This window comes from Mus musculus, chromosome 16, assembly GCF_000001635.26.
Source record: "Mus musculus strain C57BL/6J chromosome 16, GRCm38.p6 C57BL/6J".
NCBI classification, from domain to species: Eukaryota; Metazoa; Chordata; class Mammalia; order Rodentia; family Muridae; genus Mus; species Mus musculus.
The window spans coordinates 3693791-3764560 of NC_000082.6; the positions used below are offsets into that span (position 1 = coordinate 3693791).

The 70770-nt window shown below is 44.4% G+C and overlaps 2 protein-coding genes, 1 long non-coding RNA gene, 1 other non-coding gene and 1 pseudogene across 10 annotated transcripts; 3 read left to right on the plus strand and 2 right to left on the minus strand.

Moving 5' to 3' along the window:
- Positions 1–13183: 13183 nt before the first annotated feature.
- Mefv (Mediterranean fever) lies at positions 13184–24421 on the minus strand. 6 transcript variants are annotated; one of them, NM_019453.2, is made up of 10 exons: positions 23996–24334; positions 21493–22338; positions 19696–20039; positions 19174–19269; positions 17004–17222; positions 16574–16596; positions 15223–15338; positions 14755–15047; positions 14406–14437; positions 13425–14242 (listed from the first exon to the last, which is right to left on the minus strand). In NM_019453.2, exons 1-10 carry the CDS (start codon positions 24270–24272, stop codon positions 14185–14187), a joined length of 2304 nt encoding a protein of 767 aa, NP_062326.2. In that variant the 5' UTR covers positions 24273–24334; the 3' UTR covers positions 13425–14184. The 6 variants fall into 6 exon arrangements, with proteins under 6 accessions (XP_006522424.1, XP_030105049.1, XP_030105048.1 ...); XM_006522361.3 differs by lacking the exon at positions 14406–14437 and having other exon boundaries at positions 13184–14307; positions 23996–24420; XM_030249189.1 differs by lacking the exon at positions 14406–14437 and having other exon boundaries at positions 13184–14242; positions 21403–22338; positions 23996–24420.
- On the plus strand, positions 36468–37365 carry Tdgf1-ps1 (teratocarcinoma-derived growth factor, pseudogene 1; annotated as a pseudogene).
- Positions 40462–40605, minus strand: LOC115488706. The gene has a single exon (XR_003952006.1). It is a non-coding gene; the product is annotated as a small nucleolar RNA SNORA48 (small nucleolar RNA).
- Positions 40606–50308: 9703 nt separating this feature from the next.
- On the plus strand, positions 50309–57000 carry Zfp263 (zinc finger protein 263). Of its 2 annotated transcripts, none has more exons than NM_148924.3 (6): positions 50309–50977; positions 51987–52167; positions 52632–52705; positions 52981–53104; positions 54359–54475; positions 54922–56998. In NM_148924.3, the coding sequence occupies exons 1-6, from the start codon at positions 50585–50587 to the stop codon at positions 56073–56075; spliced, it is 2043 nt and encodes a 680-aa protein (NP_683726.2). In that variant the 5' UTR covers positions 50309–50584; the 3' UTR covers positions 56076–56998. The 2 variants fall into 2 exon arrangements, with proteins under 2 accessions (NP_683726.2, XP_006522716.1); XM_006522653.3 differs by lacking the exon at positions 50309–50977 and adding an exon at positions 51175–51722 and having other exon boundaries at positions 54922–57000.
- A 7988-nt stretch (positions 57001–64988) lies between these two features.
- On the plus strand, positions 64989–70066 carry Gm36195. The gene is made up of 3 exons (XR_384622.4): positions 64989–66913; positions 68334–68396; positions 68619–70066. It is a non-coding gene; the product is annotated as a predicted gene, 36195 (long non-coding RNA).
- The last annotated feature ends 704 nt before the right edge of the window (positions 70067–70770 follow it).

Sequence of the window (70770 nt, forward strand, 5' to 3'; positions counted from 1 at the left end):
CTCAGAAGATGGAAAGATCTCCCATGCGCATGGATTGGCAGGATCAACATTGTAAAAATGGCTATCTTGCCAAAAGCAATCTACAGATTCAATGCAATCCCCATCAAAATTCCAACTCAATTCTTCAACAAATTAGAAAGAGCAATCTGCAAATTATTCTGGAATAACAAAAAACCTAGGATAGCAAAAACTCTTCTCAAGGATAAAAGAACCTCTGGTGGAATCACCATCCCTGACCTAAAGCTTTACTACAGAGCAATTGTGATAAAAACTGCATGGTACTGGTATAGTGACAGACAAGTAGACCAATGGAATAGAATTGAAGACCCAGAAATGAACCCACACACCTATGGTCACTTGATCTTCGACAAGGGAGCTAAAACCATCCATTGGAAGAAAGACAGCATTTTCAACAAATGGTGCTGGCACAACTGGTGGTTAACATGTAGAAGAATGCGAATTGATCCATTCCTCTCTCCTTGTAGTACGGTCAAATCTAAGTGGATCAAGGAACTTCACATAAAACCAGAGACACTGAAACTTATAGAGGAGAAAGTGGGGAAAAGCCTCGAAGATATAGGCATAGTGGAAAAATTTCTGAATAGAACAGCAATGGCTTGTGCTATAAGATCGAGAATCGACAAATGGGACCTCATGAAACTGCAAAGCTTCTGCAAGGCAAAAGATACTGTCAATAAGACAAAAAGGCTACCAACAGATTGGGAAAGAATTTTACCTATCCTAAATCAGATAGGGGACTAATATCCAATATATATAAAGAACTCAAGAAGGTGGACTCCAGAAAATCAAATAACCCCATTAAAAAATGGGGCTCAGAATTGAACAAAGAATTCTCATCCGAGGAATACCAAATGGCAGAGAAGCACCTGAAAACATGTTCAATATCCTTAATTATCAGGGGAATGCAAATCAAAACAACCCTGAGATTCCACCTCACACCAGTCAGAATGGCTAAGATCAAAAATTCAGGTGACAGCAGATGCTGGCGAAGATGTGGAGAAAGAGGAACACTCCTCCACTGTTGGTGGAATTGCAAGCTTGTACAACCACTCTGGAAATCAGTCTGGTGGTTCCTTAGAAAATTGGACATAGTACTACCGGAGGATCCAGCAATACCTCTTCTGGGCCTATATCCAGAAGATGTCCCAACCGGTATGAAGGACACATGCTCCACTATGTTCATAGCAGCCTTATTTATAATAGCCAGAAGCTGGAAAGAACCCAGATGCCCCTCAACAGAGGAATGGATACAGAAAATGTGGTACATTTACACAATGGAATACTACTCAGCTATTAAAAAGAATGAATTTATGAAATTCCTAGGCAAATGGATGGACCTGGAGGGCATCATCCTGAGCGAGGTAACCCGATCACAAAGGAACTCACACAATATGTACTCACTGATAAGTGGATATTAGCCCAGAAACTTAGGATACCCAAGATATAAGATACAATTTGCTAAACGCATGAAACTCAAGAAGAACAAAGACCAAAGTGTGGACACTGTGCCCCTTCTTAGAATTGGGAACAAAACACCCATGGAAGGAGTTACAGAAACAAAGATTGGAGCTGCGACAAAAGGATGGACCATCTAGAGACTGCCTTATCTAGGGCTCCACCCCATAATCAGCTTCCAAACGCTGACACCACTGCATACACTAGCAAGATTTTGCTGAAAGGACCCAGATAGAGCTGTCTCTTGTGAGACCCTTAGCCAGGCTAACCCAAGGACACAGAAACAGTATCCAAGGACCTCCACATTAACTCAGATACACTGAATCTAATAGAAGATAAAGTGGGAAAAAGCCTCAAATACTTGGGTACAGAGAAAATTTTCCTGAACAGGACACCAGTGGCTTATGCTCTAAGATCAAGAATCAACACATGAGACCTCATAAAATTGCAGAGTTTCTGTAAGGCAAAAGACACTGTCAATAGCGCAAAATGGCAACCAACAGATTGGGAAAAGATCTTTACCAATCCTAGATCCGATAAAGGACTAATATTCAATATATACAAAGAACTCAAGAAGTTAGACTCCAGAAAACCAAATAACCCTATTAAAAATGGGGTACAGAGCTAAACAAAGAATTCTCAACTGAGGAATTTGAATGGCCAAGAAACACCTAATGAAATGTTCAACATCCTTAATCATCAGGGAAATACAAATCAAAACAACCCTGAGATTCCACCTCACACCAGTCAGAATGGCTAAGATCAAAAACTCAGGTGACAGCAGATGCTGGCAAGGATGGAGAGAAAGAGGAACACTCCTCCATTGCTGGTGGGATTGCAAGCTGGGATTGCAAGGGTTATTTGGTTTTCTGGAGTCCAACTTCCTGAGTTTTTTATATATATTGGATATTAGCCCCCTATTGGTTTGCTTTACAGAAGCTTTGGAGCAGAGACTGAAGGAATGAACATCAGAAACTGCCCCACCTGGGGATCCGTCCCATAACAACCACCAAACCCAGACTCTATTGCAGATGCCAATAAGAGCTTGCCAACAGGAACCTGATATAGCTGTCTCCTGAGAGGCTCTGCCAGTGGCTGAATATACAGAAGTATATTCTCACAGTCATCCACTGGACAGAGCACATGGTCCCCAATGAAGGAGCTAGAGAAAGTACCCAAGGAGCTGAAGGGGTTTGCATCCCCCTGGGAGGAGCAACAATATGAACTAACTAGTAACCCCAGAACTCCCTGGGACTAAACCACCAATCAAAGAAAACACATGGAGGGACTCATGGCTCTAGCTGCATAGGATAGCATAGGATGGCCTAGTAGGTCATCAATGGGAGGGAGGCCCTTGGTCCTGTGAAGGTTCTATGCCCCAGTATAGGGGAATGCCAGGAAGCAGGAGTGGGTGGGTTGGGGAACAGGGGGAGGCAGGAGAGGATAGGGAATTTTCGGAGGGGAAACTAGGAAAGGGGATAACATTTGAAATGTAAATAAAGAAAATATCTAATAAAAAATGCAATGTGATGTTCTAGTCCTTGAAAGTTGCTGCTACAAACAATTTAGGATGATTTAAAGATGTAAATTAGTAGTTAGTCCATTAAACCTATGGTCATTTTAGATATTTAGTTAATTACAGAAATAAGCTTTATTTAACTTCCTGTAGGTGTTTTCAAAGTTGAACAGATAGTGGATAACTAGAAACAAGTAATCTGAATATCTGAATATCTGCCTATTTAGATATACTATAGATAGATAGGTGATCTTCAAAAACCCCAGAGATCTACAAAATATGGCATTAATGATGTTTTATTAATAAAACATTGAGATGTCTGCTCCTGGTAGCACCCCCATTCTATTTCAAAGAAGATGATAAGCATCAAAGAACCTCCATATGGGGTTTGTTTCAAATGCTAGCAAATGGCAAAGCTATTCACCAGGCAAAAAACTTCCCTTGCTTCAACTGCTGACAGAATGCTGTTTAAGCTGTGGACAAGCAGGAGACAAAGGAAATAGACTGTTGAGCTTTGCTGAGACAAGATGGTCAAGTTCTTCAACATCTGCTTCACAGAAAAGTCTGTCAGATATTCTGGGCCAGAACGCTGAAGATGGTACTTCAACAAGCAGAGAAACATTGACTCCCTAGATAGCCAGCAACCTCCATCATTCTCTGCACTTCCTGTTTACTCGGTCAGTATTTATCTTTCTCAGGTCTCTGATGGGGTTGAAAACTATAGTTAGTTAGTTAGTTTGTTAGTTAGTTAGTTAGTTAGTTAGTTATAGTCTCACAATTAACTTTAAGTTGATTAGAATTTAAGTAATATTTTAAAGTCTAAAACGATATTTATAGGTTGGCAAATTCAAGTTATGTTAGAAAATAATTTAAGTGGAGAAATTTGAACTCATCAAGATAAAATAGATAGTACTTTTTTTCCAAGTTTGCCAAATACATATGGACTGGACACTGTGAATGTAATTCTTACCTGATAATTTTCACAATTGTTCTTATTGTATATAGTTTATTGTTGTTAGAGATAGAGCCTTTTATTGTATGTGGGAGTGGTGATTTTGCACATTGAGTGAAGTTGTGTCTCTGTCTTTCTTTGCCAGTCTAAGGCACCTTCTGATTGGTCAGAATAAAAAGCCTATGGCCTATAGCAAATGAGAATAGGAAGGCAGGACTTCTGGGTAAAGAACAAAGCTCCGGGAAAGAATCTAACACAGGAAGACCCACCACTGAGATGAGGAGAAAGTCAGATATCAGAAACCGAGGAGAGGTAATTCACTAGACACAGAGCAGTGTAATATAAATTAATTAGAAGAACAAGCCTAAGCTAAGGCCTAGGCATGATTAAATAAATAAGTCTCTGTGCTATTATTCAGGACCTGGGGTGGACATAGAAAAGGTGCAAATGGTTCAAACTGCTTTACCTTTGTGGCTAAAAGAACCATTTTTGTAGTCATCATGATTTTTAATAACAAAAGTAAAATAAAATAAAATAAAATCACACTCCTTTCTGGAAGCTTCAGGAGCCACCTCTTTCACTGAAGGAAATTCACCAGATAGCCTGAACTCAGACAGAGAAACTAGAAATTACCTTCAAGACTAGGTAGGGCATGAGTACACTGCCAATACTCAAGTTAGGTGCTGTGTACATTTGAGGTCTGAACCAGAAAGATATGATAGCTTGCTAAGGCAGGATGCCGAAATTGAAAGGGAAGATCTCTGATTAGGAGACTCTGAACGGAATGCCCTGAGCCAAACAGGAGAAGAATGACAGCTGGCAGACTGTTAAGAACCATCTTCCTTGAAAATGTGAAGTGCAATATCCACGTGATGATGGTGGCGGTACAAGACTTTAATCCCAGCACTCAGGAGGCATAGGCAGGTGGATATCTGTGAGTTCAAGGCCAGCCTGGTCTACAGCATGAGTTCCAGGGCAGCCACGACTACAGAGGAACTCTGTCTCGAAAAGTAAATTTAAAGAATAATTAAGTGCAAATCCAATATAGGAGTTGTAGTTTATTTCATGATTTCACAAAGAGAAATGGGCTAGAAGACAAGAAACCCAGGGTTCCCACTTTGTACCGTCAGGAAAAGTTGACTCCAGGGCAGAGGAAACACTCGAGACCGCTGAAGGTGTCCACACAAAACCCTTTCTTGCCGCTGTTCAGAGGCAGGAGACATCTAAGGCCCACTGGGTCAGAGCCACTAATCAGCCTAAGGTAAACCTTCGAACTCTTGGGGGTATACATAATACCCTAACTGCTCTAGCATCTCAGTAAGGGATGATGGTCACCCTCCCATTAGCCGTCCCAGCCTGGTTGTTTGTCTTCACTACACTATGCCTTTGGCATTCACAGCCTTCAGTGTTAAAACCTGGATTCTGAAAATGATCCTGAAAGCTAGGCGTGGATCTCTTGTCCTGACCTTCTGAGTGCCCTTAAAGATTAAAGACTGTCAGCAATCACTAGGAACTTGCCACCTTCAGTTTCAAGGACATCAAGCCCCGGTTTCTTCAGGGAGGCTCACTGTCTCTGCCTCTGTGAGATCACATCCGTGAGCCATTTTCAGTATGGAAGCCTCAACTCTTAGAGCACGTACTCAGTGCCTGAAAAGACGAGGCTGACTGCTGGTTGATAGATCTCTGAGGGCCCAAGGGAGGCCTGACAGGCAAAAACCACACTTGTGACTCACTAGAGAAACAGGAACAGGAAGCTAGTTCTGGTCCTCCCTAGTGGGCCTGCGTATCACCGTGAGCGGCCAATCTAGTGTCCAGTGCTCACTGGGAAATGTAGTTCCCTCCAAACTGCTACAGGGAGACCACCAGGAGGAGGGGGTGGGAGTGATTGGCCTTGGCTTCCTTGGCAGCACACCTGAGAGTCCAGGACCTCCTGGGCATGCCCGCTGGGTGTGTTCAGTGCGGTGTCCTCTCTGCCTTGAGGCATCAGCAGAACCTGCATGCTGGGCGGCACTTGGGTTCCAGTTTACTAATGCGGTCATATTTTAAAAGAGTTTTCATTTCTCTATTCGTTTTTGGCCTCTCACAGACTAGTGATCCTTTCTGACCTGTAAGTCATGGTGGTCTCCTACCTCAGCCTCCTGAGTGCCGGGAAACCAAGTGTGACCCACCAACTCTATTTCTTTATTTATTCTTTACAGTGAAGTACTGATGAGGGTTAGACAAGTCATGGGCACAGATTCCCTTAATCCTCTGTTGTGGCATTCAAATCCACTGGGAGAAACTAAAGACTCGGGCACTTTCAAATTTAGATTAAATGAATCTAATCTTACTGCCAGCAGGAGGAAGCAGCCTTAGAGCAGGACAGCATACAGAATGGCAAGGGGTTTAAGGTGAGGTTTTAAGGCAGACATCAGAAAGGAGTGTTTCCACGAATCCACAGCTGGGCAGAATTGTTTCATGTCCTCCGTTGTTTCTTACTTTCCTGCTATATTGTAGTAAAAATACCATTTCAACCCTTTCCCATGGCAACAAGCATGTTTTCCAGAAGCAGAGGCAGCTGTTCACACCCCACAGGCCTGTTCTTATCTCACACACAGGTGACTAGGATCTCCTGGCATTCCAGGGCTAGTGGCCCTTATGTGTGGCTATGTGTTACCTCTCTTTAGTCATCACGGGGGACCCACCCATGCAAATTATCACTCAGTCTGAGCACTCCATGACTGGGTTAGTGCAGGTCATGACAGAGAAAACACAGTGCACAGGTTAAGGGTAGCTGTCATATCACCACACTTCCATGAATGAAATGCCAGCCTCCAGTCATAGAAAATATGACAATGTAGACGTAGTAAACTTTTCTCTTTTTAAGTGTGTCAACACCAATAGTAGCCAACTCATTTAACCATGGCTTAAAATATAGAGTATGAAAACTGTGTAGTTTTCATATAGACTTTGAAAACAGGCAACAAAAGTTTTTGGAAGGTATCCACTTACATACAAAAGTTTACTATACAGAACTTAAATGAGTGAACAGTAGAAAACATGTTTTATTGGTTTGGTTTGGTTTGGTTTGGTTTGGTTTTTAAAAGGCCAGGCATAATTCCAGTGCTGATGAGGTAGAAATTTGGGGACTCCCTGGAGCTTGTAGGCCGGCCAGTGGTGGTGACAGTGGGAATGTGTCCCAGCTTGTCATCTAGTAATGACTTATCCTGCTAACTCTGGTCCCTGTGGCAGGTGGTGGAGATGCCTAGTTGCTAACATTCCTCCATTTTGTATATTATAAAAAGGAGGAACTAGAAAGGGATGACTGAGGCTGAGGCGGGAAGGAGAGCATCCTGCTGTTTGGCCCACTTCCTGCTGTCTGGGGGTGTTGTCATCCTCACCATCAGGACACACCAGTGTGTGTGGCTCACACCTCAGACTCTGTGGCTAGTGGGCTGGTGGTCCTGTAACAGTAACTGATTAGTTGTTAGACTAGAGAGTTTTTTAATTTGTCATTGGAAAACTGCAGAGAGGAAATTGATAAGGCAGGGTATGATTGGTAAAAGCAGAAAAATGAGAAGAAATGGGGTCAGTAAAGGCAGATGGGGTTTCGCAAAGGCCCATATTGGAGGCATTGAGCTGTTCTTTACATTTCTGGAAGTCTGTTTGAAATTGTTGAATTTTGTTTTTTACTATACCTGATTGGTTGACATAGAAGCAGCATTCCCCTTGGAGGAAGAGGCAAAGGCCACCTTTCTCAGCTGTAAGAAGATCTAGTTCCCATTGTTTTTGGAGTACCACTACAGCCAGTGTGTCAGTTTGTCCTGAATAATGAACAAGGTTTGAACCACCTACTGGAGGTCCTGGAAAAACTGGGAAGGAAACTTGACGTTACAAGGTTAGAGAGGTGGCCAGTTCTGATGGTGACACCCAGTTATTCCTGCAACAGCCAAGAGGGGCAAGATTTGAACTGTCCTTTTATTATGTCAGGCAGCTATTGAGTCCACGATGGGAACCAGTAGGGGTTCTTCTCCATGCATCACCCCCAATTTGGGAAAGAGAAATACTAGCATGCAAACTCCTGACTAACTGGCAGGTAGGTAATGGTAGACTTCAGTACCAGAAAGAATCAAGGTGTATGGACTAAAGCACTAGGGCTGAGATGAGCTCAAGGGTTATGGCTTGGGTGCAATCTAGGGGATTTAGCACCCCTATAGAATGTGTCCCAGATGCCTTAAAACAGTTTTCCAGGAAATGGAGAGATGGCTCAGCACTTAAGAGCACTGACTGCTCTTCCAGTGGCCCTGAGTTCAAATCCCAGTAACCACATGGTAGCTCACAACCATCTATCATGGGTAAAGAAAGCAACAGTGTACTCACCTACATAAAATAAATTTTAAAAACTTTACGCACATAAGACCAGCTTACCATACCAAAGAAGGTGATATGAAAAAGGTGGGAAGTTATGGCAACACAGGGCTCAGGGCAGTTGATAAATGTCGAGGTAAGGTTATTTGACAGAGTGATCACAGGAGAAGCTGTAAGTAGCAATTGTGAGCTAGTCCCAAGAGGAACACACAGCCAGCAATCTCCAAAGCAGACAGACTGGGTGAAATTAAGGAGCCAGTAGGTCAAGATCAGAATCTGAAGCAGGAGATGAAACAACAGATTTGTATTATTTTATAAAGGGGGATGTCAAAGAGGAGTGTTTAGTTACCCCTGGTACTTCCCCAACACTAAGGGTTGGGTACCTGGGACATATTTTCTCTGTATATTAATTGTGCTTATTAGAAGTCTGGGTTTAAAATGACCATAGAGTTTACCAGTGGTACTCATTTCTCACCCGCAGTTCTATGAGTCAGATAGAGAGGTAGAGTGGTCTATCTCATAGAAAGAAGAGGGAATTAGGGTGAGGTTGTTTGCTTGTTTGTTTGTTTGTTTGTTTTTTAAGATTTATTTATTATTATATGTAAGTACACTGTAGTTGTCTTCAGACACACCAGAAGAGGGTGCCAGATCTCATTACAGATGGTTCTGAGCCACCATGTGGTTGCTGGGATTTGAACTCAGGACCTTTGGAAGAGCAGTCAGTGCTCTTAACTGCTGAGCCATCTCTCCAGCCCAGGTTGAGGTTTTAAGTATGGCAAATGGTACTGGCAAGACCAGTATAGGCAGTTTCCATGTATGTCTGGCCGCTCTTTACAATAACTTCTGTCTGGTCAAAGAGGAAGCTGGCAAAAAGTTGTTAAATGAAGAAGGAGGGATGGATATATGCATGATGAGAATATTATTTGGTTCCTGACAGCCTTTTATGGAACAATTTCCCAATCCTGTTTGAAGAGACAGTTAAGTGAGGGTTTCTTGAACCTCAAATCTCCATGTGTATGACTCACCCTGGTCAAAAAGAGGGAAAGGAGGAAACATCTATGTTCAGTCCAGCACAACTGAGGAAGTGCAGCCTCTTCCTTCTGGAACTGGGGACAAGTTGATTTATCTCAGTGTCCTTCAACTCCAGGACTGAGAAATGGGAGTGTCCCTAGGGGACAGATAATGGGAAGGAGTGTGTAAGGGTTAGCTATGACAGGGTAGAGGGGACCACTGCATAATTTACAAGGTGATGATTTTTCAACCAGGCAGAGATTCCATTGGTCTTCTTAACTGTAAATATACAGGTGTGAAAGGGGGAAGATGTGGGGTGAAGGAACTTAGGAGGTCGGAGATAATAGGCTCCCCTGAGACACTGGAGGAAAAGAAGGTACTGACCTTCGGTAATTACTGGGTTGGGTTCTGTAACTGGATGACAACAGGGAAATGCTGTTTGCAGCAGACTTGGGGGTCCATCTGGGAGGCTGGCAAAGGAAATGGCATGTTGGAACCCAATAGGCTGGGTGACCAGAAGAAGGGCAAGAAGGACTGCTGGCGACCTTGGGGATAAGGTGACTAGGGAAGGCTCCCACATTGGCTAGAAGGTCCCTTCTCAATAAGGGTATGGGACAGGTTGGCACCACCAGAAAAGAATGGGTCAGAGGAACACTCCTGAAGATGCAATGTGGGCTGGGGTCTGGCAAGGTTTGTCCCCCTACCCTGATAATAGGGAAATGAGGAAAGTGGGTCCCCAAAACTCCATAAGAACCAAGTAGGTGGCCCCAGTGTCCAGAAGAAAAGATATGATACTGTGACAAAGCTCCCTGTTAGAGATGACAGTAGTCAGGCCAAGGAGGTCAGCAGAAGGGCAATCTGGGAATGATGTCCCTGTACCAAGAGGGACATGAGGACAATCAACAGTCCAATGTCCCTCTTAATGGCACTTTGAACATGGCCAGGGTGGCTTGCAGGGGTTTGGGCAGGCCCTTCTGACCCTCCTGACCACATTTGAATCAGGGGCCAAGTCCTGGAGCCTTAGGAAACAAGGGAACCTGGACAGTTGATGAAGCTGGTTGAACAGCTTTGGCCAACATTTGGTATTTTTGCTTGTGGGCTTTTTCATTTCTCCCATGGTACATGTAATGGTTTGTGTATTCTTGGACCAGGAAGTGACACCATTAGGAGATGTGGCCTTGTTGGAATAGGTGTGACCTGGTTAGAATAGGTGTCACTGTGGTTGTGGGTTTAAGACCCTCACCCTAGTTGCCTGGAAGTCAGTCTTTCACTAGCAGCCTTTGGATGAAGACATAGAACTCTCAGCTCTGCCTGTGCCATGCCTGCCTGGATACTGCCATGCTCCCACCTTGATGATAATGAACTGAACCTCTGAACCTGTAAGCCAGCCCCAGTTAAATGTTGTTATTTTATAAGACTTGCCTTGGTCATGGTGTCTGTTCACAGCAGTAAAACTCTAACTAAGTACACCTTAAAGGCCAGAGCGAAGACTTTTGCCTGTGGGAGTTACGGGTCTTCTCTCCAAGCACATAAGCTTGACCCTAATGACAGGGAAACTCTGGGAAAAGAAATAAACCATGAGAAGTTGTTTACCCTCTGGGTTTTCAGGGTCTAGCCTGATATACTACTGTAAGAGGGCCTTTGTGAGGCATTCTAGGAATTGAGAACAGTTTTCATGTTTGTCCTGGATGACCTCATGGAGTTTCTTAAAGTTACTGGTTTAAGGGCAGCCTTACAGAGACCAGCTAGGAGACAAGTTGTAAACTGATCTCTAGCTAGAATGTTTCCCTAGGGTTTTGTAGTTCCATTGGGGATCCTGGTAGGGGACCACCTCAGCCCTGGTGCATTAATTTGGTGGATTTCATCTGCATGTGCTCCAGCCTGTTCCCAAACTTGCCTGCCCTCATTGGGGAGTAGATTGTTAGTTAGAACCATACATATATCATAGAAGGTGAGACTATAGCATTGGGTAATATGTTGAAATTCTTTAATGAAGTAGAGGAGCTAGATGTATAGGACCCCAGGGTTTTGGGGGGTGTTGTTGTTTTCTATTTGAGAAAGTTCACTTAATGAAAAAGGGACGTTTATTTTGACCAGGCCATCCACCCTGGCAACCTCCTGCAAAGGGAGAACTGGGTTAGGCTTGGTGGGGAGAGACAGAGGGTGTACCACTAAGTTAGCTAAGGGGTATTGGGGCCAAGTTTGGCCACAAAATTTAGAAACCTTTAAGTCAGGAACTATGTGACTATGTAGAGGTCTAAGGTTCTCCAAAAGTCATCCCAGTGGGGAGATTGAATGTATGGTAGAAGACACAGTTCCCACGGGTGAAGAGAGGAGTCACAGGCCTGAGCTCAAAGGCATCCCAAGGACACAAGGGGGGCAGAAATGGGATGGCAAAAGCTATCCAGAATGTTGTCACATTGCTGGATAGGGGCCAGGGCTAAAAGACCGGACACAGTTCACCTAGTACTAGTATTTATGAAAGAGAGAAAAGAGAGACAGAGAGAGACAGGGACAGAGACAGAGACAGACAGAGACAGAGACAGAGACAGAGACAGAGACAGAGACAGGGGAGGGGAGGGGAGGGGAAGAAGAGAAGACTGTGCTGGGTGGTGGTCAGCAAAGAAGGTGAACTGTAGCCTGAGAGACTATGGCTGGGGTTACTTCCATTTCTAAGAATACCAGAGAAACGCTGGACACTCAACAGTCACTCCCTCAAATCCGGGGAAGTGTTTATGCTGACCAGGAGGGGGGACTTAACAACTGTGTTGCATGGAGTGTCTAATCAATTAGCCAGGAAGTAGCCTGTTGCAGGTGAACTGGAACTAGGGTCCTGGTGTGAGGCTTTGTCCCACAAAAAGGAGCACAAGCACCAGAAGAGTCTACTGAATCCTTTGGCATCAATGTTATCATCTAAGCAAGTGATGGATGCCATAAAGTCACAGCATCTGAGAGATCTCACATGGGAGGTTTATTGGGGAGGGAGTACACAGAGGCTACCTCTGGGGGAGGGTGGAAGGAAAGAAAGCAGGGAGAGGAGGGACTGGCCTTTTGTAAGGAGCTACAGCACAAGCTCAGGGGAAGATATGTGACAGTGGGAATGTGTCCCATCTTGGCAGCTAGTAATGACATATCCTGCTGATGCTGGGTCTCTGGAGCCTAGTGGTGCAGATGCCTAGTTGCTAACAGATGGCATCTGAGAAATAGCCTAAAGTTGATCTCTACTCTCCATGTGCTGTATACACCCACATTCACACACATGTGAACAACCATACATGCAAACAGGCACACACACAAAAGTAACATTGTTATCCAGTAAAATGTGTGCAGCCTGCTTTCATAGATATGTTTAAACCACTATGTGTTAATGTAATACAATATAGTACAACAAATAGAATGAATTAAAAGACAAGTTGCAAAATGGTATTTTATAATGATAAGAAGAGCAGCAGACTGCCTGAAAGGAAACTGATAAATAATTCCCTTCAGGTATGAGATTGATTAGATTGGTCTCTAAGAGTCTCTAGACCATGATTGGGCCTGGAGATGGCAGGGAGAGCATTGGACGGACATGCAATACATAATATGGAGAGCTAAATGTGGTGGTTCCTTTAAAGGCACGGAGTCTGCTCATATTTCTTTTCTGTAGGTTTTATGTGTCCTCAAGACCAGGGCAGACAGAATGATGAATATATTCTTCCCTAGAGAGGGAACGTGAAATGGTATCCTGTCTCAAGAACATCCGAGTACTCATTCTTGCTGTATTACGCAATAACTATGCGCTTCCTCTTCTAACCACCACTGTATGTCATTATGGGCAGTCCCTTCACCTTTGATTGACAGTATTTGAGCACCTCTGCTAGGGTTTGGTGTGCTTCTTGTATACTGTATTGGTTAATATTGTCAACTTGTCAGGATTTAGAATCGTGCATGGGACAAGCCTCTGTGCATGTGTGTGAGAGTATATCTTGAGTGGGTTAACTGAGGTGGGAAGATCCACCCTATAAGATGGAGGATGCACTGTGACCATCTGCCTCAAGTCCTGCCTGCCATTGTGGCTGCTCTGCCAGGATGCACTAAACCCTTGAACTATGAATCCGAATAAGTGCTTTCTCCCCCAAGTGCTTTTATCAGGGTATTTTATTACAACAATAGTAGTACTAAATAATACAAGTACCAGTATTATTTTCTTTCATTTTGTATGGAGCCTGGACCACAGTCAAGAGTAACCTGAAATCCATCAGGCTAGACCCAAACTCACAGGCATCATCCTGTCTCAGCCTCCCAGGTTCTTAGGTGTGCACCTCCACACCCAGCCTAATATTGTTTTCCTATCCATTACATCCCTTATGCCAGATGACACCTTGTTGATGACTTCTGAGTGCATGAACATGAGGCACAAGACCAGAAGCCAGAATGTTGGCACAGTGTTGGGCACTCAGTGAAGTATCTGGTCACTGACAGGACTGATGGTCAGAAGAGCTATGTTCTTCATCATATGGCCCAGGGTTAAAGGCAGGTTGATGGGAACTGGAGGGGAGAAGCCAGTGACCATGTATATGCCATGTTGCTCCTAGCTGTGTAGTTTAGGAAGCTGCCCACTTCCTTTGTGGCATCCTCATTCACAGGCTGGAGAAAAGTGTCTTCCTGTTATGTTGCTATTATTACCACCCAGGAGCCATTCTCCGAGGAGTTATAGTCTCCTTCCTGCTCACCAGTGCTTTGCATGTTCCCAGGACCTGAACTGTCTTATCTTCATATTCCACATCCCAGTGATGGTAGCTGGAGTCAAAGCTAGGAGTCCCCAGGGTAGTGATTGAACTCTAGAACCTCTGGAGACTGTCAGGCAGCAGGTACACCTTGTTTCCAAATCTCACACTATTCATATCATCGAGAAGATGAGGTTGGGGTGAGCAGCTGCTTGGTCCAAATCACGGTAACTGCAGGAAGAAGAATGCCTAGCTGGGAGTGCGGATCTGTGGGCTTCTCCCAAGGTGCTCCCAATCTAAGGAAGAGGGAATTTATTGAGATTGTGATAGGGGATAGGAACATACAGGGACCCAATATACCAAGGCCACTACTTGCCTTGATTTAGGCATTTACCAGCATGTTCTTAAGCGCCAGTCAGTTCTGGACTACAGAGGGGAGGAAAGAAAGATTGAATAAAGTTTGTAGTATACCAACTCAGGGGGTCTGAATTACACTCTCCCCACAAGGAAAGATCAGGATTCTCCTGCTTGGACTCTGCATCCTACGTCATTCAAGGCCCCCCAGGCATCCTAAACACTGAAGCTACTACTTCAATCAACAAGGCAGAACTCTGGGGCCTTTTATGACCTGTTTTGTGCTTCCATTCTAGGTGTATTCCTCCCTTTTCTGAATGGCTCCCCTAGAGCAAGAGATAAAGGATAATTACAAAAATCCTTGCTTAGATTGTTACCACCAAACTTACGAATGAAGGTTTCCATTTCAGGAAAGATTTAAATTTTCTTTTGTTGTTCCGAGAATGGATCTCATGTAGCTCAGGTGTGTCTTGAGCTGGCTGAGGATGAAGGTAATCTTTAGGTTCTGATCCTCCAGCTTCCCGTTCTGGGTAAAATACTACATCACAGTCCTGTGTGTGTGCACCATCACACTTTAGGTGAACGGTGGGAACCAAGCCCTGGACCTGTGTGGCGCTAGGCTGGCGCCCTTCCCATTTTGCTACATCTGAAGCGCTGAATGCCATTTCAGAGCTCAGCATTTCTAAAATTAAGAAAGAAAAACAGAAGAAACTGAGTTAGCTGAACGAGTTGGATCAGAAGAAAGCGGGGTCATAAAGGTTTTGCTGTGTAGGGAAGTGACCGAACAGGCTCTGAGCTGCCTGAAGCCCAGGGAGGAGATGAGCAAGGGCTTGCCATTTCCATCCAGGCTCACTGACCTGAGAAACACTGCATATTCTTCTCCACAGACTTTGACTTCTGGTAGAGCAGATGAAGCTTTTCTTTAACACCTGGAGGAGTGTCCAACAGCTCAGAGGCAGACATCATCTTAGCCCTAGAGACAAGAGATTGTCGGCCAGAGAAGATACGAGCAAGATGTTGTCTGAGGCCCTGTGAGGTGACAGACCGTCCCAGTATGGGTGATGCAAAGAAGTCTTTCCTAGACTCAAAGCTCTGGCACTGGTCCTCAACCTCAGCTGTACATCAGCATCACTGAACCACCGTTATAGAAATCACAATGAGTTTAAGTGGCAGCTTTAAAACCGAGTTTAGTCTTGCTATCAGAGTTCCCTATGTCAAATTATACTATTTCTATTGAAAGAAAAAGAACAACAAAATGCTACTTCACTCCTATTAGAATGGCCATTATAACAGCAAAAACAAATGAACAAATAATATGTGATACCTGCATACAAAGGGGTGTCACTTGGCAATTAAACAGAGTGGGATTCTGAAACAGCTACAATGTGAAGGAGCCGTGAAAATGTGCGGAGTGAAAGTAAGCCAAAGGCTAAAGGACAAACATTGAATGATTCTGATAATATGGGGTATTTAGAACAATCAAACTAATAAACAGGGAGAACAGACTAGTGGTTGCCAGGCAGCAGGGGAGGGAGGATGAGGAACTAGTACTTAATGGTACAGAGTTCCTATGTGGGAAGACAAAAAGGTTCTGGAGTTAGACGGTGCAAACAGGTGCACACCAATGTAGCCATATTAACATTAGTGAACTGTAGGCATAAAATAACTGATATTTTATGATATTCATATTTTTATGGAAAAATAACTTTTAAAACCCCACTAACCCCCAACTCTCAACCTCAACACTGAGACTCAGTTGGGGCAGCAGTGGCTTGGAAACCAGGACTTTGTAAAGTTCCTAAGTAACTCCTTTTCCAGTTCACCTCTCTTTCCCCTGCCTGCTGGGCTTAATCCACCTTCATATTGATCCCTAAGGACATCCCCACCCCCACCCCATCCCAAAGTGCTTGAGACCAGAGGCAGTTCTAAGAACTCTGTAGTAAAACAAATGGCATCCATTTGAGAGGTTTCTTGGGAAAGTACCGCTTGAATTCGGCAGGCCTGGGATAAATTCCTTCTCAGCAGTCCATTCCTGCCCTCCCCACTGCCCATACATTTTGTTCTTCCCACTCAAATCCAGGAATGACAGTCTCAGGAAGCTTTAGGAAACAGGAGTCCTGGGTTACAGATCCAGCTCCTTTGTAGGACTGTCTCATCCAAATGCTTTCTGCAAGACACCCAAGGGGACACCATGGGATCTCTCAGTACCTGTGCAAGGTGATTCCAATGTCCTAGGAGAGAAAAGAGGAAAGCTCTCTATTAACAGTCTCCAAGAGCTATGACTCCCCAGCAGCAAGCTGCTCTCTGACTCCCAGTCCTAGGGTGCCAGTAAACAGGATTGTTTCTCCTTCATGGTAATTCTAATCACAAAGATGGAAGGAAGCCTTGCCTGAGCCCACAGTGCAACCACCCTCTAGTTCTTCTCGTCTTTTCTTGGGTGATGCCAGGGGCATCCTACATGTTAAGACGTTCTGGGCTCCTGAGAGATCTCATCAAAAAGACACTGTGGGTCACTGAGACCAAGTCCCATTCCAGGCCTTAATGGCCATGCTTCCTGGCTTGGGGGTGGGATTTCAAGAGCCCAAGTCATGCCATTGCTCACAGAAGGCAGGCAAAGGCTAGGCACACTCACACTGACCTGCATGAGGTCCCACTCTGGCTGGTCTTGCTTGGCCTCTAGTTCTTCAATCATCTCATCCAGTAGGGAAACCCGGGTGTAGTATGTCTCTCTGACCTTGCTGATGGTCTGGCTTAGCTCCTGTAGCCAGGTCACAAAGAGTTGTTCTTGCTTCTCCAGGAGTTGGTATAGCTTCTCAAGTGGACATGAAATCTTCTGCTTCTGGATTTCTGTTTGTTTCTGGGGAACATAGGATTGGGAGATGTGTGGGTGTGTGCTGTGTGCTGGAAGTATGTATCTAGGAATGCCCTCCAAGATCATCTGATAGAGATGGATGAGAGGCAGGCTTTCTCAGTGTGACATTTGAACGAGAATGGCTCCTATAAGGCTCATATATTTGAATGTTTGATCCACAGTTGGTGGAACTGTTGGGGAAGGATTAGTAGGTATGGTCTTTGGAAGAGGTATGTCACTGAGGTTGAGCTTTGAGGTTTCAGAAACCCACACCCTTTCCAATTTTCTTTCTCTGTCTCTCCCCATCTCCATCTCCTCTGTCTCTCTGTCTCTTTCTGTCTCTGTCTCTGTCTCTCTCTTCTCTCTTTGACCCCCTCTTTCTTGGCCTAATGCATATAGATTAGATGTAAGCTCTCAGCTACTGCTTCAGCACCAAGCCTGCCTGCCTGGTGCCATGCTTCCAGCCATGATGCTCAAGGACTCTAACCTTCTAGAACCATGAGGCCCCAATTAAATGCTTTCTGTCATAAGTGTCTCTTCACAGCAATTTAAAGTTTAACTATCTTAAGATTTAACTATTTTTATGTGAACAATATTTTGCCTGAATGCATGCGTATATGTACCACACATGTATCTGGTGCCCTCAGAAGTCAGAAGAGGGCATCAGATCCCCTGAAACTGGAATATGGGTGGCTGTGAGACACCAAGTAAGTGCTGTGAATTGAACGCAGGTCCTCTACAAGAGCAACACGTGCTCTCAACTGCTGAGCCATCTCTCTGGCCCCCATCTTCACAGCAACTTAAATGTAACTAAGACTCTTCGCCTCTTACAGACATGGACTCCAGAATGGGGAGCAATCTGTGGAACTTCCCAGAACAGGCAGCATAAGAGGAGCTGACTCTTGGGAAAACCTATTGAGCATGGTACTATGTTCATCAGTTTTCCCTCTATAATTTCCATGTTGAAGTCCCCAGTACCTCAGAGTATAATCCTATCTGCAAGGATACTTGAAGGTGTACTTGGATAACTTGAGGCATTCTAGAGTCAGTTGACATCCAGGCAATCTAGGAGTATATAACAAGATCTAGTCTCAAAAAGCCAAAAAGGGGGGCTTGGGATTTCACTCAAGGATAAAACCCTTTCCTAACAAGTACAAAGTCCCAAGTTCTGTCCCTAGAACTGAGGGAAAGGCCTCCAAGAGTCAATATAATTTTTATAAAATTTATAAATAAAAAAGTAAATAATTATTCAATAATTAGTTAAATAATTAAATAATACATAATTTTTAAATTAAAAATATATATTATAATTCTAAGACAGGATCTTACTATGTAGCCCTGGCTGGCCTGGAACTTATAGACCAGGCTCTCTCAAACTTGTCACCTGTCTCTGTCTCCTGAGTGCTAGGATTACAAGTATATGTCAATATTCCCAGATATTTTGGTGTATGTGGGTCTAATGTAACACAGGCTGGTTTTGGACTTGCTAGGTAGCTAATAGTGAACTTGAATTTATTCTCCTGCCTCTACCTTCCAAATTCCAAGGCTATAGGTGTGTGCCACCATATCTAGTTTTTGTCATACTGGGGATGGAACTCAGGGCCTAATTGATTCTAGGCAGCTATTCTACCAACTGAGCTACATCTCTGGCTCCAATTATAATTATAAAAACAATCCAGAGAATTTTTCAAGTGACAGCTGCTACCTCTAGTTTCTCTGACCTGTTTAATTGTAAGGAGAAAGTGAGCAGGTCTTTAGAGATACCCTCCTCCCAGACAGGGAGCTACAAGGATGAGCTCACCTTAGGCCTTCCTACCATTGCCACTGAGAGTCAACAACAGGTGACCGTCTCTGCTGCCCTGTGAATGGGAGCAGACCCTCTGGAACCTGTCTTCACTCTCAGTTCCCTCACGTTTTCTGCAGGTGTCAATGGGCGAGGACTGGCCCAGGGCCTCACCAGGAAATCGTCTGTTTTCTTGTCTCCCTGTAGCCTGTGCTCCTCCACATATCCCCTCATCTCCCGCAGGCGCTCCAGCTGCTCCCGGATCTGCTCCTGGAGAAGAGTACTAGTTAAGGTGCTCCCACTTGACTTGCCATTTTTAACCTGTACTAATTCTAGAGGAAAGACTCAGCTACTAGGAGCAGAGCCAGGCAAGGGGGAGCTGCAACTGAAAGCAAGAGATGGGGGTGCAGGTTCTAGGAAAGAAGAGGTATGAATTCATCACCAAGGGAAACAGAGCCATGCAGAGCACCGATGATCAATGAGGGAGAATCCAGACTTCATACTGAAAACCAATGCCCTTGGTCTGCTGAACAATATAAGTTATCCATTCCTTCTTTGCCATCCCAGTTTATCTTGTGTTTTTACCATTTGGAGCCCAGGAATCCTGACTAATGCATCCCCATCCCAGAGGGGTTGGATAAAGAACACAAGGCCAATTCCCAGAGAGAGATGGGGCCAGGCAACGGATTACCTCACCTTGTACTCTAGTGCAGCCTCCTCTATGGGGCGCACTCGATGTCCTTGATGCTCCAGGCTCAGCCTGCAGATGAGGCAGATGGGCTCCCTGTGGTCCTCACAGAAAAGCAGCAGCACCTGCTTCATGTGACGAGGGCACTGTGGTAGGGACTGGGGGCTCTGGGCTTCGCAGCTCTTTCTGGCAAGTAAGCCTTGGCACTGAAAGCATATGGAGCATCTGCCGGAGGCCTTGGGATCCCCAGGAGCAATGGAGCAGCTACAGGAACTTTGCACACAGGTATCACCACGCAGGTCTCCTTCCTGGGTGTGGCAAAGAGGGCACACAGCCTTGTCCTGTGACCTTCCTGGAGACACAACAGTGGGAAAATTTCCTCAATGGAAAACTCAAGATTCTTACAGGAGAGCAGTTATTCATAGGGCACACATATTCTCAGATCTGGCTACTTCCCAACATGCTCTTCTCTGACTTCCATCCAAACGAGGTTGTCACCAGGTTACTGAGGCTGAGGGTAAAACTTTCTGCTTTTCTGGGCCTGGCGTTCTTGCACATTTATTCTGTGAGATGCCAGTGACCCTTTGGTACAAATCCTATGCTTTCCCCTAGACACAGATCTAGCCAGTCATATGAAAGAAAGCAAAACATGCTGACAGCATTTGCTTTCTTACATCAAACTATCACAGATTGCCCACAATTCAAGTCAGCTCCTGGGGCTGGTCACTGTGTGCCACATGTATTGACAGATCCTCACTCCTAGAAAAAAAAAAAAAAAACTGGCCAGAGAGCATGGCAAGCATTTGGAACCTGTGTGCTAGGTGAATCCTCTGCTTCCATTCAAGGATCACAAATAAAAGCAAAGAAAGAGACTTTATAAAGCCAACGGGTGAATCTCACATCGAGGACAGAACAGTTCTGCAAGTTCTGCTCCAAGGCTACGGGCAGTCTCTCTAATATGTCAGAAGTGAGAAGAGACGCAGAAGAAATAGAAACACACCCTCCATTAGCTCTTCCTTCCTTCTCCCTCCCTGGCCCAGGAATTTACCTCACAAGCAAAATCATAGTGTCCCATAAGAAACCATTCTCATGACAGAATCAATAGTTCACCTAGAGGGCTGCTCCTTCCAGCTCATTCCAAATGGAAACTCTCAGCCTCCTGTGCTATTACCAGAAGTCATTTGATCAAATTCTAGTCAAAGGGAAGTGAGCAAGGACAGACAGCTTCTAGAAACATTTAAAAGTCTTCTTTGTATCATGATGTCTCCTTTGACCCTCTATACCCCCTACTCCCTTCTCTACATCATGATGTCCCCTTTGACCTTCCATACTCATGAGTGGAACCAGGCAAGGTTATGAATTTAAGAAGAAGAAGAAAAAAACTTGAAGCGGTAAAACAGCTCAGCAAAAGTCTTAGTTGCGGTCACACAAACATAAGTCATTTGTGTGAAAGAGGAACAAGCTGTGTTGTTCACCTAAACTGGTGGTTTCTGACTCTCACAGACAAACATAATCCTGATGACTAATTTCCCAGTAAGAGAGCTTTGGTCAACATCTTTTCCCTGCCCAGAGAAAGGTGATTAGTGGAATCTCTGGCCCAAGACCTACCCTGTGGGGTCACTGTGAGAAAGCAATATTGTAACCCATTCCTTTCTATATTCTTAACCTAGCCTGTGATTCTCTACACAAGAACATCTGAGGGCTTAAGCACTAACCGAAATTTGATGCAACCTGTAGTGCAAGATGTGTAAATGTGCATTTTTCTGGGCCTGCATCACATTTTCTTGAGACCTGAAGGAGGGTACCTTCACAAGCGGCCTGTCCTAAGGATGCTGGGTCTTCTGGAGTTTTAGCTGGTTTTTCACATAGTGACAAAGGCACTTCTGGATCAGAGAGTATGCTGCCAGCCGTCTCTCCCGAGGACTCTGTGGTTTCTGGACTCCCATTTCCATTTTCCGTCCATGATGTAGGGCATCTCTCCTCCCCAATCAACGATGTTTTGGAAGACATGTTTCTGAATGTTTTTTCATCCAGCACCATGGAATGCTCTGGAATCCCTGTGCCCTTTTCTAAAGCCCCCGTAGTCCTTCCATTCAGAGTAGCTGTTCTCATGCGAATGAGACTCCCATTTCTTGTTTCCTCTTGAGTTGGAAGAACTTCTGAATTTGGGGGTTCTCCTTCTCTTGAATAAGTGGTAATTTCAAGACTCCTGGGTCGCTTCTTTCCTGAAGGCAAATATACATACACTTCGGCTTTCTTGCTTTCTCTCCTCCCTGGGGCATTGTTGTAAAGTCCTTGAAGCCTCCCTGCAGAGCTGACATTCCTGCGGAGCTGGGCACTTGCTGTGCTCTCCTTATCCCCTGGGGACTGGGTGCCCTGGGTTCTCCTATAGAGAGGCGCTGTGCTCCTTGTCCATGGCTTGGTCTGTGAGTCCAGGCTCTCGGGGCCCCTCTGATCCTTCCTTTTGGTCAGTGACTTCTTCTGGGGTCCCTTCCCCACTTCAGCCTGGCTGGATGGAAGGGTGTCTGATTCATCATTGTTTTGCTGTGTCCCATCACCTTCAGGGACATCTGGTACCTTCACACTCTTGGCTTTATTCTCTACAGAAGACTGGACAGAACCACCAACTCTATTTTCTTCAATTAAATGTTCTAGAAAGACAATAAGATACAGTCATGAAGCTGTGCTATATTCAAGGCTGGGGTTGGAGGAAGGGAGAAACTCCTTAGAAGTTAATAAAAGCAAAGAACTGAACATTCTAGACAACAGATGTCCATTACACAGAACCATAAAATACATAGTAAATAAAAACTGGGTTACTGTTATAGATGCATGCATGACTGTACCTGTGACATTTGACTTATAAAGCAAAGCAAATAGGAAGGGATGAAAGCAACCAGCTCAGTAAGTAAAGGCACTTGCCAACAAGCTCAGCCTCCAGAACCACAGAGGAACGAATCAATTCCTTCAAGTTGTCCTCTGACCTTTATGCCAGAGCACACTAACACTCACTTACATATGCAGACAGACACAAAATACATAAGCAAAGTAAAATTAAAATAGGAGCCTGGAGAGACAGAGAGGTGGCTCAGCAGTTCAAAGCATTGGGGTGCTCTTCTACAGCCCCCAGATTCAGTTCCCAGAATCCACACAGTAGCTCACAACCATCTGTAACTCCAAATCCAGGGAATCTGATTCCCTCTTCTGGCTTTTGTGGACATCAAGATTGCAAGTGGTACACACACATATCCAGACAAAACACCCACACACATAAATTTAATTTAAAAAGGAACATATAGAAATGAATCATTTTCAATCATGGCACAAACTGAAGAAAACCTCAAGTCATAAATGTAAACGTAGATGGTGTTTGAAAACAAGTTGAGGGAACTGGAGAGATGGAGCACTGACTGCTCTTCCAGAGGTGCTGAGTTCAATTCTCAGCAACCACATGGTTGGTGACCCACAACCATCTGTAATGAGATCTGATGCCGTCTTCTGGTGTGTCTGAAGAGAGCAATGCTGTACTCATATACATAAAATAAATAAATAAATCTTTAAATGAATTAATTAATTTTTAAAAAGAAAGGAAACTCGTTGGAACAGGTATGGTGGTGTAGTTTCTAACCTCAGACACAGAGGCAGGAGCATCTCTAGAGTTTGAAGCAAGTGTAGTCTATATAGTGAGGCCCTGTCTAGAAATCAAAGCCAAAAAAATAACAAAAACAAAAACAGCAAGCAAACTTGCCTGCAATTTCAGGATATTGACAGATAAGGTTTAATTTCAAAGTCTACATAATGAAGATAACCCATGATTAACAACTTAGGTTTTCATTTGAAGAAACCTTTCATTAAAAGCAAAGAATGTTTAAATACCCTTGTAAAGTATCCCAAGGAAGAACTCCAATTGAAATTGGGTGGTTAATGAGATTCTCAGACATGTGAGTATGGTTGAATTTCAAGCCTTTTCTGCTAACCTGATGATAGTCTGGGCTTGCTTATTACTTGAAAACATGGAGTAAAGACTTCTCTAGGTTTTGCTCCATTCATGATCCACCTGTCCTGAGTCTCACCCACAGCTGAAATATCAGTTTTTATTATTAATGTCTTGGGGGGTGGGGGGGGAGCCTGGGAGCTTCACTAAACAGGTTACAAGGGCCAGAGAGAAGGATGAGGCATGCTAGATTCACACTACTCGGACTGAAGTGGACAGGGGCTTTCTAACCCTTAGCTAGTGTCTGAGCATTCCTCTCATCCACCACCAGTAGCTAGCATCCATCCCCACTGGGAAGAGGCTTGGCAACTTACCTGTGCCTGTGGCTTTGCGAAGCTCCTCTGCTAGTTGGCGCTGGTTGGTGGCCCGCAGGATCTGCAGGGTCAGCCTTACAGCATACTCCTCCCCGTAGTAGGTTATCAGAAGGCTGGCCAGCTTTACTGGCCTGGCCATCTGCATATGGCCCCGGGGGATCTTAGAGTGGCCCTTCTCCAGGCTGGTGTTCTGTAGCTTAAACTTGAACTTCTCAAAGTCATAGGGCAGCAGCTCCTCCAGGGTGTTTAGCAGATGATCACCAAGGGTCTTGGCCATGGTGCGGGCCAGGAGGGACTGCAGCCAGCTATGTGGCTTCTGGCAAACGATAATGACCTCTCTCGTGCAACTTGAGAACAAGCAAGAAATAGCTTGTGAAATAACGGACAAGGCGCAGGAAGCACATCAGCTTTGGTGGGAACTGAGAGTAAAAATGAGGGCGTGTCCAGGGTCTAGCCTGCTGCATACTTTCTTTGAGGATTCAGAGTCTTTTCCAGTGGGGAGGTCTCCACCTTGCCAGCCTATGTCCTGATTAAACAACAGGCAGGCCAGACTCTAAGGGTAGCTCTGGGATTGACAGCCAGACCTTCCAGCTGCTCCTGAGCTCTTGCTTGCTCTCAGGACCCTAGGCTGTGGAAGAGGGAGATGATCTTACGTGGAGTTGGTCCCCTCTGGCCAACTGCTCTCTTTGGACTCTTGAGGTTTATAGACCTCCAGGGCCAATGGCAGGGGAAGGAACAAACAGCAAATAATCCCTATAGGCTTTGCCTGGGCCTTCTCAAGAAAGCAGAAGCCAGAAAGGTACTGCAATGCATGTCCAGTCTGTCTGGTCCATGTCTAGTCTATCCAGCAACGTAAAGTGTTCACACGGGACCTGCGGACCACCTTTGTTGCCAGCATTCTCATGCATCTATTCCCACAGCCAACTTGGCCCTGGCTTCCTAGGTCCACTAACTGCTTCTGGGTTAAATTTTCTGTGGCCTCCTTTACTTTTGTCTTAACCATTGGAGAATAAATAAAAAGCATTATTATCTATCATTCTAAATACCCTAGATATCTGTGAAGGCTGACATTGATTGTCAATCTGACATGCTTGGGAAGAGGGAACCTCAATTGAAAAAATGCCTCCATCAGAATGGCCTGTAGGCATGTATGTGGGGCTTTTTCCTGATTGATATCCAATAGAGGAGTGCCAAGCCCACTGGGGGTGATACCATCCTAAGCAGGTGACTTTGGCATGTACAATAAATGTGACTGAATCCAGGTGGTGCTGGAGGCACACACCTTTACAACCAGCACTTGAGAGACAGAGGCAGGTGGATTTCTGTGAGTTGGAGGGCAGCCTGGTCCACAAAGTGAGTTTCAGAACAGCAAAAGAGAGAGAGAGAGAGAGAGAGAGAGAGAGAGAGAGAGAGAGAGAGAGAGAGAGAGAGAGAGAGAGAGAATGTGAGCCTAAGAGCAAGCCAATCACTGCTCCTCCAGCATTTCTGCCTCAAGCTCTTGCTTTATTTCCTGTCTTGGCTTCCTTTGACCATGCATTGTAACCTGGAAGATGAAACAAACCCTTTCCTTCCCAAATTGCTTTTGGTATGGATCACGACAACAGAAAACAAACTAGAACAAGACCCTAATTACTTCTAATAATATATTACCTTATTGTGTATGTGTTGGTGATGTGTGTATGCACACATGTTCAGGTGGATGCATGTGAATGTGTGCTTTATAGAGGCCAGAGACTGACACTGTGTTGTCTTCCTTTATCGATTTCCATCTGATTGATTGATTGATTGATTGATTGATTTTTATTTGAGACAGGGTTTCTCACCTAAAGCTCTCACCTGGAGCTCACCAATTCATCCAGACTGAGTGGTCTAGAGCCTCCAGGATTCTCCATCTCTCTGACACTGGGATTAAACAAGTGTCCCAGCATACCTGACTTTTTACATCAGTGCTGAAGATCTGAACTCGGGTCTTAATCATTGTGTGATAAACAAGCACCAAATCCACCTCACTGGTCCCCCAGAGGTGCAACACTGAGTAAGCGCAGTGCAAGCTTTATGCTCAGGGAAGCAGCGCCACAGTAGAACAGCTGTGAGGAAGCCCCATTGTCCCAGAAGTGTCTGTGCTCCCTTTGCTTGTCTTTCATTTGAGATATTCACTTTTTTCCACTTTGATGTTGGTGTTTTATTCATATAAACATTTTAAACTAATTAGTTAATTTGCATTGATGTATATCCACTGTCTATAGTTCTGGTTTAGACACGGTCATTTCATACAACTATACAATAGACTTAGAATAGATTTCTCCCATACCTCCTGCCACCTCCCTCTCTTGGTCCCTTTTGTTCCCCCAGACAATGTTTTTTTCTACGTTAATGTCACATATACATACATGATTTTAAGTATCTATCCAAAAACTAGAAACCATAAATGAAAGAAAATATGTTACCTTTCTAAGATTGACTTAATTCATTTAATATGCTCACCCTCACTTGCATCCATTTTTTGAAAATGGTTTATAATTTTATTCTTCTTTATTACTGAGAAAAATTTCAAATATATATTACATATATTACATTTTCTACATCCATTCTCCATCTTTTAAAGTATCATTTTCTAAATACAATGTCAGTCTAATATTTTACATTTGGGTCAATGTTGAATGTTTTATAATCTAAATAGTTCAACTTGATTTTCATTTCCCAAAGTACAAGTGTATTTTTTACAAATCTGAGCCCGTGTGATGACAATTAGATTTGGAAATGTTTTATAGATAAGACAATATTTTTTAATTGAGTATTTTCCTCATTTACATTTCCAATGCTATCCCAAAAGTCCCCCATATCCCCCCCCCACTCCCCTACCCACTCACTCCCACTTTTTGGCCCTGGCGTTCCCCTGTACTGGGGCATATAAAGTTTGCAAGTCCAATGGGCCTCTCTTTCCAGTGATGGCCAACTAGGCCATCTTTTGATACATATGCAGCTAGAGACACAAGCTCAGGGGTTACTAGTTAGTCATAATGTTGTTCCACCTATAGGGTTGTAGATCCCTTTAGCTCCTTGGGTACTTTTTCTAGCTCCTCCACTGGGGGCCCTGTGATCCATCCAATAGCTGACTGTGAGCATCCACTTCTGTGTTTGCTAGGCCCCGGCATAGTCTCACAAGAGACAGCTCTATCTGGGTCCTTTCAGCAAAATCTTGCTAGTGTATGCAGTGGTGTCAGCATTTGGAAGCTGATTATGGGATGGATCCCCGGATATGGCAGTCTCTAGATGGTCCATCCTTTCGTCACAGCTCCAAACTTTATCTCTGTAACTCCTTCCATGGGTGTTTTGTTCCCAATTCTAAGAAGGGGCAAAGTGTCCACACTTTGGTCTTTGTTCTTCTTGAGTTTCATGCATTTAGCAAATGGTATCTTATATCTTGGGTATCCTAAGTTTCTGGGCTAATATCCACTTATCAGTGAGTACATATTGTGTGAGTTCCTTTGTGATTGGGTTACCTCACTCAGGATGATGCCCTCCAGGTCCATCCATTTGCCTAGGAATTTCATAAATTCATTCTTTTTAATAGCTGAGTAGTACTCCATTGTGTAAATGTACCACATTTTCTGTATCCATTCCTCTGTTGAGGGGCATCTGGGTTCTTTCCAGCCTCTGGCTCTTATAAATAAGGCTGCTATGAACATAGTGGAGCATGTGTCCTTCTTACCGGTTGGAACATCTTCTGGGTATATTCCCAGGAGAGGTATTGTGGGATCCTCCGGTAGTACTATGTCCAATTTTCTGAGGAACCGCCAGACTGACTTCCAGAGTGGTTGTACAAGCTTGCAATCCCACCAACAATGGAGGAGTGTTCCTCTTTCTCCACATCCTCTCCAGCATCTGCTGTCACCTGAATTTTTGATCTTAGCCATTCTGACTGGTGTGGGGTGGAATCTCAGGGTTGTTTTGATTTGCATTTCCCTGATGATTAAGGATGTTGAACATGTTTTCAGATGCTTCTCTGCCATTCGGTATTCCTCCGGTGAGAATTCTTTGTTCAGCTCTGAGCCCCATTTTTTAATGGGGTTATTTGATTTTCTGGAGTCCACCTTCTTGAGTTCTTTATATATATTGGATATTAGTCCCCTATCTGATTTAGGATAGGTAAAGATCCTTTCCCAATCTGTTGGTGGTCTTTTTGTCTTATTGACGGTGTCTTTTGCCTGGCACAAGCTTTGCAACTTTATGAGGTCCCATTTGTCGATTCTCGATCTTACAGCACAAGCCATTGCTGTTCTATTCAGGAATTTTTCCCCTGTAAAGACAATATTTTGCTGGGTGAGTTTGTAGAGGAAAAGTTTAGGAGGCAGTGCATGAGGAAGAGTGTTCTCTATCCAACCATTGTGTGGAGGCTAAAGTCACAAAATGGAGGGTGCCCTTGACTAGAGATAGGTACTTTTTCTGTTCCTGGGGAGTTCACATCCTAATCATGGAAGACTGGCAGTACCAAAGAAAAGGATTCAGTAACCTTTGAACTATTTATTGTGAGAAATGTCATATAACAACAGAGACAGTCACAGACACTAGGTGGGAGAAGTCTGAGATGGCTTCTGGCTTGTTTGGTTGAGGCCACGTGTTCTCATTTAGAAGTGTGTGTGGAACTCCTTATGTAGGATGATGGCTGTGAACTCCTGACCCTCTGCCTCCACCTTTCAATGTTCACATTAGTGCTTGGATGCCACACCAGGCTTTTTGAGGTTTTCGTTTGTAATGGGCTTTCATATAAGTCGGGGTCTCCCTGAGCTTTCTATGTACCTAAGAATAGCCTTGATCTCATCATGCCTCCTAAATGCTGGGACTTACAGGCATGCACTGACACCTCAGGCTATTTGATTTTTGATGAAGGGATAGTTTCTTTGTTTTGAAATTGGTTCTCAAAAATTGAGGGATGTGTGTAATAGCCCAGAGTCTTGAAATGCTGGAAAATTACCCTTTGTAAGAAACTTTCCTGTAGGTTTACATTACTCAAAGAAAATAGCTCCCCTTGCAAAGTAAATTAAGGCAAACCAATCAGAACTTTTCCAAATGCCAGGGCCAAAAAGTGGGAGTGGGTGGGTAGGGGAGTGCGGGGAGGTTATGGGGGAGGGTATGGGTTTTGGGATAGCATTGGAAATGTAAATGAGGAAAATACCTAATAAAAATATTTTTAAAAAGTACACGGAAAAAAAAGAAAGAACTTTTCCAAGCCCTTGTTGAAAAATATTGAGTTTACTCAAAACGTCAAATAGAACAACAACAACAAAAAAAGTCCATGTCCTCTTTTACACAGGGTTCCTATCGCTGTGATAAACACCATGATCTAAACCAAGTTGGGGAAGTAGGAATTTATTTGGCTAAACTTCCACATCACAGCCTACCATCAAAGGAACTTGAGGCAGGAACTGAAGAAGCCACAGAGAAATGCTCTCTGGTTTGTTCACTCCACTTGCTTTGTTATACACCCCAGGACCACCTTCCCAGGGATAACCGGCCCACAGTGAGCTCAGATGGTTCACATTGACTGAGGTCTCCCTGAATGCCAGGCAGCTGTCTGCTTCTGGTGTGAGAAGTGGTGAGGATTTGTGGCATGAAGGCTGGTGCAGGTTCCTCCCATCTGTGACTCCTTCTTGACTCATCAGGAAACTCCTTCGAGCACCTACCACAGAATGGGGCTGGGAAGGGGGATTTCCAGCCGCATAGTTTGCCATTGCAACCACTTCTTTTGTAACACAGGCAATTCTGAGTCAGAGACTTCTGGAAGGCAGTGTTTTGATGTGGCTAGGGTATTCCTAGGTCAAGAGAGACTTGCAAAAGTTTCATTTTTAGGGGCTTCTGATAAAATGAGAAAATAGGATTAAAGCCGTGGTGATATTTTTTTTGGCTTCTTTTTTTCTCACATTTTTATTAGATATTTTCTTTATTTACATTTCAAATGTTATCCCCCTTTCCTAGTTTTCCCTCTGAAAATTCCCCAACCCACCCACTCCCACTCCTGGCCCTAGCATTCCTCTATACTGGGGCATAGAACCTTCACAGGACCAAGGGCCTCTCCTCCCATTGATGACCGAAGCCATCCTCAGCTACATATGCAGCAAGAGCCATGAGTCCCACCATGTGTTTTCTTTGATTGGTGATTTAGACCCACGGAGCTCTGGGGTACTGGTTAGTTCATGTTGATGTTCCTCCTATGGGGCTGCAAACCCCTTCAGCTCCTTGGGTACTTTCTCTAGCTCCTTCATTGGGGACCTGTGCTCCGTCCAATGGATGACTGTGAGCATCCACTTCTGTATTTGCCAGGCACTGGCAGAGCCTCTCAGGAGACAGCTATATCAGGCTCCTGTCAGCAAGCTCTTGTTGGCATCTGCAATAGTGTCTGGGTTTGGTGGTTGTTTATAGGATGGATCCCCAAGTGGGGCAGTCTCTGGATGGTCATTCCTTCAGTGACAGCAGATGCTGACGAGGATGTGGATAAAGGGGAATACTCCTCCAGTGCTGGTGGTTTTGCAAGCTGGTACAACCACTCTGGAAATCAGTTTGGTGGTTCCTCAGAAAATTGAACATAGTTCTACCAGAAGATCCAGCAATAAGAAGATCCAGCAATACCACTCCTGGGCATATACCCAGAAGATGCTCCAACTTGTAATAAGGACACATGCTCCACTATGTTCATAGCAGCCTTATTTATAATACCCAGAAGCTGGAAAGAACCCAGATGTCCCTCAACAGAGGAATGGATACAGAAAATGTGGTACATTTATACAATGGAATATTACTCAGCCATTAAAAACAAAGAATTCACGAAATTCTTAGGCAAATGGATGGAACTAGAAATTATCATCCTAAGTGAGGTAACCCAATCACAAAAGAACACACATGATATGCACTCACTGATAAATGGATACTAGCCCAGAAGCTCATAATCCTTCTTAGAAGGGGGAACAAAATACTGATATAAGGAGTTACAAAGTGGTAATATATTTTAAGTGTTTAAAAGTTAAAATTGAATGGTAGTGAGTTTTTCCTTTGGTTTTGTTTTGGTTGTTTTGCTTTGTTTTGTTTTGTGGTAACCTTTGTGTTACTCCTTGGTAATTTTATACATATATACAATGATCATAACTGCCCCTTCCTATTTGCTCAATACACTCTCCCAATACATCACCCTGCCATCTTTGGGTCTTTACTTTTTAGAACAAGCAAACAAACAAACAAACTTACTGAATCCAATTAGCGCTGCCTGGGGAACACTGACTAACCTTGTTGGCTTGGTTATTGGATCATGTGCAGGTGAACACAGCTTCAGTGAGTTTATGAATGCAATGAGTACATCGTGACCAGAAGACAGCATCTCACAGCACACCTTCCCAACCCCCAGCTCCTTCATCCTATTTTCCTCTCCTCCAGGGTGTTCTCGAGGCTATGTTGGAGTTGATACAGCCTTTCTCTTTCAAACTTCTGAAATCAGATATGTGACTTTATTTGATGTCAGTAATTTATCTAAACCTAACTTAGATGCTTAAAGGATGCACTCTCAGCTCTCATTCCGAGTAATGCACAGCTCAGGTGCCCGGGCCCCTGACCCACTCCTTGTTATCAGATGTTTCATAATTTGCAATGTGAAGGATCAAACTCAGGGGATTATGCATGTGAAGGAAAAATTCTCTCACTGAAATGGAACCCCACCTCTATTTTTGGATTTTAAAAAACAAAAATACAATCTTGTATTACTTTTACAGTAAGAAAAGGACAGTCTTTTAAAATATTTTATTTAAATATTTTATGTGTGTGTGCTTGTTTGTATGTGTGCATATCTGTGTGTTGAGGTGTGCAAAAAGAGGTCAGAAGAGGCTGCCAGATCCCCTGGAGCTAGAGTTACAGGTGGATATGAATTGTTCGGTGTAGGTATTGGGAATCAAACTTGGTTTCTGTGGAAAAGGAGCAAGTGCTCTTAACTACTGGGTCATCTCTCCAGTTCCAAAAGGTTGTCTTGAGGTCATTTGTATGCAATGAGCTTAGCCCCTAAAGGAATATCTAGCCTATCTTCCAAAACATTAAGATAAAGGATGGTATTTAAATGTGTCTGTTATTGAGTTATTGTTAAGGAATGGCTGGGAAGCTCATGGAAGATTTCTTATGTTGGTCTGGAGTTGAAAATAATGCGTCTCTGATGTGTTTATGTAAAGATAAAGAGAAAGGGGATATGTTCTATGGGGGTGTGGTGAGGTATGGGGAAAGGGGGTGCCTCAGCAGACCCATTCAGAGACATCTCTTTCTCTGGGGACCAGTTTATTTAGGGCATGGGAAAGGGAGTCAAGAGGGAGAGAGAGAGAGTGGAGAAATAGAGGCCGCCCATGAACATAGAGAGAAGGGTGAGGAAGTGAATGGGAAGAGGGGGAGAAGGGAAGCAGAGAACCAAGAGAACAAGAGGGCAAGAGAGGGAGGAGGGGCCAATCAGCCCCTTTTATAATGGGTTGCCAGGTAACTGTGGGGTAGAGTTTAGACAGAATGCTAACAGTCTTCCATCCACAAAACCTTCAACCCAAAATTTGTCCTGTCTACAAGAAGTGCAGGGACAAAGATGGAGTAGAGACTGAAGAAATTCCAGCCAGTGACTGGCCCAACTTGAAAACCATCCCATCAGCAAGAACAAATTCCTGACACTATAAATGATGTTTGCAGATGGGAGCCTACCATAACTGTCCTCTGAAAGTCTCCACCCTACAACTGACCAAAACAAATGCAGAGACCCACAGGCAAACATTAGAGAGAACTCTGAAAGTCTGTGGACAAGCTGAAGAAAGAGTTGAGGGATCCAGAGGGCATAGGGACTCCACAAAAAGACCAACAAAAGTCAACTAACCTGGATCCTTGGGGGCTCCCAGAAACTGAACCACCAACCAAAGAGCATGTGTAGGCTGCATCTAGGCCTCCAGCACATATGTAGTAGATGTGCAGCTTGGTCTTCATGCAGATCCCCCAACAACTGGAAAGGGGGCTGTCCTTGACTCTGTTGCCTTCATGAGCTGCCTCAGTGGGAGAGCATGCACCCAGTCCTACAGTGGCTTGATGTGCCAGGATTGGTTGGTATGAGAAGGGGGTGCTCCCCCTTATCAGAGGAGAAGGGAAGAGGGGATGGGGAGAGAGGCTATGGAGGGCTGGGATCAGGATATAAAGTAAATCAATAAATAAGTTAATGAGGAAAAAAGAAAATAATGGGTCTCATTGTGAGCCAAACGTCCATTCTCCCTGCCTCTGCTATATTTTTATCCTTTTGTTTTGTTTTCCAGGTCAGTCTTGAACTCACGAAGTAAACTTAAAGTTCTGATCTTCCTATCTCCTCCCTTGTGTGAGGACCATAGGCTGTCATGCCTGCTTGTCCTTGGTATACTTAATGTTAAGGGACAAGTCTGAGACATTGCCTGTGCAATCATTCAAGTCTGAAGTGAGATCCGGGCCTTTGCTCGGTTGCTCTGCAGCCTTTTCCCATAAGGAATCTGGTAAACAGTCCATGGCCATTGATACTTTGTTCAGTGGTTCCCAACCCTTAATCCAGGCCTTGGCTTTAGCATTGACCCTGTGCTTCCGACAGGACTTTATACATAAAATTTTATACATTTTGAAACCTGAAATGTGAATGATTTATAGGAAGCCAAAATATAAATGTACCTGTGACAAACAGGATTTGTTAAAAGTCACAACACACTTTGATATACAAAACCAACCGGGAGCTGGAGTGATGGATTCTCAGTGTTTACTCCTCTATGGACAGTGGGACTTGGGAGAGTGGAACCTAAAAATGAGACAGACTAAAGTCTCATGTAACAACCAACTTTATTCAGAGCATCAGACAATGAATACTTAAGGGTTAAGAGGAGCCACATGAGTAAAGTGTACAACCACAGGGGCAAGCTACACATGAAGGGTAAGCTGCACATGTCTAAACCATGTCTAAACGTTGGAGGGGCAGGAAAGCATAATCCAAGAACAATAGTGTGCTTTAGTAAAAGCTGAGATCACAAGGTTCTTGTCTTGGTGTCTTAAGAGTTTCTTCACAAGCACTCAGAAATCTCAAATGACTCCACTCTTGGACCATCTTCCAGTATCTCCGCAGTTCTTTCAAAGGACTCTCACATTTGGTTTACAGCACCAATGCTGGGCAGTTTAAAAATGCCTGTAACTCCAGCTCCAAGAGAGGTCATGCTCCCGCCTGGCCTCTGTGGACACACACATGTGTGTGTGGCACATACATATATACACACAAAGAAAACTTTAAAAAAAAAATCTTCTTTTTAAGTGACCAAAACTAAATGAAGGCTTGAGTATCTAAAGTTGATGATCAGCAACGTGAGGCTCTGGAGTCAGAAGGGGTGACAGCTGTCAAAACAGGCCTGCAGCTCACTCTGGCAGAGCTTGGAATGTGTTCATTTTTTTTTACTTTTTATTGACTTTTTGTGTGTTTACATCATGCACCCCAGTCCCACTCATCTCCCCATTCCTTCATATCTGTTTACCCTTGCAACCTCCCTGCCCCAAATAAAACGCATACAAAATAAAAGGCATAAAAACCATCCCGTTGTGGAAACTGCATTGTGTCACAGTGTGTCCCACCGTCTACCCCTCTGTCCACACATCATCACTTGCAAATGTTCACTACAATGAGTCACTGGTCTGGTTTGAGGTCTCTGACTTCTGTGACACCATCAACATTGCATTCTCACTGGGACTCCTCCTGGTTATCCTGTTGCTGCCCTGTGTCATGGAGATCCTGTGGCTTTGAAACAGCAGGACTGACCCTTTCACATGTCCCAGCCACTTGCAGATGATATAGATTTTGGGATGGGCCAGTTCAGAACTCTGGATCTGTGTTTCAGTGGTAGCTGAGTTGGTCAGCTCACTCAGCTCTCCTTTACCGCACCACCACCCCACCCCCCTGCACACCCCAACCAGTACTAGCCCAACAGCACTGTTCCAGCAAAGCCATCCAGGGCTGCCAGCGGCAAGAGATGTGGTCAGCTCTCCTGTTCTCAAGGCTAGCTCACCAGCACCCATACCTCCAGAGCCAGCTCTACCATGCTGCCCAAGGCCGGACCCACTCTCCCAAGTGCGGCAGACCGTCAGGAGCTGGAACGGCTCTCCTGCTCGCACACACTTGGGCTGGCTCACTCATGCCTTCACCATCAGGGCCAGCTCCACTGTGTTGTCCAGGTGAGATGCAGGCTCTGCTCTCTAGAGTGCTGCTGCAGCTAGCAATGGTCAGGGACAGTTCATTCACTCTCATGACTCCAGGCCCAGTTCTCCCAACTGCTGTAGGCGGTGAGGAGTGCAGGGTCGGGGAGGGTGCATCACCCCTACCCCCACACCACCTTAGGACAGATAAGTGGCAAGATCAGCTCTCTCACATTCAGGCCCACCGGGCTCACTCACGACATCCCCCTCCTTCATACTGTCACCATGGCCAGCTCCACTGTGTACCTGGGAGATGCATAGGACCTCCCAGAATTCAGGTGCTAAAGAGAGGTAGGGCCAGCTCTCCAGTTAGGGGCAGGGCCAGTTATGCACAACCTCTGGATATCCACTGGACCCCAGTGGCTGCCCTGGCTCTAGTAGTAATATGAGCCACAGACATAGACACTGACCCCTGCTGCTGTGTAGCCACGCACTCAGATGCAGCCCTCAGTGGTAGCTCAGGCTGAGACCTCACTGTGGCCCCAGGTTGCCAGACTGGACAATTACAACATACGACCCTTCTCTACCCTGGAGTCTCAGGTTCCATCTCTTCATAAATGCTCAAGCTGCCCCACTTCTCTTTCTTTCTCACCTGACCACACATTGTGGTGGCTGTCATGTGGCTGGAGGGTCCCTGAGTGACATCCTCCAACTATGCTGTGTGACTTGGCAGCAAGTGGGTTGCTGGAGTTCTTCCCCAGCTAGGTTCAGGACTGGAAGGATATGTGGAACCCTCAAAGGAAAATTGTACCAAGAAGTACCGTTCACACATTCTGGCACCAGACAGCTCAGGCCACCTTTATTTATTTTCACAGCTAAAAGGTTTTACATTCATTTTCTCACATGCAGTCTCTTTTAAGAACTTCCTTGTGGGATGAAATATTTTATGTGCCTGGCCCTTTAAATGAATCTATGCTCTACAGTGTCAATTGGCCATTGGACTTCTAGGAACAGGAGAGGATATAAAAAGTCATCAGAGGAGAGAGGAGTAGGACTGGGGAGTGGGGTCCAGGAGACAGAGGAGTAGGGCCTGAGAAGACAGTTGATGCAAGAAGAAAGAAGACTGTGTAGGGCTGGAGAAGAGAAGAGATTGAGCAGATTGAAAATAAGAGACGGTTGAAAGTGAATTGAACTGGCTGACTGAGAAGACTGTGGGTGGCAGCTGAGCCAGAAGAAGCTGAGCTGAGCCAGAAAAGATGATGGTTAGGAGACAGAAAAAAGAGGAGGATCACAAACAGTTTATAGGAAGAAGAGGCCCCATCCCCTGCTGGTCTACACGGATTTCTTGGCTGTTAACTTCCCACAGACTCTCCAGGACGGGCGCCTCTCTCATTTGGGATATCTTTCTTTTTAATCTACTGTTTTCATTTTGTGAAATTAGCCTTTGGGTGTTTCGAGAATGGCTTTATGAACTAAAGCCATCTGCTAATATTGTGTTTCTTGTCTTTTCCTCCAACGTTTTTACGAGCCGTCGAAGATGGGGTACTTCTCATCCAGTGTGGTTTTGCTTGTGGCCATTTCCAGTGTGTTTGAATTTGGACCCGTTGCTGGGAGAGACCTTGCCATCAGAGATAACAGCATTTGGGACCAGAAAGAACCTGCCGTACGCGATCGGTCTTTCCAGTTCGTGCCTTCCGTGGGGATACAGAACAGTAAGTCGCTTAATAAAACTTGCTGTCTGAATGGAGGGACTTGCATCCTGGGGTCCTTCTGTGCCTGCCCTCCTTCCTTCTATGGACGCAACTGTGAACATGATGCTCGCAAAGAGCACTGTGGGTCTATCCTCCATGGCACCTGGCTGCCCAAGAAGTGTTCCCTGTGCAGATGCTGGCACGGCCAGCTCCACTGTCTTCCTCAGACCTTTCTACCTGGCTGTGATGGTCACGTGATGGACCAGGACCTCAAAGCATCCAGGACTCTGTGTCAAACGCCGTCTGTGATGACCACTTTTATGCTAGCTGGCGCCTGCCTTTTTCTAGATATGAAAGTTTAGGTGTCATGTGAATTCCATGCCAGTGCCATAGCAAAGATGTCATTTATCTTGATGCTCACAGTGAATCCCTAATGTTACCCCTCAAAACACTAACTAGGCCTTAGCTCTGCATGGCCCCTCCTCTTTCTGGATGTTCTGGCTGTAAAAACTATGGCGTGTGTGCCAAGCACTGTAACACCGAGTTACATTCCTAGCCTAAAAGCTACTCTAAGAATGTGCTGTCTGCCATAGCCTGAGTTTCTTTTTTTGGTTTTTCGAGACAGGGTTTCTCTGTGTAGCCCTGGCTGTCCTGGAACTCACTTTGTAGACCAGGCTGGCCTCGAACTCAGAAATCCGCCTGTCTCTGCCTCCCAAGTGCTAGGATTAAAGGTGTGCGCCACCACGGCCCGGCCTGTGTTTCTTTCTTTTTTTTTTTTTTTTTTTTCCATTTTTTATTAGGTATTTAGCTCATTTACATTTTCAATGCTATACCAAAAGTCCCCCATACCCACCCACCCCCACTCCCCTACCCACCCACTCCCCCTTTTTGGCCCTGGCGTTACCCTGTACTGGGGCATATAAAGTTTGCAAGTCCAATGGGCCTCTCTTTCCAGTGATGGCCGACTAGGCCATCTTTTGATACATATGCAGCTAGAGTCAAGAGCTCCGGGATACTGGTTAGTTCATTATGTTGTTCCGCCTATAGGGTTACAGATCCCTTTAGCTCCTTGGGTACTTTCTCTAGCTCCTCCATTGGGAGCCCTGTGATCCATCCATTAGCTGACTGTGAGCATCCACTTCTGTGTTTGCTAGGCCCCGGCATAGTCTCAGGCCTGTGTTTCTTGATAGAAGTAACTCTCTTACTTTTCTTCCTAAGACTTTTAAACCGTTCTGAAGGTTATTAAGTCCCAATGTGCAACTGGAAGAAAATTCAGAGTGGATGAAAACAGCTAAATTATCTTTAAGCAGGGAGGTGGTGGTGTCTACCTTAAATCAGGCAAAGGCAGGCATATTTCTGAGTTCCAGGACAGACAGACCTATACAGAGAAACCCTGTCTCAGGGAGAAAAAAGAGAGAGAGAGAAGAAAAACTATTATCTTAAAAGAAAATTAATGGACCAGGCATTGTGGCAGATGGCTTTAATCCCAGCCCTCAGGAGGTAGGGATAGGAGGATCTCAGAGTTCAAGGCCAGCCTAGTCTATGTAGTGAACCCCTGTCTCAAAAAGGAAAAAGCATCCTGCGAGGGAGTTGAGGAAGTAATGAGGGTCTGTGCAGAGGGAGCAGCAGAAAAGTGACTAAGACTGGGGAAACAGAATGGATTATTTGATTGATGTTTACAAAGGTGCTGGGAATTTAAAAGCTAAGTTCTTTAGCCAAGCACAGTGGTGCACACTATTAAGGTCAGCTCTCAGGAGGCTACAACAGGATGACTACTGAGAGCTCGTGTCCAACCTGGGCTATGTACTGAGTACCAGGTCAACAAAGACTGAATGGCAAGACCCTCACAGAAAACTCAAACACCTGAGTCTCTTCTGCAAAAGTATGAAGGCTTTCTTCAAGCTATACAGTTGTGGAAGAAAGAAAGTGTTTATTATTGTAGTAGTAAACCAGATTATAAAAACCACGTATTGTCAAGTCAGTTTTTATAATATATTGTTCATGAATATGCACAGTAAAAATGGGAACTATGGTGAAAAAAAAAAAAAGAAGAGTCCACAAGTAGCCAAAAGAAAGAAAGGAAGAAAGAGAAACCATGAGACTGCACACACAACCCTACACTTCCTACATTTAACAATCATGTGCACACTGTACTTTCCACCTTTCTTCCTTAATCTCCACGGCTTCCCGCTAACCCACAAACTGTATCAAGAAAGAGGAAGCATAGCTTCAGCAAGCAGTTAACATCTAACCCAGCACAGCATAACCAAGTGACCTAGGTCCACAGCAACTGTACTTACAATATAGACAGGTGATAGGCTACATATCCAGGAGACTTTCCTTATCGACACCTAGCACCTCCCCACATCCTAGTCAGGAGATCTAATTCCTCTAATTCCCAGTGCTAATTGTCAGTCAGTAACCTGAATCAGTTCCTCATCCTTGCTTGGCTCTCCTTGGAATGTTCCTATTAATTCTGGGTACCAATGTTCCAGAAAGACTGCCCTAACCTTTTAATAATCATCTAGCTGCTTTTTAGAGTAGGTCAGTGGGAAAATGGTTGTCAGAACCAAGTTTCCATCAGGAGATAACATCCAGATGTTAGCTGATGTTCACAAGTTATTCTCTACCAATAAAATGAGCCCATTCAAGCCAAATTAAAGTATAAAGGTAGGTTTACTGGGGATACCAGTTCACTGATCACACAGGAGGGAGTCAGAGAAGTCTCCATGGGAGGGAGAGAGGAAGAGGAAGTGAAAGAATGTGAGCCTACAGGAACAGAGACAATGCAGGGAGAGAGAGAGAGAGAGAGAGAGAGAGAGAGAGAGAGAGAGAGAGAGAGAGAGAGAGAGGGAGAGAGAGAGAGAGAGAGAGAGAGAGGGAGAGAGAGAGAGAGAACACACACACATGCACATGCAAAATGTCTGGATTATAGGGAAAAGCTTCTTGGGGAGGGGAAGCCCAGCCCCTGGGCCGGAAAGTTCAGACCTATAACAAGTAGGGACTGGGGAATTCTAGGAGAACCTGGAGGCCAGGTCCATTTTGGTATGTTAAATATGCACCTCAGCTGCTAGTTCCAGGTCTGAAACCCAATAGATGTACCCAGTCCAGGCCCTCCTGTTGACTCAACCACAACACCTTTATTCACAAACATAGGAGTTAGTGATCTGTTCCATCCCCACAGCCCTCAGAGACAAAAAAGAATGGATCACCCCCAAGCTTTCTTTCCTGATTCTGAGAAAACATCTGTCACAAAGTAAAGTAAAAGTAAAAACTTCTAATAGCAAAACCAAAAATGCAAAGGCAAGGCAAAGCGAACCAGGCATTCCCTCAGTAAAGACCAGGAGATTCTGTATGGATATCCCCACAGGTCCTTTTCATGTCCGGACCCAGCTCCTCAGGCCTTGCCATAAGGAAAGTTGTCTGCATTACATTCGTGGTCCTTTCCAGCAGAGGCTTGGCCAGCACCAGTGGGTGTCTCTGGCCCTCCTGTTCTGCACTGGAGGATAGGTCTGTGGCTGGCATGATCCACAGGTCTGTCTCCATCTTCCTCTTCCCATGCTGCCCTGCATGGATTTGATTTGATTTTTATGAGTCCTAGGCATAAGACAGCTTTGTCCACCAAGCCAGATATGAAGCTAGAATGAACAAAGGACCACCATCTGCCCTGCCCCTGACTGATGTTAGAACACCACCAACAACAAAGGTTCTCTTTGCCCATCCCCAGGGGGATGGAATGTATAATTTTATACATATGCATTCCCTTAATCACCACTCGACTCTGTTAGAAAGACACTTTTTCTTTTCTTTCCATTCCTTTATTCCTGTTTCCTTTTCTCTTATTTATTTATTTATTCATTCATTCATTTATTCATTTATTTAGTTTTGTGGTGCAGGGATCAAAGAAGAAGCCATACAGTACTACTAAACACTCTGCCACAGAGCTACATCCTTAGCTTTTGTTGGCTTTTGTTTGGGGAATTGTTTGTTGGCTGTGTGTGTGTGTGTGTGTGTGTGTGTGTGTGTGTGTGTCACCCAGACTGCCTCAGACTTGTTAAGTAGCTAAGAATGTCCCAGACTTTCTGATCCTATTGCCTTCAGCTCCTACATGTTGTAATTATAGGTACGATTATAGGAACTAATTTACCTTGTTCTTTATAGATGAGGAAATCTTTGTTTAGAAGTAAGAGGACAGATCTGTTTGTGGGACCAAAACACAGTTTGCTCAGTTCTAGCACTGGAAATTCCCAAACAAGGTATTCTTAGAAGTCTTTCCATTCTTGGAAATCTAAGAGCAACTGGTCACCTTCTTTAGAAAAGTTATTTGACATGTTGAAAACTTAGCAAGGAAGGGGCCTCCTGAACCCATACATTTAAGTCATTGTTACTGAGCACCCAGCACACCTGAGTACCATTCTGGGTACTAGGTACAAAGATAAATCAAGTAGAGCTCCTCACAGAGTTTGCATTGTTATGGGAAAGTGTGGACAGACAATAAACAGAAATACTTGCATAGTCATGATAAGGAAATTCAGCACAACAGTAGGCTAGCTTGGCATTGTGTCATGGCACAAGTGTCATGCAAACACTGAGCTATACCCCCAACCCCTGGTATTTTAAAGGTACAGTAGAAGGCGGCCTCTGTTCTTCAACAGAGACCCAAAGTAAGTAAAGTGAAGGGTAGGGTGGAAACGTTTTGCCTACTTTCAGTGAATGCAAAGAGCTTGGGGGTGAGGGACAACCTGGGTACATAGTAAGTTCCTTTCGGGTGAGGGACAGCCTAGGGTACATTGTGAGTTCCAGGGCAGCTTCAGACGAATTGTGATACCATGTTTCCAAAACCAAAAGAAAAGGAGGATCTGGCACCAGATCAAATACAGCTTCTGGATCACTGTAAGAATTTCATTATTTTCTGAGATGAGAAGCTATTGGAGAGTTTGCTCACTGACATGAGCTGACTTGGTTTGGTTTTGTTTTTGATATTGTTGTGGGAAGCTCACCAGAGATGACCACTCAGACACAGTTTATAGCCAATTGAAAGTCTTTATTAGAACTGAGACTATAACCATGTTGTCCTGAATTTCCAGGTTTTTTGAAGGCAGAATCCACAATCTGGTATCTCACTTGGCAGCTTTGTGGGGTGGAGAGTGTCCTAGTAAGCAAGTACTTTGGCAGAAGCCAAGATAAATGGCTAGCTGGAGGGAGAGGTTGGTGCAAGCAGGCAGTTTAAGAGAAGCTAACATAAGCTAGCTAGGACATCCTGGTCTTGAATAGAGTTGGGTAACTTTCTATGGGATTTTCCCATAGAAATTGGTATTTGTGATGGTTTGTATATTCTTGAACCAGGGAGTGGTACCATTTTGAGGTGTGACCTGGTTGGAATAGGTTTGTCACTGTGGATGTGGGCATAAGATCCTCACCCTAGTTGCCTGGAAGTCAGTCTTTCACTAGCAGCCTTTGGATGAGGACATAGAACTCTCAGCTCTGCCTGTACCATGCCTGCCTGGATACTGCCATGCTCCCACCTTGATGATAATGGACTGAACCTCTGAACCTGTAAGCCAGCCCCAATTAAATGTTGTTTTTATAAGACTTGCCTTGGTCATGGTGTCTGTTCACAGCAGTAAAACCCTAATACAATATTTATCCAGAGAGATCAAACTCCAGTTAAACCTGAAATAGCCTCAGCAAGAATACAAGATGGAGGAATCTCTGCACTGTCTTACCTTGTCGCAATATAGAAACTACTCATATAGACAAAGGTGGCCCTAACTTTCCATGTAGCTGAAGTTGGCTTTGGATGCTTGCTCCTTTTGTAACTAGCCTGGTAGAAATGAAAATATTCTAAAGAAACGCTTGAGTCTCTTAACCAGACTGTTGAAACAATGGACTCCAAAGAGATGGGATTTCCCTAGGGATCTCATGCTGAGAGGAGGAGAAGCTGACAGCCAGAGTACTGGAAAGTGTGTATGTTGGTGCATACACACAAGCAGCCAACACACACACACACACACACACACAATCTAAAAAAATAAAAGGTCACCTATGGTTTCTGTGTGAAGAAGAGACAGCAGGGGAGGAACTGAGTAGAATTTGTTCAGGTAGGCAGGACCACACACATAGCAGGAGCTGCTTAGAGAAGCACATCCCTAGCTCTTTATTTAAACTATCATCTCTCTTCAACACTGGAAGGTTGACTGGATTTTTTTCTCTTCTTCTCATTGCTGCTACATTGAATAAATCTTTTTCTGCTTTTTACTACTAATTTGGCTGTTTTAATTGGCTTAATACCAGAAGCTGAACTTGGCTTCTTGGGGGTACAGACTGTGACTCCCCACCCCCAAATCTAGTAGCACTTTAACATCCATTTCTCAAGTGCTAGAATAACAGGTATGTACCAGTGTGGTGAGGTATCCATAAGAGAAAACTGCTTAGACATGGGTTTAAAACAATAAAAAGTCTTTATTGGCCAGACAGTTACTACACTGGGTGTTCGAGATCTCAGTGAAGCCCCAAGCCTTTCTCAGGGTGAGCTTTTAAGCACAAAAACCATTATCACGGGTTGACATACTTTAACAAGAACAGTTAACCAGAAGTGGAAAAACAGGAGACAAAAGGCAAGGTAAGTGCATTTAGAGACTTTCCCAGAACTGTGGATCTGTACAGTATGTTCCCAGCAAGCCAAGGCCACATGTCCTAAAAGACAAAAACAGACAGGTCCCCTTCCACCAAAACTCTTTAAAGTTTCTGGGGCTAGAAATATAGCTCAGTGCATACAAGCACTTGTTGCTCTTGAAGACCCAGTGTCAGTTCTGAGTACATAAATGGTGGTCACAGTATTGGTAACTCCAGTTCTAGGGAATCAGCACCTTTTTCTGGTCTCCTTGGGCACCAGGCACAAATGTGGTGCATACACACAAGCAGCCAACACACACACACACACACACACACACACACACACAATCTAAAAAAATAAAAGGTCACCTATGGTTTCTGTGTGAAGAAGAGACAGCAGGGGAAGAACTGAGTAGAATTTGTTCATTTAGGAGTGTTTAATGTGCCTATAGTACTGACATTTCCACCCAGGACTGTGGAATATTTAACGAATTGCTGTGGTTCTGAGATGAGGCAGAGAGCTCAGCAGTTCACTCGGCTGTTCACTTCAAACTGGCCCAGTTCCTCTCAGATTCTCTCTGTTTCCCTAATAACCCAATTTTCTCCCTCTCTTTAAAAAACAAAAACAAACAACAACAACAAAACACAGGAAATGCATATACAGAACCCCACAAAAACACGAAAATAAAAACCAAAGAGGGAGACATTTTTTAATCAAACCTTAACAGCATGTATATATTTACTTTATACAAAATATGACATTTAAGAGACAAGGAGAGACAAAAGATCAGTTTGTAAATGTTGTTGGGACTACTGACAACCTATTTAGAAACAGACGCTTCTGTCTCACACCATGTCTTAGGGTTTTATTGCTGTGACAAGTCACCACAACCACAGCAACTCTTATAAAGGAACATATTTTATTGGGGCTGGCTTACAGTAGAGGTTTAGTCCCACCATGGTGGGAAGCTTGGCAGCACACAGACAGACATGGTGCTGGAGAGGTCGCTGAGAGTACTGCATCTGGATTGGAAGGCAGCAAAAAGAGAGAGCAACACTGCACTTGGCTTGAGTGTTTGAAACTTCAAAGCCTACCCCCCAGTGCCACACTTTCTCTAACAAGGCCACAACTACTCCAACAAGGTCACTCCTCCTAATAGGGCCACTGCCTGTGGGCCTATGGGGTTTATTTTCATTTAAACAAGCACACTCTGAGTGGATAAATTAATAGATAAATTCAGGGTGAGTCAAAATAGAGCAAAGTTATGGAGAGATCAGGGATGCTGCCCACTTCAGGTTACATACATGCAAGTGTGTGCACACACACAGAGAGGCACAGTTATGGGGAGATCAGGGATGCTGCCCACTTCAGGTTACATACATGCAAGTGTGTGCACACACACAGAGAGGCACAGTTATGGAGAGATCAGGGATGCTGCCCACTTCAGGTTACATACATGCAAGTGTGTGCACACACACAAAGAGAGAGGCACAGTTATGGAGAGATCAGGGATGCTGCCCACTTCAGGTTACATACATGCAAGTGTGTGCACACACACAGAGAGGCACAGTTATGGAGAGATCAGGGATGCTGCCCACTTCAGATTACATACATGCAAGTGTGTGCACACACACAGAGAGGCACAGTTATGGAGAGATCAGGGATGCTGCCCACTTCAGGTTACATACATGCAAGTGTGTGCACACACACAAAGAGAGAGGCACATACACATAGGGGAGTGGTGGAGAAGGAGAGAAGAAAATAAATAGATATCCATAAGTGTCTATGCTGAGTCCAGCATTGCCCCAGGGATTGAGTTGACTGGGTATATGATAGAATGAAGAAAAGACAAACGCAGACACACAGAAAAGTCAAGCTCAGGTGGACTGAGTTCTCTGATTGATAAGCTCAGCATATTCATTTAATACATCTGAACAGGGACGTGAGATCATTGCATACTGCCAAGCCAGGAAGCTGGGAGGTGGGGTTATTTCATAGAGCTAAACAAGGAAGCTGTATTATTACATACAGATAAACAGAGATAACAGATGAACATGGAGGCAGATTTGGCGAATCTCGGTAGTAACCGGTTCTGTAGTAGAGCTGACTTCAGGCTGTAAACATCTCGCGTGAGGGCAGGCTGAAGGGAGTCATATTAGACATTTTCTGCACACACTGTCAACATTCAACATTGGACCTGAGGAAGGCTTTGCCACTCCCATGAGTCTAAGGCACTGGGATCCTTGACATGGCCATGGCCAAAGTCAAACAATATACATTCACTGAGGGCTTTCTTCACTCCCTACAAATATGAGAATAGGTTCTCTTGGCCTTAGCACCATGATTTTTGTTTTGTTTTGTTTTGTTTTGTTGTTTTTTGTTTTTTGAGACAGGTTTTCTCTGTAGCCCTGGCTGTCCTGGAACTCACTTTGTAGACCAGGCTGGCCTAGAACTCAGAAATCCGCCTGCCTCTGCTTCCCAAGTGCTGGGATTAAAGGCGTGTGCCACCACTCCCGACACCATGATCCTTTTTTAACCTGTGGCATGACAGCAAAGTGAAGAAAGAAGTGATTGTGCAGGCTGAAGCAAAAGAGAAGAGGAGACAACAGGGAATCCAGGGAAGCTAGAGGAGCAGAAATAAGGAATGCTCGGTGCTGGAAGAAAAAAAGCAAGGGATGCTGAGAGGGTGGCATTGGCAGGAAGTGTCAGGCTGAACGATGTCACTGACATTTCCGCTCAGTGGATCTGCGATGTCCACCTTCTGATGACTACCGCCACCTCTGGGAGGCCTGCTGTGCCGACAACCCAAACGGGACTACTGCATCCCAGTGTAACTCTCATCAGTATTCTGAGTTACACAGGGAGACGGAAGGAGGAGAATATAATCAGGGTCAGGCAGCAGGGAGCAGCCACGACGAACTGAACCTCGAACATCTGTACAGAAACATATTTATTACTACATAAATGGTTTGGGGGGTAAAACAAGTCCCTCATACCAAAGCCCCTAACCTATAAGTTTCCTGAAGAAAAAGATACGGCCCTACGACTTTAGTTCTTACTGTCTGCAGCAATAAATAGTGTAAGACATTCCAGGTGTGCCAGGACAGTCATGTGACCAAAGTCATGCAAAGGCTGGAAAGCTCCTTCAGAAAAACAACTCTATAGATAACAGAAAACACTCCTTACTTCAGTGATTTATTCAAGGTCAAAGTACTTCTAGAAAACAACCATTCACTCTGATGTCTCCCCTAGACACCGAAAAACCACTATTCCGCTCTAAATGTTTACTCTGGGTATGATGACTCTACTAGAATTCCAGTACAAGTTCTGTTCTCAGTTGTGGCTAAGAGTAACATGTACAATAAAGCATCTCTTTTTAATGTTTCAGGTAAAGAATTGGAAATAAAAAGACAAGACTATGCACCCAAGACATGGGTATGAGCATCTCAAGAGAACTGTACAGGGTTTTGATGACAGCTATATATGATTTTATGGTTTTCTAAGTTAATTTGTTCAAACAACATAATTTACAGTAGAATAGATTAAGCAAAACTTTAAAAATAAGCATACAACACATGGTGGTGCATTTGGTTTTGGACAAGGCCTTTTACAGCTCAGGCTGAGCTTCTGATCCTCCTGTTCAGGTTTTCCGAATGTTAGGATGAGTTACAGGCATGTGGCCATGGCCAGCTTCTGTAAATTTTGTTTTTATTAGCTGTGTTGAATTTTCTGACTTCCAGCCAGATCCTGATTTGAGAACTTCTCCCCTTCTATGGCCCCTCAGTTTCCCATCTTTTGGTCCTGATTCAAGCTCACAATGTGTGCAGAGCATCCGTTGGTACTTTGTTTAGTTCCTCACCCCCCATTGTAAGAACTGGTAAAATGTTACTCCAGACCAGCAGGGAAATCTTAGTGAGATCAGATAAACTGTCTGAGAGCACCTCGTGCACACTGGTAGGAAAAGGGGCTTCAGCGTCAGTCTACAGTCCCTGAGACAGGAATGTCCAAACTACAAGAAGATGATCACAGGGGATGCTTGGCTTCACAAATCTTTTTATAACAAGATTTGTTTTTATGTATATGAGTGTTTTTGCTAGACCAGAAATGAGGCAGTACAGGAAAAAAAGGAAGAGGAGACCGACCTCAACGAAAGCAGAATCGTCCTTGAATCAGAACAGTTGAAAACCAGGAGTTTCTCCTCACTAGTGGAGACTGTGCTCCATGGCATTGGGGATTTGGGCGTTTTGCACTGTAAGGATGGAAGATTCCATCTGCAGGCCAGTTCTACCTGCAGTCTGAAAGTGGTAAATACCAAAAGGAGGATCATAGGAGAAGCTTCCAGGATCCTAACAGCCAAGTCAACTTTCCGGAGTTTCTCAGCCCATCAGGTCATTAACTATTCAATTTGGACTACAACTGCATATAGGATACCTGGCATGGATGGATGCCCTTGGGGACCAATAGAGAATGCTAGATCCCCTGGATTTGAAGCTACAGAAGGCTGTGAGCCACCTTCTGTTGCTGGGAACAGAACCCACCCAGGTCCCCTGGGAGGTCAGCTACTGCTCATAACTGCGGAGTCATCTCCCCAACCCAACCTCCCAAGTCTTAGCCAGCTTTTTCTGAATGAACCTATACCAGCCCATGTGCTACCTAGTGTCTAGATAAATAGGCATTTGCCATGGCAGCCTGTGGGCTTTTGTACCTGTGATGAAACTACACACAGTCATCCAAAACAGACCATTTTTATTTCCACAGCCTAAGCTTTGCTACAGGTTAGCTGTATGAACTTAGGCCATCGACTTAACTGGCACTATTGGGAACAAGCAAAAGAAACTTATTCTAAATACTACCATTTTCTTTTTAGGTCATAGGACCTAAATTCAAGGTCCCAGGCTCTCGTGGAGCTGAGGACTTCCCAATAGTTAAACAGCTTCTATTATAAAGAAACAGTTGTCTGAGTCCTGACATCTCAGGGACAACTTTTAAGTTGTCTGAGTCAAGACATCTCAAGGACAACTTCTCTATCTTGCTGGCAGGATCAAATTAAGTTCATGTTCCCAGGCCCAGGCCCCAACTTCCATCCTGATTGATGGAAACTCCCTTTCTCAACCCCTTTTGTCAAAATGATTGGACAATGCTACCACCCAGCCCAGCCCAGCCCAACCCCCTTGCTTTATTGTTTCCTTTAAATATGCTGCACAGCATCCCCTCAAGGTCACAGTTCAGCTCATGAGTCTGTTCTACAGCCCTGATCAATCAGTAGCAGCTTGATTACAATAAATTTTTGGCATCTGCATTGACCTGGTATTTGAGTTATATTGGGACCTCACGACGGCACTCCATGCCATAACCACAGGACTTACTTCATACCATATCTTCAAAGTTCTATTTCATGTATGAATGCTGAAGCTCTGAAGGGAAAGATACCCTGGCAATCGGGAACCAAAAGTCGTGCCGCACGACAAACCTCATTCAAGAGACTCATTGGGAAGGAAAAATCCAGAACATCATTCTCAGCTCAGGAAAGAAAGCAGGGAACTGAGTGGTAGGCAGGGTTTATACAAGATTTCTTAATCTTCCCACCACAGCTTTCCAGGGTGAGGATTGGTAGAATTTCACTGAGCTTGAAGGAGATCAGAGACTGATGAGTTTGCTCAGGGCTTGAAGGGTTTCTATACCAAGCTCCAGGATTAGTGGGTTTTTCTGTTCAGGGTTGGTGGGATTTATTTATTTTTATCTTTTTGTCTTGTAGGGTGGGGCCAGGCTACTCTTCCTCCTCGGGCCAGGGAATGACAGTAACAGCTATTATTAAACAACTATTAGGGTTAGGGACCATTAAGGAAGTCAGAGGTGGGAGGGACCTGGCTGCTGGAGCTCCTGGTGGCCATTTTCCTGCCTCAAGGTCTTACAAAGTATAAAAAGTTCACAAAGGGAGACCAGAGCAAGGAAGGCTTTCCCTGCCTCTTGAGTTGCAATGAATAGACAACAATGTAAGCATGTGTCCAATAAGTGATTACGGGTTTTCGTGACACACTCCTAGAATCTGCAGACTCCACCACCTGTCTGTGACAGCTGCAGTCTCAGGCCTGGGCTATTCTCTCTTCAAAAAATAAGGAAGTCCGCCTTGGTGTTTCCTTTTCTTCAACCTTCAGGAAAATAGTCAGAGCCGATGATTATGCTAATCCTTAGACCTGCTCTGGGAGATGGCAAGAGCAGTTCATACCCAGAGCGTTCTTCTGGGTCGACCAGCCACCTAAAGATGGAGGACTAGGGACCATCGCTCACAGGGAGGCAAAAGCTCGGGCACGGGTATGTTTATCGTAGCTCGACAATCCATTTAGACCTGCTCAAGCCACAGTGCAGGCGCAATAACAAGGGCGCGCCATGGACTACATTTCCCACCAGCCCCAGGCAGCTCGAGCCCTGGAAGCACAGTCTATTTCCGGTTGTAGGTCTCCGGAGTGTTGGGATCGGCCTTCGGAAAGGTTTTCTTTGTTAAGCTTCTGGGCCCCGACATGACACTCTAGCGCCTCTGGACTCTGGTTCAAGCGTGGCTGAAGAACTTACCTTTTGGCAAACTTTCCTATGCAAATCTGAGCCAGGTTGTCCCCGGGTCACATCCGCCCAGGGATTCCCACCCCTACCGCTTCCCCACCTGGAGGCCCCGCCCATTGCGTAGCCCCGCCCCTCATCCCCATCCGACTTGTTCCCCTCCCGCTCTTTTATGCAAATTTTCCTTGTCCTGGGTGGACCGTGAGTACGTGGTGAGACCCGACCCAATGGGAGACAGCGCAAGGGAAACGTGAACCGGAAGTCCGTCCTGACTAGCGGCCGTTGGCTTATGACGCCTAACTCGCGTGCTGAGGCTTGCGACCCGGGCCCTGCGACTTAAGTTCTGTGCGGGCCTGAGAAGCCGGTCAGGTGGCGACGCTGCAGGCCTGATATTGCTGAGATTGTGACCTGGGTTCCTCCGGCGGGATTTGGAGCCCGGAGTCTCTCGGTTGCTGCAGCCGTGGCCTACTGCTGTACAGAACCCAGGGCGTCTCTCAAGGCGGACGTAGCTGGTGTCGGGACCTAGGCTGGTGTCGGGGCATGACTATGGCTGCGGGCCCAAGCTCGCAGGAGCCAGAAGGGCTCCTCATAGTGAAACTGGAGGAGGACTGTGCCTGGAGCCACGAGGTACCCCCGCCTGAGCCAGAGCCCAGCCCGGAGGCCTCCCATCTGCGATTTCGACGGTTCCGCTTTCAGGACGCCCCGGGTCCCCGGGAGGCCCTTAGCCGGCTTCAGGAGCTTTGCCGCGGGTGGCTGCGGCCGGAGATGCGCACCAAGGAACAGATCCTGGAGCTGTTGGTGCTGGAGCAGTTCTTGACTATCCTTCCCCAGGAGATTCAGAGCAGGGTGCAGGAGCTGCGCCCAGAGAGCGGCGAAGAAGCAGTCACTCTTGTGGAGCGTATGCAGAAAGAACTTGGGAAACTGAGGCAACAGGTGACAGCTGTTTTACCCGTGGTTTGGCCCGGAAGTCATTGTGCTAGCCTCTTCTGTAGTCGAATATACTTGATCGTCCTGAGTACACTTTACAGGAAGGAGAGGGATTTTTTTGTAGCTTATCCTTTCCTTCCAGATTGTTCCCATATGACGACAGTAGGAAGTGAGGAGCACTTCCACCAGTATTTAGTTATGTAGTTAGAAAGCTTCTCACAGGCCTCGTGACTTTGGGCAGACTACTTAATCTGTTTCGTCCTGTTTTTCTGTTGGCTAAAGCACTGTCTGGGAATAATTTTGAGGACTTGGAGAAAAGTATGTCGTTTGGATGACACCTACTGCCACTGCTTTGAGGGGTTTGTTTTGTGACAAAGTCTTACGTAGCTCAAGCTAACTGACTCAGTGTGTAGTTGAGCTTGGCTGCAGAACAGTGGTGGTCCTCCACCTTCAGTCTCCCCAAATTCCGAGTTCTAGGGTTACAGGCAGAGTCTAGATATGTAGCCCAGGCTTAAACTCGAGGCAATCCTCCTGCTTCAGCCTCCCCACTGCTGATTCCCACAGGCATGTGCCACTATCCCAGGCCTATATTTAGTGGATAACACCCAGCATATCTTAGTCAATAGTTTGCAATACAGAACTGGATCTCTGCTAATTGAACTCTGAAAAACAGCTAAGCACCGAGGGGCTATGGTCGCAGCCTGATAAGTTCACCTTATCTAGTAGTGAAACGTGGAAGCATCTAGAACAGGTGAGTGTGATCGAGCAGAAGTGAGGAGTATCAATGGAATATGTTGAGAAAGTGTGCATTGAGAGTGGACCCTCAGTTTTCTTGCTCCATCCCTCCCCCATTTTCTGCTACCACCTAAAAAGCCCTTAGCATAAAACATCTTCTTGGCCAAGACCAAAGGGATAGTCTGTGGTTCTCTGTTGAGGGTGTGTCCTAAGAATCCTGTACTAATTTCCAATTCTGTCAGCCCCGTTGTGATGATGAGTGATGTGGGTTGGTTCCCAGGTCACAAACCAAGGGCGGGGAGCAGAAGTGCTTTTGGAGGAGCCTTTGCCACTGGAAACAGCAGGAGAGTCACCGAGCTTCAAGCTGGAGCCAATGGAGACTGAGCGAAGCCCTGGCCCCAGGCTGCAGGAGCTGCTAGACCCCAGCCCCCAAAGGGACTCCCAGGCTGTAAAGGAGAGGGGTGAGGAACAGTTATCTGGGCAGGTGGGAGGGAGGAGGGGCTCTGGGATTGCCACTCACCCTAGCAGAATGTGGTACAGGTGCCAAGGAGAAAGAATTTCTGAAGTTAAAGTTCTCAGTTGTGTTCTGAAAAACCTAAAAGTGGTGGTATGAATTCTGTAAAGGTTGGATGGGAGGAAAGGGGAAGCTCTTAGTAAAGCCATTCTGTGTACAGAACAGGCAAATTCTAGTTAGCTGATTGATGTGGGGTGTATGGTTAGAACCCTGTCGGCCAGGATGGAGGATGGCTCACATGCCTTTACTATAACCCTGTTACTTTAGATCACCTTAGCACACCTTTGCTACTTTTTGTTTACTGTCAATCCTAAAAGCTGAGACTTGCAGTTGGGGAATGCATATTGTCTTATAATCTGGGCTGCTAAGATTTGGTGTTACTGTTCTCATTATAATTTCTGTTATCTTTAGCATTATCCGCTCCCTGGCTCTCTCTCTTCCCTCCTGAAGGGAATGTGGAAGATAAGGATATGACTGGGACCCAGGTGATGTGGAAGTTCTCATTGCCTTTCCCCAGAATTTTCCTTTTCTCCTCTGCTTTTAGGGTGGGAGGTTCCCCTATGCTACTAGAAAGATTTTTTTTTTTCTGATCAGATATCTCCCTTATTTTCTTTGTCTTTTCAACCCATCATTTGTAGGCTTCCCCCATGACATGAGTTTTCTTGGCACTCATGTGTTTTAACCCATTTACTATGACTCTGCTTGAATTATTCTTAATGCGTTACTGCATGTGATGCTAAAGGAGATCTTGTTATTTCAGTTGCCCGAGAGCCTGGAGGACATGGCAATGTATATCTCTCAGGAGTGGGACCATCAGGATCCTAGTAAGAGAGCTCTATCAAGGTATATGGTACAAGATAGCTATGAGAACTCGGGGACTCTAGGTAAGAGCTTCTCGTTCTGGGATGATATTTATGACCAGACTATCCTGCTTCTTGGACATACACACCTACTGGACATGAGCTCTGAGTTTTGTCAATAACCCCACTCCTTACTCTAACATTTCTTATCCTAATATTCAGATAAACATCTGCCAAATGGCACAGTTGATAGACTTAATGGTATCCTTAGACTGTGTTTCCATTGTTAAGAGTTTAAAGCAGAGAGTCTGAACTGGAGAGAACTTCCAAAGGCAACACAAATCCTCAGCTTCTCTATGTGTATGAAAATTCTCATAATAAAAAAATGGAGGTAATGGAAGGTAGTGTGGACAGTATGATTGGTTATATTGAAGCATACAGCAGGAAGAAATCACACTGCTGGTGTTTTCCTCCATGTTTGTATGAGGCTACTTAGAGCTGTGAATTCACCTGCACTGATCGTGCAGAGCTACTGCTGGCTTTAGTTTTCTTTGGGATCTCCTGGGTTACATCACTTTCCATTGCTGTACCAGCGATGACGAGAGATTAGATTGCTGGAGCTGAGCTTCTGTTTGAGTCTGTTTTGTTTGCGGTTGAGTGAGTTGTTGGCTTCTCTATTTAGCATAGCACCGGTGGATTTAAAACTTTTAATCTCATTGTCTTCTAAGAGCCCAGGTTCTTTCCCAGTTGATTTCATGGTTTTTTTTTCCCCCCAGAGTTTTACAGTTAAATTTAGTTCTACCTATAAGTAGCCAACACTCTTATTATAGTAAGTTGATTCTCAAAGAAGTGATTATTCTATTTTATTTTTATTTATTTATTTTATACTTATTTGAATTACAAAGTGTATATTCTAGTTTTAAAAGTTCAAGGTTTTTTTTGGGGGGTTTTTTTTTTTTTTTTTTTTTTTTTTTTTTTTTTTTTGGTTTTTCGAGACAGGGTTTCTCTGTAGCCCTGGCTGTCCTGGAACTCACTTTGTAGGCCAGACTGGCCTCGAACTCAGAAATCCACCTGCCTCTGCCTCCCAAGTGCTGGGATTAAAGGCGTGTGCCACCACGCCCGGCTAAAATTCAAGTTCTTAAAAAAATATTTTAAAACGCATGGTCTTTTGTAGTACCTTTTTCCTCAAGAGTAACTACTAGAAATGCTTTAGTGTGACTCCCAAATGATGTATATCAGACTCAGGGAGAATTTGTTTCTCTCTGATCCTGGCAGGAAACAAGGCTCTGTTTCTTTTCTCTACTTAGTGTGGTGATGGGTTTGTTTCATTGTGAACAGAGTCCAGCATTCCCAGTCAGGAGGTCTCAAGCACCCACGTGGAGCAAGGAGAGAAGCTGTGGGATTCAAGTGTCCAGACCTGCAAGGAAGGCATGAACCCCAGAAACCCAGTTCCAGGTAAGAAGTAAAGATAAACAGTTGCTCAGGAAGACTCCCAAGGCTGTATGTGATGTGTGGGGATTTGAGTGAATGGCCAGTGTTGCACATGGGGAGATAACAGCCTCTTTGTCTCCTGCACCATGTTCTACCAGCAAGGTGAGTGGGGAATGTGGGCTGCGAATTTGAGGAGGTGCTTAATCTTGAGCTGACTTGCTACATTCTAGTCTTGATTCATACCAGGAGGGGAAGAGCTAGTTGGAAAGTGAGGTGGGGGAGCTAAAAATAGAAAGCACTGAGTCTTTGAATCTCTTCTCTACGTGCTTCTCTGTCATGCTTTACTTAAAAGGACTGGCTGGGAAATTGAGAGAGAACTCTGTTCTCTGGGCATTTTGCCTGAAAACTATGTAGGGATTTTTTTTTCCTCTGTAAAATAATCTAGGGCTTTATTTTTTCTCTCTTACTAGGAGTGGAAAAGTTTGAGAACCAAGAAAGAAATGTTGAGTCTGTTTCTCCTGAAAGTACCCATCCTCCAGTACTATTGCCTGGCCAGGCTAGAAGGGAGGTGCCCTGGAGTCCTGAGCAGGGAAGACTTGATGACAGAGAAGGACATTGGGAATGTCCCCCAGAGGACAAAATAGAGGAGTCTTTAGTGGGAACCCCAAGTTGTAAAGGACTGGTGCAAGCAAAAGAACAGCCCAAGAAACTCCATTTGTGTGCCTTGTGTGGCAAGAACTTTTCTAATAACTCAAACCTAATTAGGCACCAGAGAATACATGCAGCAGAAAAGCTGTGTATGGATGTAGAGTGTGGTGAAGTCTTTGGTGGACACCCACATTTTCTGTCACTGCACAGAACACACATAGGAGAGGAAGCTCATAAGTGCCTTGAATGTGGAAAATGCTTCAGTCAAAATACCCACCTCACCCGCCATCAGCGCACCCACACAGGGGAAAAGCCCTTCCAGTGCAATGCCTGTGGGAAAAGCTTCTCTTGCAACTCCAACCTCAACAGACACCAAAGGACACACACTGGGGAGAAGCCCTACAAGTGCCCAGAGTGTGGGGAGATCTTTGCTCACAGCTCCAACCTGCTTCGTCACCAGAGGATCCACACTGGAGAGAGGCCCTATCGCTGTAGTGAATGTGGCAAAAGTTTCTCTCGGAGTTCACATCTTGTTATTCATGAAAGAACTCATGAGAAAGAGAGACTCGACCCTTTCCCTGAGTGTGGTCAAGGCATGAATGACAGTGCCCCCTTTCTTACAAACCACAGAGTGGAGAAGAAACTCTTTGAATGTTCCACTTGTGGGAAAAGTTTCCGGCAGGGCATGCACCTTACCAGACATCAGAGAACACACACAGGAGAAAAACCGTATAAGTGTATCCTTTGTGGGGAAAACTTCTCTCATAGATCTAACTTAATCAGGCACCAGAGGATTCATACAGGAGAAAAACCCTATACCTGTCACGAGTGTGGAGACAGTTTCTCTCACAGTTCCAACCGGATTCGTCACCTGAGAACCCATACAGGAGAAAGACCTTATAAATGTTCTGAATGTGGAGAAAGCTTCTCTCGGAGCTCACGTCTTACAAGTCATCAAAGGACTCACACTGGTTAGAAATTGTAGGATTTCTTTTTGCCTCAGTTTTGGCAGAAAACTGTCTTATCCAGAGCTGATATTCTTTGCCCACTTTGGTGTATTTTGCTGGTAATTAATATAAAGAGAAAATGGGACTTATTTTAAGGGAGGTGCAGAGGTGAAAAACTAGCTTAAAACTAAAAAGTTCAGTCTTCAGAAGAGTTTAAGGTTCTTGAGGTAGCCTGCTCAGGGATGGTTTCCTATGAAATCCATCCTGTTTTCAGATGCATCAACCTTTATTTTGACCCAGGTATGGTTTGGATGCTGTATAAGTCTAGTATTAATCGCATCAATTTTGAGGATACCTCTGGCTTCAACCCCTTATTTGTGACATTAAGCAGGAGAGTTTGGGCTCCTGAGGCCCTTGAGACCAAAGAAGGGCTAGGTCCTGGGACACCAATTTAAGGTCAACAAGCCCTTAAATTTAAGGTCAACAAGACCTTAGGTTGGGTTGGGGAGTAGGGGGTTGGGTTTTTTGTTGTTGTTGTTTGTTTGTTTTTTTGTTTTGTTTTAGGGCCCTGGCTGGGAAGTCCTGGGCAGTCCAGTTCTGCCACTGCAACACCCCTCTGAGTAGTTCGACAGGAGTGCTTATTGACATAAGAGGTGACCTCAGAAAAAAGGGAACTGGAGAGATAGACAGTTACAATGTGGAATCCACAGATGAACTCTGTGTTTTACAGATTAAGGGTATGTGATTACAGTCTACCTTTCTAAAGATTTGAGACTTTATTCCACCTGTCAAAAGGTACCTAGAGCTCTGTAGACATGATTATGAGTGGAGGGTTCCATGATTTCATCAGATACAAAAAAAAAAAAAAAAGATCCTAGAGAAAATAGGAATTATGTCTTTCTCTGTTGACAATGTTTGGAGGATTTATAATAAATATCTCCAAGGAAACATGAATATGTATAAATCTTTATTGGGGACTTTGTGTTGATGTGGTTCAAACTTCTCTTTTCTTGTGGGGGTTCTTTTGGAGATGGGGTTTCTCTATGTAGCCCTGGTTGTCCTGGAACTCACTCTTTAGACCAGACTGCCTCCGCCTCCTGAGTGTAGAGATTGCAGGCTTACACCACTATCACCTGGCCAGATTGGGCTTTTTGTTTTTTTGTTTTTTGTTTTTGGTTTTTTGAGACAGGGTTTCTCTGTGTAGCCCTGGCTGTTCCTGGAGCTCACTTTGTAGACCAGGCTGGCCTCGAACTCAGAAATCTGCCTGCCTCTGCCTCCTGAGTGCTAGAATTAAAGGTGTACACCACCACGCCCGACCAGATCAGGCTTTTTAAAGATAGGATATTTTTGTCTTAGAGAACTTGTTCTCAGGAGGGCTTCTAATAATGGTCTTCACAAAGCTATTGATCATTAATGGTATGGAAATAAAATGCAGGACAAAATTAGGAGGAGGAAAGCATTATGTCATAGAAAGTAGGCTTGGGGTAGGAATAATAGGAGTGTTTCTCTTTTTCAAGTCAGTTTCTCTGTAGCCCTGGCTGTCCTGGAACTCATTTGTAGACCAGGCTAGTCTCAAATGGGAGATATGCTTGCCTCTGCCCCCAAGTGCTGGGATTAAAGGAGTGCACCACCCACAGTTGTTTGTATTTTGAGAGAGTTAGAACCCAGCACTCTAGAAGTGGGAAATCAGGTGCCAGGAAGCCATCTCGCCATCTCACCATCTCCAGAGAAATCTACCTAACTAATCTAGCTATTCTGTGGGGAAAGATGGTGGAGCAGTGGATTAGCAGCAGTCCATCAAAGCAGTGTTCATTATTACCCCAGCTCTTGTCTCAGGTTAGTGTGTTCAAAAGCTTGGTTTTCTGGATCAACTTTTAAGACATTATTTTCTTATTTCCCTTTATCTTAAGGGAGTTTTTTCACAGGTGAGCAGTGGTGGTCTGAGGACTGAGAGCAGGGAAGGTAATGTAAATTAACTAGAGCTTTTTATCTAAGATCTGCAGTGTAGGAGCAGGGTCTTGGTCCCATGGAGTAGGGCAGGACTGATAAGGTCCTGGTGCCATGAAGTAGGTGGTCTGTCTACACTTCTGTGCCACCAAGCAGCTTATTACTTGGATTGTACACACACACACTATAAAATCACCCATGCAGATATTACATGGCCTAACTGGTGTTGCTATGTTGTGTACCTTTTCCTGGGCAAATGTAATTAAGTGTCTGTCACCCCAGATAAAGTACCAGTGGCAGACTAAAGAAAAGATTCCACCCAGGTTAAGATTAGTAAGTTAGTGTGAGTTTGTTGGTGCTACATACAGGAGGGCCAGATAGGAACAGAGTTTCCTGAGCCTGGTGTTTTTTCTTAACTGTGGATATGTGAAGGACAGAGGACCTATAATGTCATTCTTCAGGAGCCATTGTCTTAGGGTTTTCTTGCTGAGGACAGACACCATGACCAAGGCAATATTTATAAGGATAACATTTTAATGGGGCTGGCTTACAGGTTCATAGGTTCAGTCTATTATCATCAAGGTAGGAACATGGCAGCATCCAGGCAGGCATGGTGCAGGAGGAGCTGAGAGTTCTACATCTTCATCTGAAGGCTGCTAGCAGAATACTGACTTCCACTCAGCTAAGGACAAGGGTATTAAAGCCCACTTCCATGGTGACACGCCTACTCCAACAAGGCCTCACCTCCAAATAGTGCCACTCCCTGGGCCAAACACAAACCATCACATTCCACTCCTTGGCCTCCATAGGCTTGTTTAAATACTTGAGTCTATGGGGCCCATACCTAGCCAAAGCATAATAAAAAAGTACATTTAGTCCAACTTCCAAACTCCCCATAGTCTATAGCAGTCTCAACAATGTTAAAAGTCCAAAATTCAAAGTCTCCTGATATTCATGCAATCATTTGGCTGTAATGCCCAAGACAAGACAGGAAAACCAGCTGGGCACATTCCATACTCTGCATCTCCATGTCTGACGTCAAAGTGGTCTTCAGATCTCCATTCCTTTTTCTTTTTTTAATTAATTTATTTAATTTTATTTGGTATTTTCTTCATTTACATTTCCAGTGCTATCCCAAAAGTCCCCCATACCTTCCCCCCACCCACTCCCACTTCTTGGCCCTGGCGTTCCCCTGTACTGAGGCATATAAAGTTTGCATGACCAATGGGCCTCTCTTTCCAGTGATGGCCGACTAGGCCATCTTCTGATACATATGCAGCTAGAGACATAGTTCCAGGGGTACTGGTTAGTTCATATTGTTGTTCCACCTATAGGGTTGCAGATCCCTTTAGCTCCTTGGGTACTTTCTCTAGCTCCTCCATTGGGGGCCGTGTGATCCATCCAATAGCTGACTGTGATCATCCACTTCTGTGTTTGCTAGGCCCCAGCATAGTCTCACAAGAGAGAGCTATATCTGGGTCCTTTCAGCAAAATCTTGCTAGTGTATGCAATGGTGTCAGCATTTGGAAGCTGATTATGGGATGGATCCCTGCATATGCCAATCACTAGGTGGTCCATCCTTTCGTCACAGCTCCAAATTTTGTCTCAGTAACTCCTTCCATGGGTGTTTTGTTCCCAATTCTAAGAAGGGGCAAAGTGTCCACACTTTGGTCTTTGTTCTTGAGTTTCATGCATTTAGCAAGTTGTATCTTATATCTTGGGTATCCTAAGTTTCTGGACTAATATCCACTTATCAGTGAGTACATATTGTATGAGTTCCTTTGTGATTGGGTTACCTCACTCAGGATGATGCCCTCCAGGTCCATCCATTTGCCTAGGAATTTCATAAATTCATTCTTTTTAATAGCTGAGTAGTACTCCATTGTGTAAATGTACCACATTTTCTGTATCCATTCCTCTGTTGAGGGGCATCTGGGTTCTTTCCAGCTTCTGGCTATTATAAATAAGGCTGCTATGAACATAGTGGAGCATGTGTCCTTCTTACCAGTTGGAACATCTTCTGGGTATATGCCCAGGAGAGGTATTGTGGGATCCTCCGGTAGTACTATGTCCAGTTTTCTGAGGAACTGCCAGACTGACTTCCAGAGCAGTTGTACAAGCTTGCAATCCCACCAACAATGGAGGAGTGTTCCTCTTTCTCCACATCCTCTCCAGCATCTGCTGTCACCTGAATTTTTGATCTTAGTCATTCTGACTGGTGTGAGGTGGAATCTCAGGGTTGTTTTGATTTGCATTTCTCTGATGATTAAGGATGCTGAACATTTTTGCAGGTGCTTTTCTGCCATTCGGTATTCCTCCGGTGAGATCTTTGTTTACCTCTGGGCCCCATTTTTTAATGGGGTTATTTGATTTTTCTGGAGTCCACCTTCTTGAGTTCTTTATATATATTGGATATTAGTCCCCTATCTGATTTGGGATAGGTAAAGATCCTTTCCCAATCTGTTGGTGGCCTTTTTGTCTTATTGACGGTGTCTTTTGCTTTGCAGAAGCTTTGCAGTTTCATGAGGTTCCATTTGTCAATTCTCGATCTTACAGCACAAGCCATTGCTGTTCTATTCAGGAATTTTTCCCCTGTGCCCATATCTTCGAGGCTTTTCCCTACTTTCTCCTCAATAAGTTTCAGTGTCTCTGGTTTTATGTGGAGTTCTTTGATCCACTTAGATTTGACCTTAGTACAAGGAGATAGGAATGGATCAATTCGCATTCTTCTACATGATAACCGCCAGTTGTGCCAGCACCATTTGTTGAAGATGCTGTCTTTTTTCCACTGGATGGTTTTTGCTCCCTTGTCAAAGATCAAGTGACCATAGGTGTGTGGGTTCATTTCTGGGTCTTCAATTCTATTCCATTGGTCTACTTGTCTGTCGCTATACCAGTACCATGCAGTTTTTATCACAATTGCTCTGTAGTGCAGCTTTAGGTCAGGCATGGTGATTCCACCAGAGGTTCTTTTATCCTTGAGAAGAGTTTTTGACTAGCTTACTCTTTGTCAACTCCTTCTCTACCTAAACTTGACTGTCCTGGATCTTGCTCTGTAGATTGACCTTGAACTCAGAGATCTGCATGCCTGTCTCCTGGGATTAAAGATGTGTACCACCATGCCTTGATTTAAGCTTTTTTTCACCTATAATTTGATCTGTCTCAGTCAGGCCTTGAACTCAGAGATCTGCTTGGCTTTCTCTCCTGAGATTATAAGTGTGTACTGCCATGCATGGATCTAAATTTAGCCGGGTAGGATTTTGTCCCAAGGTCACCACTCCATTAACTCAATTTAATATCCTTGATATAAAATTTCAATTTATATCAATATCAATTTCACTTCCTGGTACCCTTTAATACTAGAACTATATAGCTCGTCATGATACTTAACCAGAGAACAAGGACTTTGGTTGGCGTTTCTGAGACTTCCTTTGTCAATGCAATTAATCTCAGTCTCTTCATCTTAGCCTCAGGCAGACTCTTCACGAAAGGGCAAAAAGTAGCCACTTTCTTCACCAAAATAACACAAAACAGTCTCTAGGCCACATACTGAAGTTCTTCTCTACTGAAACCTCTTAGGCCAGGTCTGCACAGTTCAAATCACTCACAGCAACAAAGTCTTCCATATTCCTAGTAGATTGGCTTATTAAGCCCCACTTAAAACATTCCATGGCTTTCCAAAGCCAAAGTCCCAAAATCCACATTCTTCCAAACAAATGTGATAGGCCAGGCCTATCACAGCAGTACCAACTTTTGTCTTAGGGTTTTATTGCTGTGAACAGACACCATAGCCAAGGCAACTCTTATAAGGACATTTAATTGGGGCTGGCTTACAGGTTCAGAGGTTCAGTCCATTATCATCAAAGCAGGAACACGGCAGCATTTAGTCAGGCATGGTGTAAGAGAAGCTGAGATCCACTGGGCTAGAGTGGACTGCCATGTAGGGACTAGGAGTTGAACCTGGATCACCTGAAGAACAGCCAATGTTCTTAACCACTGAGCCAACTGTCCAGCCCCTGTTTTGTAATATTTTAATTATCTTTAGTTATATATCCCTATGGGTAATAAGACCATGTAGACAGTCATAAATTAATCTGTTCATGGCCAGTTCTCCTTGTGAGTTCCTTTTAGGGGCTTGGGAGGAGCTCCTTCCTCCTTTATGTAGCATACATTAATATTTTTTAATTATGAGGAATGAAACTAAGGTCTTGGTGCATACTACATATGTACCCTACTAGTCAGTTACATGGTAGAATTTGAACCTATGTTTTTATCGTAGCCATTACAATTTATGTAATTTGGGATAATTCATTATGTAATTTGGGATGATAATCCTTGTTTTTGTAAATAGAAAAAAGACAATATACATTTAAAGAAATGCACATTTATTTTCAAACTATATTCTAGCCAATATAAGTGGGCTTATTAGTCAGGGTTCTCTAGAGTCAAAGAACTTATGGATAGTCTCTATATAGTAAAGGAATTTATTGATGACTTACAGTCTGCAGTCTAATTCCCAACAATGGTTCAGTAGTAGTTGTGAATGGAAGTCCAAGGATCTAGCAGTTGCTCAGTCCCACACGGCAAGCAGGCAAAAGAGTGAGAGCATCTCCCTTCTTCCAATGTCCTTATATGGTCTCCAGTAGAAGGTGTAGCCCAGATTAAAGGTGTGTTTTACCACACCTTTAATCCCAGATGACCTTGAACTCGGGGATCTCCCTGCCTTAATCTTTTGGAATCCATAGCCACTATGCCTCAAGATCTCCATACCAAGATCCAGATCAGAAACTTCTATCTCCCAGCCTCCAGATTAGGGTCACTGGCGAGCCTTCCAATTCTGGATTGTAGTTCATTCCAAATATAGTCAAGTTGGCAACCAGGAATAGCCACTACAGTGGGCATTGATACGAAAACAATGTGTTTGATTAAAGACAGTATCAACAGTACATTTGTATCATATATTTCAACTATCTTTACATAGCCTGATTACTAGAACTAGAATTTGAAGGCATATTGGCAGTAGCCTTAATTATTAGGAAGTCTAGTTTTCAAAAGTCTACCAATTCCTAAATGGATTTTACTCTGGAATTCTTTCTTGGCTATATTTTTGTTGCATCTTTTAGTGTGAATGAAATATTTGAAATTTAGGTATGGCATCAGCAAAGAAGGTAGTCCAAACAGCAGGGAACTTAAATTCCTGTCCGATTTCCAGCTCCATCCTCTGGACAGCTTCCTTTGCTGTCTCATTTTTTCTGTTTGGGGTGGGGGGCATAGGGGGAGGACAACCATTCTCTTCATCACCTCCATTTAATCATATCCTACATGCCCAGCTTGGTTTCTACGTCTGCACCTTTCTCAAGAATCCCTCTGTAACTCCTGAACTCTAGTCCTTGAAGGTCACGCACAGTTTCTTCTTTGTAAAGATTTCCCATGCATATGCCACTGTTACTTGTTTTTGCTTCATCCCAGTTAAAAATTACACTTTTCACATTCTACATCTTAATCTTGGAAATTCCCTTCTCTCTTCTACCCTGTTCATCCTCATTTTCTCCAAAGATGCCAAGATTCTCTTCAAGTTGTTTCCATCTATGAAGTCCTTTGCAGCTCAAGGTCACACCTTGATTCATTGCTTGACTCAAAACAGAAGTATTAGGGGGAAAGTGGATTTTATTCTACCATCCTCACTGGCTAATAGTTCCACAGAAGGGTGAACTGGAGAGTTGTCCAGAAATACCAACGCCCTGATGTCTTCCTCATGAAATCCTAGATCATTAAGTTGAAATGCTAAACAAAATTGTGAAAGAACCATTCTGAAAACAATTCCTTTGTGAACCACATGTCTTTACCAGGTTTATGTATCACAAATGATGTGTCTTCTTTCACACTTTTGGACTGAAAAAGTGACGACTTTTTTCCAGAGCCCTCATGGTCCCCAAACGAAGCTATGAAGGGCCCCCTGAGCACACCCGGAGCATGAGGAGGGCGGGGCACAGACAATGAGCACAGCTAGGAGGCCACCATACCAAGCAATGACCCCATATACTAGCTGGCCAATGGCTCCAAAGCTCCGTAGGAATGGCCAGGAAGCAAAGCAGCTATGCCCTCCTTTCGGTCACTATGCAAGGCCACCCTAAGCTCCAGCAGTTAACTCTCTCGGGGCTCGCACTAGCACAGACTGGTAAACACTGGCTTCGCTGGCTTCTCTGTAAAAGGGTAAGAGGGGGCTATCTGAAGCCTCTGAAACATTTCTGCCTCCTGTAGAGTGCACACTTAAGTCCTCTTGAAGGAAAGGATGATACCTGTCTCCAGGAAGCCTAGCTGGCAGGGCGATGCGAGGCGAGGCTCTCCCTCAGCCTCTGGCTGGTGGTCATGTAGCACTGGGCCGCTGAGGTAAGAAGACACGGTCTTATTTGGCCACCTCTGCTAAGCGTGTTGGCCGGTTCGAGGAGGAGGGACCAAGAGGAAGGTCAGGAGAAGTTTTCTGCTGTGCCTCTCTCAGGGAAGCAAAGATCAGCGATGCAAAACCCACAAACAAGACCCACTGCATTGTATGTCTAGCTCTATGAGCAAGCCTAGCTTAGCCTCTGTCACTGTCCATAGAGTCCTGTTTAAACCCTTCAAATGTCACATGTTTTCCATGGGTCTCGCCTCAGCATGTAGGTCTGTCTCTGCTGACTTCACACTGTCAATCAACCAGAGTCTTCAGAAGTGGCAAGAAACTGCAGCACACCACCGGAAGCTTTTTTTTTTTTTTTTGGTGCATTTCTCTCTATGGAGTCCTGACAAATGTTGTGCGTTGTTAGCAAAGAATCCATCACGTGTCCTTTCACGTGCTTGTGTTAGTAGAACATCCTTTTTTTTCTTTTTTTTTTCTTTTTTTTTTTTTTTTTTTTTTTGGTTTTTGTTTTGTTTGTTTGTTTTTCGAGACAGGGTTTCTCTGCATAGCCCTGGCTGTCCTGGAACTCACTTTGTAGGCTAGGCTGGTCTCGAACTCAGAAATCTGCCTGCCTCTGCCTCCCAAGTACTGGGATTAAAGGTGTGCGCCACCACGCCTGCAGAACATCCTTTCATTTGCGTCTGCTTCAGCTGCTCATTCCTTCATGAGTCTGCCTGAGCTTCCCACACCTGTGTTCATTTTAACTAAATGTTCCTTCACTTGTTTGACTGGCCCACTTTGTGTCAGGCTCCTTGGGATCCCAGAAAGCTTTCTTCCCAGCAAAACACCATCCAATCAACTTTCCAAAGAACCCTTAAGTTTCCACTTCAATCTATAACTCTGGTTCCAAGGGGATCTGATGCCCTCGATAGGCATCAGGCATGCAAGTGTTATAGAGACATACATGCACTCAAAACACCCATAGACATAAAAGAGAAACCAAAACTTGGTAATTTTTTTTATTTCTTTTTTAAGAGTTGCCTACACACATGTATGTATATCACTTGTGTGCCTGGTGTTGGTGAAGGTCAAAAGAAGGGTTCAGATCCACTGGAATTGGATTTACAGACAGTTGTGAGCTACCCTGTGGTTGGTAACTCAAGAGGCTGTCTGCAAGAGCAGCAAGTGCTCTCAACTGCTGAACCAGTTTAAAGGGATAGGCAAGTCAGAACCTTTTCTGGTCTTCTTTCTTACGGTAAGTAGCATATCTTAAGATCATCGTGACTTTTTTAATGACATGTGCTTCTCTTCTTCCCACTGCCCCATCTTCAGGGCCTTTGGAAGATATTTTCGTTGAATATAAATCAGAGCAGCCCATCCTTCTTGTGCATGTATGTGTCTTGTGTGCATGTGTGTGTGTTATGTGCATGTGTGTATTATGTGCATGTGTACATGCATGTGCATGTATGTGTCACTGTGTAGAGTACTGGAACACTCAGCCATTTACTCAGCCATTTATGTTGATGAGAGGTCAACTTCAGGTGTCTTCCTTTATTGCCCTCTGAGCTGTGTTTCTGAGACGGTGCCACGACTGGCTGTTCTTTCCGTGCTGGGGAAGGAGCTCGGTTCCCACGCTTGCACAGCATACACTTGATTGGATGAGCCACCCACCCTGTTTTTAAGTTTGTATTTATTTTTATTAATTAAATTTTTTCTTTGACAATTCATACATGAATGCTACATTCTGATTACTCTCATCCCCCAGTCTCTTTCTTCTGTCAGCTCTCCTTTTCTCTCTAAGACTCCCTTTCCCTCATTCACATCTTTTTGTTTTAAAACCCGCTGGGTTTAATCAGGCCTGTGTGTGAACATGGAATTGGAACTATATATTGGAGCCTTCAGGGTTTGTTTGGTTTTCTTCCCCAATACACAAGTTTCTCTGTGTAGCCCTGGCTGTCCAGAAATTCACTCTGTAGACCAGGCTGGCCTCAAACCCTCAGAGATCCACCTGCCTCTGCCTCTCAAGTGCTAGGATTAAAGGCATGTGCCACCACACCTGGCTTGGAGCCTTCAGTTTTGATAGAGTCTTACTATCCAGCCCGCACATTCCTTGAATGGATGATCCTCCTGCTAAGCCTTTCAAGTAGATAGAATTATAGGGCTGTGCCACCATACCCAGCAGAACCTAAATTCTCAGAAATTCAAGGCAGTGAAGGGAAGAAGGAATGTGCAGATTAGAAGACTGTCTTTGTTAGGGTTTCTATTGCTACAAAGAAACACAGTGTCCATATGAAAATTGGAGAGGAAAAGGTTTATTTTGCTAACACTCGCACATCATAGTCCATCACTAAGGGAAGTATCGACAGGACCTGGAGGCCATGAAAGGGTGCTGCTTATTGTCTTGTTCTCCATAGCTTGCTCAGTCTGCTTTCTTATAGCATCCAGGACCACAAACCCAAGGGTAATACCACCCACAATGAGATGGACCCTCCGGCATCAATTATCAATCAAGAAAACGAGCACCACTGGCTTGCCCACAGTCTGGTGAGGGCATTTTACCAATTGAGATTATCTTGTCCAAACTGATGTTAGTGTGTTTCAGGTTGTCATAGAACTAGCCAGGGCAAAGACTGAAAGTAGAGCAAGAACAGGGAAGAAAAGCAGAAACCATACAGCTAGGTGAACACTGCGTAGAAAAAGTTAGAGGGAAGAGGCTAATGCCCGTGGAAGTCCCAGTAGTAGCTGTGAGGACAAGTACTGCTCCTCTTTCTAGTGCTTAGTCCCCTTTGTGGACTGGTACAGAGATAAAGTATATTTACGGGCAGACAACAGACACCTGCTAGCCTCTGGACTATTGTAAAGAATGAAGGATGTGTCAAAGTAATTGGCAAGTAGATTAGCAAAACTTTTAATCTATTTAATCTGCTTTCTCTGAATAACTTCCCCTACCCTAGAGAAAAATAGCCAATAGGAGAAATTGTATTCAGTTCCTTAGTTTTTGGAGAGAAAAGCCTGTAGTAGCCTTCCCTAGGGATTTATTACAGTTAACTTTCTTTTTTGAGTTGCACTTTCATTATTTATCCCCTGGCTGGCCTATAACTTGGTCTGTGATATGTAGACCAAGATGGCACCCGACTCAAAGATCTGCCTGACTCTGTCTCCAGAGTGCCCGGATTAAAGGTGTGTGTCACCACACTAGACTTCTACAGTTAATGTTTAATGGGGGACAAGGATGTTGTCTTCAGTAGTATAGCCACTGCTCAGGTGCCCATGCTCCAGTAACCCCGAGGAGGCTCACTCATGGACATCTTAAAGTATCACAGTGAAGCCACTGACAAAGGAATGCAAGGAGAGTCTGGCAGAAAAAGCAGATTAAGAAGATGTGACTGTCGGACCTTGCCAGTGGCCTGAAGTAGGTGGTATACAGAGAGGCAAAGGTGTGCTGAGGAACTGCAGATGTCTTTAGACATCTCATTTATTAGCAATAAGTGCTCTTAACCACTGAGCCAACTCTTTGGCCTGAGGAACAGACTTCTTAACAGCTTTCTTCCTCCTCCTCCTCTTCCTCCTCCTCTTCTCCTCCTCTTCCTCCTCTTCCTCCTCCTCCTCCTCCTCCTTCTTTCTCTCTCTCTCTCTCTCTCTCTCTCTCTCTCTCTCTCTCTCTCTTCCCTCCTTCCCTCCCTCTCTCTCTCTGAAATATTGATGGCCCAATATTCAAGTCTTTTTGTTACTTCCTTCAGTGTCTCATGCTTCCTTTTGGGGGGTACATACTTATTCCTCCTCCTACCTCTAGTCCACCTTCATGAAGTTCTGTGATAAAAGGATAGACATGGTTTCTAGGTTATAATCCATGTCTGGGGAAGGATGCAATGCTCTTTCGAGAAATAAAAGAGTCTGAGTGAAAGCCAGGAGAGTCTGAACCACAAGATGGATCTCAGGTTATTTACTTTGCAATATTTACCAGGATCTACCAGGACAACTGAGAAGAAGTACTCGAGAAGTAACTGAGCCATTCATTATGAGAGGGGTAAGAGACTTCATAAACATTCCTCACTAGTTACTGATAGTAATTTGTTGAACCAAAATATAATGGGCATGTTTTGATACCCAGCTCTGTGGAACTGTGAAAGCAGCTTTGATAACAGTTATGCTTTCTCCGATACTGTACCAGCTGTGTGATTTAGCCTAGGGTAGAGATACATCTGCATCTTAGAACCCTGGAAATAACATCATGATTTCTGTTTCTCAGAACAGTTGAGAGGAAGAGAAGAAATGAAGCAATGTTTGTGGCCACCTCCTTCTCACAAAATATCCAAGGAATTGGGATCTGAGTTGGCCACTAGAGGCATGAGATACCCTAGAGGTTTAATGCAGGCAACCATGGGGGTTTAATGAGAACAATCATTTATTGGGGCAAAAGGGTAGGTGGAAGATTTCATTTCCTATCAGGAAAAAAAAGTTCATTTTCTATTGTATACTAGAGTCCTTGAGTACTTGAATTCCATATCTCTTTATTTTTGCCTAACTTAAAAATAAATATAAGAAAATCAAAAGTCACACACACACACATACACACCCCAACTACTAAGAAACCTCACAGGGAACTGATTCCAAGAGCTGGTATATACTTAACTCTTAATTACAAGCAGACTATTACTGGTACAACCTGAAGAGTGTCAAATCTCTACTGAATAAAACAAGACCTGCCTGTGTTTTATAAATGAGCTCAGGATATTGTGGGAAATGAGAACTCTCCTGTGGTTCTTCTCTACCCACAGCCAGGCCTGATCAAGAGCAGACAAGCAGCAAAGCCCAGACAGTGGCACCTGAGCTCTTGTGAGCTCCATCTCTAGGTGAGCTGTGCTTTCTCCATGTGTTGCCCGCCTTTCTCTGCTGCCCAGGATTCGGATGCCCTGGGATGGGCTCAGAACTATATTAAACCAGATTACTGTAACCTGGGAACCGTGTACCTCCTGGGCTACTTCCTTACTCCTTTCTGCCTTGTCGCTTCTTAAGGCACTCTCATTCATCAGGGGATGTTTTCTGAGAGAATTAATAGTTTTTTTTCCTCATAATATGAGCATAGGTTGTGCTTATGGTGAAAAGTGTCTATGAGTGACTTTCTGAAGCTAAGATTGTGCTCATATATGCTTAGGAGGTAGAAGTTGGGAGGACTTTAAAGTGATAAAATTAGTATAGTATAGCATAGTGTCATGTAGTAAATATGTAAACAGTCATTTAAAGACAATATATGTAACTATGCCATGATTTTATAGTGCTGATGCCACAGGCCTGTTTACCCCAGAATGAAATTGAGAAATACACTGTCCCATTTAGCCTCTGAGCAGGAAGTCTTGTAACTCCTCTCTGATCTTATAGGACCACTGCCTTATGGACTGTTGTTGACTGCAACATTCTTATGCAGTGCGTGACTGCAGCTGCAAGCTGTTAACCCTTCCATGCCTTTCTGACTGCACAGTTGGTAGCCAAGTGGTCTAACTGCTTCTGTAGACACAAGTTCTGGGTCAAAATACGCTCTCTTCTTCAGAGCTTGTTAAAATTTGAAGCTGTGGCTGTGTACTTTTTCCAGGAAGTATGGGAGCTATTCAGAAAGTTCTCCACAACAGCATATTGCAGGAAAACTATGAGGCTGTCCTCTTTCTCTTTTCTCTGTAGACTTTTAATGATCTGTCCTCATGCAAGGTATGAACTCACTTATAAATAGATATTAGCCAGAAAGCTACATTCCACAGACCCTACACAAGAAGGAAGGCTCAAGCAAGGACATTTGAATCTCACTTAGAAGGGGGAATATGACTAAAACAGGCAGATGGAGAGAGAGAGGTGAGTGGGAGAGGGATGGGGAGGGGAATGGAGAGAGTGCTCAGGGTCAGGTGTGGGGAGAGACAGGAAAGATGACCAGAGGACCAGGAGAATGAATAGAAATCTGCAACTGGTGGAGGTGGTGCTAGAGACCTGGGGTGGGGGAAACACCTAGAAATCCATAGGGGTGACCTTAGCCATGACTCACAACACTTCACATCCCCAGATATGAAACCCTGAACAGGCCACCTCCTGTAGCCAGGTGTAGTGGCTATTCCTGGTTGTCAACTTGACAATATTTGGAATGAAATACAATCCGGAATTGGAAGGCTCACCAGTGACCCTTATCTGGAGGCTTGGAGATCCTTATCTGGATCTTGGTTTGAAGATCTTGAGCCATAGTGGCTATGGATTCCAGAAGATTGAATCTCCGAGTTAAGGAACACACCTTTAATCTGGGCTATGCCTTTCATCTGGGATTAAAGGTGTGGTGGAACACACCTTTAATCTGGGCTACACCTTTTGCTGGAGACAATATAAGGACATTGGAAGAAGGGAGTCTAGCTCTTGCTCTTGCT

Excerpts from the sequence above, each read along its gene's own strand:
- Mefv (NM_001161790.1), bottom strand. The coding sequence starts at position 24,272 with ATGGCCAAGACCCTTGGTGATCATCTGCTAAACACCCTGGAGGAGCTG. Across the intron at positions 20,040-21,402 it reads ACAGGTTGCATCAAATTTCG|GAAGGTCACAGGACAAGGCT; the intron begins GTTAGTGCTTAA and ends TTGTGTCTCCAG. Across the intron at positions 17,223-19,173 it reads AGAAAACAGACGATTTCCTG|AAACAAACAGAAATCCAGAA; the intron begins GTGAGGCCCTGG and ends TATGTTCCCCAG.
- Zfp263 (NM_148924.3), top strand. The coding sequence starts at position 50,585 with ATGACTATGGCTGCGGGCCCAAGCTCGCAGGAGCCAGAAGGGCTCCTC. Across the intron at positions 52,706-52,980 it reads AGGATATGACTGGGACCCAG|TTGCCCGAGAGCCTGGAGGA; the intron begins GTGATGTGGAAG and ends TTGTTATTTCAG. Across the intron at positions 53,105-54,358 it reads TGAGAACTCGGGGACTCTAG|AGTCCAGCATTCCCAGTCAG; the intron begins GTAAGAGCTTCT and ends CATTGTGAACAG.